We start from the raw sequence: 71,905 nt of genomic DNA, 5'->3' as shown, positions 1-71,905 counted from the left end.
TAACACGAGGCACTGTCCATCTCACTCTCCGGGCATCGCCTTCGCCTCCCGTCGCTGCGGACTCCGGCCCCAATCCGGTATTTACCTTCAAGGAAATCACCCAACACCACCAATATGGCCATGCAATCTTTCCTAAGCCCTGTAAGGGCCTCACGAAGGCGGATGAGCGTTTACTCCTTCGCCTCTATACTAAAACACTGTTGTGCCCGGCAATCCAAAAACATTTCGACCCTGCGTGCACAGGGAAGTGCCCGCACTGTGAGGAAAAATCTTCGGACATTTTCCACATGGTGTGGGCATGCCAATGAACCCCTCACCTTCCCCCTATACCCAACCCTACCCGGGAGGACTGGGAGGCGGCCCTGCTCGGCTGCTCCGACCTGGCGAGCCAGAAGGCCTTGGTCGGCCGTGCCCGAGCCGCGGCTACAGCCAATGGGTTCCTGTAATGAGGTGCCCAGATAGTTTCTATAAGGAACAGCCCCTTAAGGACTGCTCCACACGATCCCTGTAAATACTTCAAACAATAAAGTTTTTCAGTCAGTCAGTCAGTCACTGTCCATCATGCAGTACAGACGCTCGCAAAGGGAGAAGCCCGTCCTCAAGCTGCCGAAATGATCGTGCACGCGCCGTGCATCACATGCCGCTGGGAGGAAGTCGAAAGAAGAGAAAGATGACGTTATGGGCGCGAGATGAGAACGCGGTCCGCGTCTCCCGCGTGTGTCGCGGTTGTCATGCTTTTGGCGGTTTGATCCCCTAGCCGGCCATGGAGCGCCGCAAGAAGACGAGATCTTCAAAGGTAAGCTGGACAGCAGCTTTCGACTCGAGCCGTCGGATGGAGGCTTGGATCCCTCCGCCTTTCTGCGCCAAGTATGGCGGCGAGATTATCGTCGATCACGACGGACACTGGTTTGGGGAAGTGCTCGCTCTCTCTGTGTGGAAGCCAAGCGCTATTCTAGCATATTATACAAAGACGGCACTGTGACGCAGCATAGGCAAGAGTAAACGGCGGCCAACATCTGCGCCAAGCGCGTTGCATCCTCGGAGAATGTCTGGAACGTCGGCGCAACTGCTACATCTGTGCATTTTTAATTATAGCTGGCTCCACGAAACAAACGCACCGTGCATTCGCGCTTCTTCTATTCTTCTAGTCTGTTCTTCCATCGCAATAGCAATTATATGAACATTTCAGGTGCATTTTTGTCGTCTCCGCCGGCGTTGCCGTGATGTTCCGCATAAAGTCCAAGGCTGATACCACCGTCGCCGCCCATCGTGCGCTGTATGTGCGAGCGGAAGCAGGCGAGGGAAGCCGGCGATCACGGCTCAGTCTGGCGCGCGCGAAGGGGGAAAGCGTAGAGCAAACGCGCTGTCTTCCGTCGCGCGAAAGGCCGTGGGGTATGAGAGGGAGCGGTGGCGGGCGACGTTGTGCTCCGGTGGCAAATGCGCATTTCGCGACCGGACGCAAGGGGAACTAGCGATCGCGGCTCAACCTCGCGCGCCATACGTGGAAGAAAGCGGGGAGGCAGCGCGTTGGTGAGGGGGGCGGGGAGGTCGGCTTCGATTACGGTACATGGCCGCGCGGGATCGCGTGCGCCTGCCTTGAGAGAGATCTGCAGTCGTTTGATACCTTTGTGCGCGCTGCGTTCTCGCCGCGTTTGCGTTGATGCGACAGACCGCACGAAGGTCACTTCGCTCCCTGCCCCTGCCGCGCTTGCTCAAACTAGCGTTTTGACAGAGAGTGCCCACACTCATCGAGTGTGATGTGTTCATGCTTGCTGGTGCGCGCTGACATCATGCTTAGTAAGCGGTTCTTTCCAAGGTTATACGGCCGGGAAAACTACTATCCGTAATTCATATAGCTGTCTACTAATTTGCTAGCGCAATCGATGCTTCGCCTTTCGCGCGAAGCTGAGACATTGTTTTTTCTGTCCCCTTTTCACGAAATGTATTTCGCGCCACAATCACGTATACATAGGAAGTCGCCACTCACGCGCACTAATACTTGCCGGTTACCATGCCCGGGGCGGCAAAAGGAAGATCCAAGCCTTAAAGTTTCAACGCTCCCGCTTCCAGAGGAGAAAGTGTCATCTGCACGTTGCGAGTTATTCTAATGAATGTTCGGTCATCTACTGAACACAGCGAATCCGCTCCGTCGGTGTGTTGACGAGCAAATTGGGCCGATCGCGGAAGTAGTGTAATAGTAAACTGGGCCGATGCCAGAGCCACTTATACGTGGTCGCCTCTGCCACGTGATGTGGTCGCGTGGTGGTTTCACTGCGCACCGCGCCATTCTGCTCCCTGATCTTGGGTGCGCTTGCCCTTGCTTAGTTCTTTAGGTTCCAGTTGAAAAATACACCAGACTGGTTTGGTGTGTTCCGGTGTTTTCTAGTGTTAACACCAGCACGGTCGGGCGTTACGTGGTGTGGACACCAGAGTGGCTTGGTGTGTTCTGGTGTGCACATCAGAGTGGCCTGGTGTCATCTGGCGTGCACACCACGTGCTTCATGCAAAATGCCTCTCTGCGGGATTCCAGCGGTTCTTAAAGAACTAGCCCGGTATTTCACAAACGTCCTTGTTGATTCTTTTTACTGATATAATTTGTTTACACGCGCGCTGTCACCTTCGCAGAATTCAGCGCGGGACGGCGAATCCGGTAACGGAGATTCCGCGGGGTCTGGGGACCAACGGAATAACCGACGGCCTACGGGAGACGCCCTCGTCGGGGCCAAGCCTTCTTCCTGCCGCCAGCAGGCTCTCCGCGGCTTCTCCGGCAACGGCCACCAGCGCCTCGCCCAGTTCGTGTCACACCTGGCCCGAATGCGAGACCTGGTGCAGCAGGTGGCCGACTTGCAGGTTCGGCGTCGCAACCTCAAGAACGAGATTCTCACCCTTCAAGACGAGAACGCGCAGCTGCAACTGGCGCTGAACAGGGAGCGTAAAAAGGTGCGCCTCTTGTTCGCACACGCGTGCACACAAAAAAGAAATGCAGCCAACCTGTGCGAGATTGCAGAATCCCATCCCAGTTTCCAGCGAAACTGTTTCTTTGGAGCAGTAGCATTGGGGGTTTCAGTTGTCTGTAGCTCAACCACGCACTTTAATGAGGGACCGGCATGTAACGCTTTCGAGCGCTTCACCACGGAAACTTTAGCTGGAGCCGTAGTTCACTTACACGCCTTTAACTTCCCTTGCACGTCACACGTAATGATGATTTATTTCACGTTACCGTAATAACAACAAAAAACTTCCAACGTCCAGTCTTGTAAAATACGCTTGTTAAGCTCCGGAACGATTAAAGGCCTCGCTTGCAGGTCACGCGGCAATAGCGACAGCGCGGCCCCTCCGCCTCCGCGATTATCCCTTCCTCCTCCGTCACTCTCTCTCAACGATGGCGAAGACTCTTTCCACTTCTGTTTCCAGAGGTGACGTCAGGGATCGCTTCAGCCAATCACAATCACGTCCGTTGGTCTCATCTTGGTAGTTTCGAAATGCCTCGCCTACTTCCTATTACGGCCTCCACTCCGGTCGCGAAAACTCGCTGAAATACACATTCCGCTGAAAACCTTCTGCCACCCGTAAATTGCTATGCATATAAAACAAAGCAACGTTGAGCCACTTCAGAGACACATTTTGACAATTACCGAACGACAGTGGTTGACTGTGAAGAGCCGTTTATTTACCTGGTTACATCGTAGTAGCAAATTGAAGGGACTCTAAAGAGAAACCATATTTGAGCTGTATCGGTAAGTGAACTACTATTCCACAATACCAAAAGTCACTGTTACCCTGAGAAAAGGGATAGTTACCCAGAAAAGTCGCAAAAAAAAACGAAAAGGTATTGGCGGCACCTCATTTTCTGGTAACATTTCGCCGTGACGTCATAGATATTTAAAGCCCGGAATACATGGAGCGAATAACCGGCATCCGAGTGACGAACTTCCTTGGGCGGCGAACGCCCGACGGCCGGCGTCCAAAAATTTGACGGCCGCCGCCAACCTGTCTGTCCAAATATTTTCGTCAGGCCGCCGGAAACGTCGAGCGCGCAGCGGACAGACGACAGCCAATCGGGAGGCGCCAGTTCCGGTCGCTAGGCATGCTGGTCTTTCGCGCGCGGCCTTTTCTCGTCTTCTGCAACCACGTTGGTGTCTGCGCTAGTGTCGGTGTATTTTTCAGTTATGAAAGCGGTATATGCCACCTTAAAAAGCGGTTATATTTGTTTCATCGTTTACCACAACGCGTATGCTAAGTCTGATAACACTGGCGCCAACACGGCGAACTCGCGGCGGCGTCCGCCCGCTGTTCGCCTCATGTATTGCTATGCAGCGCATCTTCGACGTCTTGCCGCCGCGCTTTGTTCGCCGCGCCGCGTTCGCAGTGACAATTCGCTACATGTAGCCCGCGCTTAAGGCATCTGCTCGGGCCTTGTTAAAATATGGACTGAGATAGTGTTTTCTTCATTGAGAGCACTTTTTTTAAATGACCCACGACAGGTACTCGAACCACGTCACTACAGGTTAATTATGCCCCCACGAGGACATCATTCGCGAAAAAACCAACACAATGGATTCACTGAATAAACCACGTAAATTCAACGAATAGTTCGAGGCGAGTTATTACAGTTTACATGACCATTATTAAACATAGAAACACGGAACCAGACCTTTATCACGACATCTTTCAATTTTACAATACAAACATGTACCCTAAAGTTCGTAACTAGGAAGCTACTTAACGTAGGTTTTCTGGTAAATAATGTCCTTCTGAGCATATTCTGCAGCAACCAGATCCGAGTAACTTATGTGGGCTTTGAAGAAAAAGAATTCTCGAAGTACAAATAAAAAGGCATTGTTTTCTGAAAGGGCCAAATACTGGAGTTAGCAAGTTTGGACAGAATTTATTGTACCACAAAAGCCGCAATGCGAGAAGATACTTTGGAATCCACAAAATCACACTGACATACCACCTTAATGATTCTCGCATGAAATTAAAGAAAAATGAGAGTTTCACCTTCATTTTATGTTCTAATCACCGGGGCATATTATTAGTGCTACAAAATGGAGTTTTGAAAGAAAACCTTGTCCGTTTAAAAGGATTCAATGTTTCTTCTTACTCTCAGCAAACAATTATGAAAGAGCCAACGGCAGCAAAACAGCGGTGACTTCTAACTATATTAGTTTCTCACATCTATATATATATGGAATGTCACAAAAGAAGGCAAGAAAAATAAAATTCAGTAATCGCATTTACTGCTACAAAGCCAAGCAAACAAAACAACAAAAATTACACATTTTCCTCGATGAAAGCGCAAATATTACAGCGATGTGGCATATGTTTTATAATGCGCGTGGCAATTGACATGAATGTCGCGGTTAACAACTTTCTTGCTCAATAGACTAAGGGATAATATCCTTGTGTTTGATTTTTTTGCTGCTTCATTTGTGCTATATATAACGTCAACCTGAAAAAAATGATTCAGCAGTCGGATGTCAGCACTGGCTTTGTCATTTCTTGTCCATTCCCTTCGCTGGCGTTGTTAAATTGTTTTGTTACCCTTGAGCTACCAAGTAGCCTTAAAGTGCTCGGGGTCCAAAACCATTCGTTGTATAGGTGACTTCGTTGTAAAGAGGGCAAACCGCGCAGCTCACGATAGAACAGGGACAGAATTTCTCCTACGGTATATCTTGTTGTAGAGACGCTCACCTCTATCACACTTTCCTTAATAGGCCTGGCTGCATTGCGCACGCAATCGTTGGCACATCCAAATGCTTTGGTTTGACGCCGCTCCGCACACGGCCTTCCAGATGGAGTTCCTCTGGACCACAATGGAGAAGCGGAAGAGGCCGCCCGGTATGTCGCCTCCACGGCCGCAGGTACGGCAGCCCCTGCAACCAGCCGGCCACTTCCAGCACGGCGCCCATCCGGCGACGGCGCCGTATCCCCTCTACGTGGACGACATGGGTAACGCGGACGGGGTGCGTAACGCATCGTCCTTCCTTCCGTTCCTCATGCCCTGGAACGTGAACGAGAGCGACGTCGTGGACTTTGAAGACTTTGAGGAAGACCTGCAGCACTACATCTCCTACCGTGAGTCCGTCCTCCCCCTGTTTCTCGGAAACTCGTTCTTTCCTCTCGAAACTCTGGAAAGGACAGTAGCGGCGCCACATCGGGTGAAACACGTGACTGCTCTCCAGTGTAGATCCGGCAGCGCGCGGGTGAGATTTCAGAGGCCATGCTGTAGCGCCTCGCTGTACAATGGGAGTCTGCGTACCATTTACACGGTGGAAACAACCATAAAGAAATGTCAGTGACGAGAGATGGCGCCGGACAGCTGCACGAAGGGAAGACGCACGATGGTATGCGTTTTTTTTAAAGGAAATCTTATTACACAATAATATGAAACGTGTGCACAAAGATATTTGGTCCCATAGCCTAAAGCTGCTAGTGATGGGCCCAACACAAGAAATGTGTTGCAATAATTAGCGGTCTTATAAAAACAAAATAGCGCAAGTATCATACCATAAGCGGTAAATACTATAAATAATCACAGAACTGCGCTAAAAATGAACAAAACAAAAACATAACTCAAGACCGTGCTTGACAAGATAAGAAGTGGCATTTGCATGTAATGTGAAAATTTCTTGCGAGTTTTATTTCAAGAGGCAAATTGTTCCGCAGCTTAACACCAGAGAATTTAATTAACCTTTCGCCGTACACATTGGAACATAAAGGGCGATTAAGATTACCGCTGCGTGCATGCCGTGTGTTTAACGACGGAAACGTGAAAATGGCACGCGGCAGAGGTGTGCTTGTGTTTGTTATTTTATTTACTAAGCAGGAAATCTTGTCGTCTCATATGACTGTAAACGGCAGTATACGCAGCCTCTGAAATAGAGGATTAGAGGGATGACACACCGAGGAAAAAGTAATCGCACGAACAGCTCGTTTTTGTAATCGGAATAACGGGGTAAGGTATGTATCTACGTTTGGCCCAAAGACTCACAACAATAGCTAAGGTGGCAGTGAAATAGGCTAAAATATAATATTCGTAGCAACGTCAAATCAAAGTATTGACGTGCTCGTGTGAGAGCGTAACAGTTGAATGACAACTTTTTTACAAACGGTATTGATTTGGTCTCTCCAGTTAAGGTTACTGTCAAATATAATGCCTAAATACTTAATACTCGGAACACAGTCAATGGTTCGATTGTTTAATGATATGCTAATTGAAACGTAGTCCAGAGTTTTCATTCGTGAATGGAAAACAACGTATTTTGTTTTATCGGCATTTAGTAATAGTTGATTGTCACGAAACCACATGGAAACAGCTAGTAGTGCATTGGATACAGTATATTGTAAGGTTTCAAGGGAACTACCTGCAAATAAAATTACAGTATCGTCCGCGTACATTAATGTTTTAAATGATTGTAGAATTCGCGGGAAATCATTAACGTATAGAGCGAATAGAATGGGACCCAATACGGATCCTTGGGGTACACCACATGTGACATTCCTAGATTCGGATAAAAAACCGTCAATTAGTACTTTCTGCTTTCGCGACGTGAGATAACTGGAAAAGAAGTCATGAGCTCCATCGATAATACCATAGCACTTAAGTTTTTTCAGTAGCGCCGAGTTACAAATGGTATCAAACGCCTTTTTTATGTCGATAAAAATTCTAACAGCAATCTTTTGATAGTTGAGGGCAGAGTTCAGAATTCGAGATAAAGTAAGCACCGCTGTTGATGTGGATTTCCCTGGGAATTTGTGTCTTTCCTCGCTCATATTATTTTTCTGCTTGATTCCACATTCTAGATGTATACCGAGTCACTCTGCAGCGCACAGTTGTGAGAGAACGTGCTATTTCGTAGGGAATTCTAACAGCGCAACCAAGGTGGCATGCATAAGGAGGCGCTGCTGTCTTTGTCCTCCTGCGTCCATTCTTCTTGCGTCTTGCGCCAGTAGAATACCCTTATGATGTCATGCCGACAATCGCACATTGCAACTGTCGTCGTAATACGCGTACTCCATTGGGGAGTGAGAGAACTCCCGGAAATTTAGCCTGTATTGTGTTCCTTGCATGTTCCTTAGGCTCTACGCATGGGGTTTTCGTTTGCCGGTACTACCAAATTCGGTTCGTACCCCTTTTTGCCATTGATCAAACGTTTTATCACGATGCATCCATAGTTGCTCACCATCACACATCGCTAAAACATATGCCACCCTGTGGCTTAGAAATCAAATGTAAAGTGAGAGACTTCATACCCTCACGTCACCATAGCCATAGCTCGTTTGGGAGTCGAGAAAGATGTGTAGCAGAATTCTCACGCATTCATGCATTTAGAAACATCACTGAGCACGTACATAGCCTCAATTCGCAAGGTCCCGCGAAAGAAAAAAAAGCCGAAATAGTCCGAATTGTTGGTCCGGCTCCTGTATGTGTATTTGAACAACTTGTAATTGTTCTGAAGCTTTGACTGCTGTTGTTGGTGCATATGCATAACATATGCTATGGTTCAAGACAACAAAAACGCAAGGACACCAAAAGCGCCTCTAACAGCGTACTACGCAAACTATCCACTTTGCAGAAGGCGCGTCGAACAATGAAGCAGCACTTATCAATTCATTTATTTGGAACCATTGCATCTATTAAAAATAAGCCTTTTCACGCGTTCGTGCACATCAATGAGCGCCTGAATCGCATGGAGGAGCGAGCTAACGCGAAGCGTATGGTGGCGCATGCTGTCGGCAGCCGCGCCAACCTAGGCCAGTGGCATGGCTGGCTGTCTGCATGTTGCCATATGACGGGCTTCCATCTCTCGGCAACGAGAACCAACCTGAAGACTACCGAAATAACGACTTAAGTTTGCTGCCGAGGTTAGGCGAAGGGTAGTAGAAATCTACAGCACCATCCACTTTTGGTGAAGGGGTTAGGTATAGTGAAAATATTGCACTTCTGGCATAAGGGTAAGGCCTCTCTTGTTGGTAGTTACTACACGGGGACGACAATCAAGTCGTGAATGTCTACTCGTTTGTCTTGGACTGCTCAGCCTGGAGGCCGTTATGTCAAACGGTGACGTAGTTTCCGCTCCATTATGATACCGGAAAGTTGCGGAAGACCTAGCTGAGAAACGTTTAAACATAGTTTAAACGTTTAAACAAGCATAGACATAGTTCACTAAATCTGCAAGCAGCCATACCCGCTAAAGGATTAGCCAGCAGTCACCTTTTGTGCCAGAGTGCGTTACTGAGCATGTCAAAATGCATTACATTTGTTTAAGAAGCCTTGCTGTAAGGCCGTAGACACGTCTCTGGGCAACATGCTTCTCAACTCTTGTGACTTTCGTTGTTGAGCCACCAATTCGTAGGCGTGCAACCTATTGATAAATGCTTCTCATCCTTTGCGCTGTCGCACAGGTGCTTCCTCGCCCGTCGAGAGCTTCGCCGAAGAATGCAGCGCCTTCTCCTCCTTCCTGACCCTCGGAGGAGCCGCGGAGGCCATGGGTGCCAATCCACCGATGCGTGCACATCGCTTCCAGTTTCTAGACGCCCACCGCCAGCGCCTGCAGCAGGAGTGTCAACCGCAGGAACTACTGATCCAGCAAGAACAGCAACAGGTAGGGCGACCACTACAGCGACAGCAGCATCACTTACAGCGACAGCCACAGCGACAGCGACAGCAGCGACAGCTGCAACAACAGCATCAGCAGCAGCAATATCAACAGCGGCAGCAGCAGTTACTACTGCAGCATCAACGCAGCATCTTCCGCTACCCACGCCCGCGCCGCCAAGAGGGGTCCATGCGCGCTGCATCTGCAGCCACCAACGAAAACACCGACGCTCAGAGGGAGCAAACGACGGGCCACGACCACGGCAGCCAAGGCGATGACGTCACGGATTCCGGCCGAGCTCGCGGAAGGAACGCGGTGGATCTGGAGTACGAACAGTTGCCACTGGACTGACCGAATTACCAGCTACCCGTACACGTTCTTGGAATCCCAGGCCACCCCACCCCGCCTTGGCATACGGACAGCTATCGGTTTACACCTGAAGTAGGTCAGTCTGTTGACTGTCCGTGGTCTGCTTCTGGCGAGCCAAACACCTGGGGTTCCTTGCGCGACGCAAGACACACCGTGGGCAGATTAATCTGTGGCTTCGTGTAAGTGGCAGTAACTGCACAGATAAGCTGTCGAGTGATGAAAGATTTGTCATAGTGTCACTGCTTGACCACTCGACAATTTACTTAACAGCGCCACGCAGTGGCTTAGGCGAACGTTACTTCTGCTGGATACATTTGCCCGCTGGTAAAATGCTTCGTGCAAGAGTCGCTGGGACAGCGATTTTGAACACGTAGCGATTGAGCCGCTTCAAGCGAATAAAGTTTGCTTCTCGCACATGTATTGCTGTCACTCCCTGAAAAACATTTTCGTCAAAATTAGCTGTCCATTGCAGAAAATTTTGTTTGGGAACGCTTGCTGTAATTAGGACGTGGACTTCAGATGTGACAAAGTGCTAGCAGTGGTTTATACAGTGTTTTGACATTCCATGCAAAAAAAAAGGTAATGGAATCCATATCTCGCCACTCCTATTTCACTTTCACGATGCCATCTTGCTTATAGAGGATTTTTCTGGTCATCAGAACTTTTTTTCTTCACCCTTAAATTTTCAGCATTCAGCGATATTTTTTAGCATCCGTCTTCGAGTTTATCTTTCGCCTCTGTGCGAAACACCGCCTGTGTGCTTCTCAAGCAATCCACAGAGGCAGGCTAAAAAAGGGTGATGAAGCTTTTGAGATGTGTATAGACTGAGGGGGAGTTCCCTGAAGACTGAACAGAATTACTAAATCATCGTAGAGTGATAAGGGAATCGGCCGGCTGATTTCCTGAACACAAAATCTTTCGTCACCGGCACCGGATTTATCCCTCAGAGGAAGCTTTATATTTGCAAGCTTATTCGAACTGCCACTTTTAGAGCGCAGCTCCGGCACACGTTCCTGCGGTGACCGTCGGCGTCGGCGTCTTCGGCATGACCTAGTGAACGAGCACAGCGAAGGATGAAAGAGGGAACGCGGAACGCAGCGATGAAAAATGGCGATAGCGAAGAGAGCGTGAGGAGGAAAGCAGTAGAGGCAGGTGGAGCCGCACCCTGAAGCGGAAAGCGGAAGAGGTGGGTATGCCGGAAGCGTGAGAAGAAAAGCGTAGTTTCTCACAAGACTGGCTCTGTGGCGATGATGGCTGCGACATGGCGCCAGAGTAGCGCGCGTCATCTGTTCACCGATGACGTCACTGACACCATATGTAGAAACAAAGCGCTGAATGAGCGGAGGTCTGTTTGGGCGGCTCCTTCGAATCGCGCTTACGCGTCACCTCCGCGCCGCCTCTCGCAATCTCCCTGTTAGCGAGGCAATGGCGCCAGACTTTGCTCCGTTTGGAACGTGCAGCATACGACAGATTTTTCTTGCCAGCCAATATATGGCGACATGCAAACACGTACATAACTACACTCAAATATTGCGTTAGGGAGTGTCATATTCAGATTACTATTTTTCTCGTAATGCCTGCTAGAATACCAGTTATTCCTGTCAGCTCTCTGTTCCACAGCGCTCTCTTCCTGTCTCTCAACATTACGCTTAACATTTTCGTTCCATCGCTCTTTGCGCGGACCTTCCACGTTACTGCCCCATATGTTAGCCCCTGTAGAATGCAATGACTGAACACTCTTCTTTTCAAAGAGAGTGGAAAGCACACAGTGAGAATTTGACCTATGCCTGCCGTATTCACCACAACCTACTTTTGATCTTCTGTAAATTTACTTCTCACGATCAGGGTCACCTGTGAGTAATTTATCTAGATAAACGTACTCCTGTACAGACTCTAGAGGCTGACTGGCCGTCCTGAATTCTTGTTCGCTTGCCAGAGTATCGAACATTATCTTTGTCTTTTTCATAGTAATCTTCAACCCCAACGTTACACTTTTTCGGTTAAGGTCCTCAATCATTTGTTTTAATTCGTCCCCAGCACTGCTGAACAGTACGGTATCATCTGCAAACCGAAGGTTGCTAAGGTATTCGACGTTGGTCCTCACTCATAAGCCTTCCCAGTCTAATAGCTTGAATACTGCTTGTAAGCGTGCTGTGAGTAGCTTTGGAGAGATTGTGACTTCATCCCTGACCCCTTTCTTGATAGTATAACTTTCTCCTTTTCTTGTGGAGAACCAAGGCAGCTGTGGAATCTGTAGATTGTTCCCGATATATTCACGTATGCCTCCTGTACACCTTGATTGCGCAATGCCCTATGACTTATGGTGTATCTACTGAATGAAAAGCACTTTTCATAATCTATGAAGGCAATATAGAAAGGTTCAGTGTACTTCGCAGATTTCTCGATCGATGACATAGATATGAACCATTTTAGAACATCCTTTGCTGAAGACAGCCTGTTATCTTGCTTGGTTGGAATCAAGTGTTGTCCTGACTCTGTTGCAAATTGTCCGGGTAAATATTTTATATATTACTGAAAGCAAGCTAATGGGCCTATAATTGTTCAATTCTTTAACGTCTCCCTTTTTACCGATTAGTATATTCTTCGCATTCTTCCAGTTTTCTTGTATAGTTGAAGTCATGAGGCACTTCGTATAAAGGCTCGCAACCTTTTCAAGCATGATATTTCCTTCATCTCTCGAGTGTTATTCCATCTTCGCCTGCTGCTTTCCCCCGAGTCAGGTATTGGAAGGCCCTTCTAACTTCATCACTAGTTAGTGAAAGAGCCACTGTAGCCCGTTCATCGTTACTCCGAATGAAGGTGGCTGCTCTGGGTACTGTACCGGTCATTACATAATTCTGCTGTTTTTACTATTACATATACATAAGGAAGGGGAGCCATACTTCGTGGTTAACTTCGGTTTATTTCCCGATAGTCTCAGTCGGTGGACAGACCTTCTAAAATCGAACGATTATAGCAACAATACCCACTGACATGGTTGGAAACAGTCATAATCACATAAGCACTCTCTGAGGCGTTCCTATGTAACAACCGCTTAATATTGACAGCGTATTTTATATATATATATATATATATATATATATATATATATATATATATATATATATATATCCACTGGTATCGACATCATATATGGTATTTTATATCATATAAAGCCGCAAGCCAATGAGGCGATGTAAAGCATCGGGAATTAGCTTTTGAAAATAACACAGAATAGAGAAGTCGCAAATGAAACGGGTGCAAAAATAACTTGGCGATGATAGGACCCATACCAACAATATGTAGTGTATATATATATATATATATATATATATATATATATATATATGTATATAGTTTATCTCCACTACAAAACTGTTACGACTAATGTTGAACCGGCTTTACTTAAGTGACGAGGTTGATGGTGAAGTCAAGATGGCATCCCGAGGCTACGTCGGCTCACTTCTCCTGCTCTTCTCCTCGCCCGGCTCAAGCCGTAGCAATATATATATATATATATATATATATATATATATATATATATATATATATATATATATATATATATATACGAAGCTGATGGCGTATTATCACTTCTGTACGCCAAGAGGCAGGACGTGTGTCAAGTGAGCCTCTCAACATCACCCTGTAATGCTCTGAACACGCTCTAAATCGTGGACTCGCGACCTGAAAATGGGCACGACACGTTAGGATTGCACGTTGACGCATTACTCACATTTGCCGTTAAATCTTCACTAATTTATTTTTTTCATCAGTATTTTGGTGCGCTGCTGAATACAGACAAATTAGCCTGGTGTCAAGCCTCACATGTCCTTATATCGAGCGGTAAACACACACACACACAAACGTTTTGGGGTTTGACTGTTCCATAAGAAGGAAGTCGTGCTTCTTCTGTCGAAACCACAATGAGGCATGCCGTAGTCGAGGAATGGAGGTGAATTTTGACAACCTGGAATTTTCCAACGTGCCTCTACATCTAAGACACAAGTGATTTTTGTAACTTTCCCATCGAAATGCGACCACCGTGACCTGTATTGAAGCGGTGACCTCGAGATCAAAAGCAACAAATATACAAGAGCAAACTTTAGTGCAGAAACATATTTGGCATATTGTATGTGTAACCTAACTTACCATTTAGATGTTGCGCCGAACATAGGAATTATTTTTATTTAATCAGGCTACTTCATTTTATTGCGATAGCAACTATATGGACCCTCCAGGCGCATTTTTGTCGTCGGCGTCGCCGTGAGCTTCTGTATAAAGTCCAACGGCAATAAAACAGTCACCGCATGCCGTATGCTGTATGTGCGACCGAAAGCGTACGAGGGTGAGCCGGCGAACGCGATGCAATCGCGCGTCCGCGAGCGAGGAACGGGGATCGAAATCTTGCCCTCTCCTATGCGCGCACGACACGGTAGTCAGGCGATAGAGAGGGGAGTTCTTCTTCGGCGGCTGCTAGGGTGCCTCGATGTCCTCCTCACCCACCACTTCTTACAGAGTGGAGACATCCGCGGCATTTAGTACGGCGTTGGGCACGCGAATGGCGGACACCGTAGTAGGTGCCTTTGGTTAAAGTTTCTTAAACTTCGTAGACACTCTCTCCTCCTCCGCCTTCTCTCCTCCTCGTTTCTCCTCTCTTTCACGCTGCCTGCTCGACCGTGGCACCGCCCACACTGCTCGAGCGTAGCAACGGCACCAACATGCGCTCCTCGCCACTCCGTAGACGCTGCTGAAGCAAAAATGGTGCTGATGCACGGCGCGAGGGCTCACGTGATGCTATTAGGCCAATAGCGACGGGGCGTCGGCCTCGTCCAGAGCGCGCGAGGAGGAGGCGGCATCCTTCGAGTCGTGCCGCTGCTTTACGAAGTTTAAGGGGCTTTACCTTTGGCGGACGCCCTAGCGATGCGTTGCCGGCGCTCGCGTGTCTTGAAAGCTATCGGCCAAACCGCGCGCGCGCGGGCCTCATCTTCAAAGCGATCTGCTATGTTTGCAGAGTGCGCTTAGTGCCGGTAGCTTCGTATGCGCTGTGCTTTCGAAGTTTCGTGCCCGTTGAAGCGACAGATGCACGAAGGTCCATTCACTTGCTGCTACCGCGATTGCTGACTCCAACATTTTGACAGCGAGTATCCGCGCTCACTGATCGAGATGTGCTCATATGTTTCCCTGTGCGTGGGTGATACTGTGCTTGTTAATTTAGCTAAAAAACGTTGGCGGGCTAGTTGGTTTCAATCCTTGATAGAATGTGTAAGCGCGACTGAACAAGGACCTAGAAAGCAGCAGACAGGCAGACAGCTGTCTCTGTCTGTTTCTCTCTACGTCCTCTTTGAGTCACGCTTACACATTCTATCTCTGTTAACTTAATTAGTAAGCGAATGTTTACAAGATCATACGGTCGATAAAACTACTATCCTTTCTTCGCACAGCTGTCAATTTGCTATAGGAATCGGTGCTTCGCCTTTCGGGCAGAACTGCGAAACGTTTTCAGTACCAAGAGAGAAGATAACTTACAAATTTGTGCTGGGGTCATGCAAGTAAAAAGACATCTTAAGGCTTCACCAAGGCTTGTATCCTGTTGACAATGCAACAGCAGCACCAACAAGATATCCCACTGAGCAGATACATAACACAACACTAGCAAAAATATGGCATTCTTGTAATGAAACAATTATTGCACACCATCTGAGTTTGCTATGAAGTTGAGGACTTATGGGAGTAAAAACCGTATCATTTGACGGCCATAATTAGTACGGCTAAAGGAAGACTTCGAAGTCTGTTTCCTAGTCTGTACACGTGTATGCGCAAGTCTATGTAGCCAATTCCATTGTTTTCTCAATGAAGGAATCGTTATTTTTTCAAGTTCTTGTGATAAAGATTCAGTTGTTGATATTGCGTTATTGTCGATAGACTCCAACAGTTCTTGCTGCCCTCCTTTGAATGCCCATCGAAATAATGAAACCACTGGCCCGTTTGAGCCATCGTAGAAAGAACCGACTACAAAACAACCGGTAGAAATTCGAAAGAGGCAAGTAACAGAGTTAGCATACACGAGCTCGAAATACACATACACTGTTTAGAAATACTGTTTAGAAAAGGAGCATATCACTAGTCACAGCCAAAACAAAATGAATTTTGGTGATCCGGTTACGGCCTTGTTCACAAATCAGACTTGTCACCAAGGGACTCATGCGGATCTAGAAACGCCATTTTGGTTTCACTCAATTTGCGAAAACCAACCGCGCTAGGCCAACTAGTTGTGACGTTGCTCTGCTGAGACCAAGGCAGAGACCTTGAGTTCAAGGTCGCTGCCTCGGCTGCTGCATTTCGACAGGGACGAAATGCAAGAAGGGCGCAGGTGGTTTAAAATTCATCCGGAGTCTTCCACTAGGTCGTGCCTTATAATGGCATCGTGACATTATAAAAACCAAGGTATTGTTTTTTTTAATTATGAACAAGGGATTCGTACGTATCTTGAAATGTCATTTCGCACTGACTATGGCCAGTGACCACCTCTTAATGGAGCAGTAATTTCACCTGACCAGAGGGTATTCCGTCGAACTTCCCACTGTAGGAAGCGGTCTAATCAGTAAAGAAAGCGTTGACGAACATCTACGAGCACGTCTACGTCGTAGCACCTGTTTCAAAAAGCAATTTCATAACGTGGCTGGAAAAACAACCACAGAACCAACAGCTACAACGCAGTGCTTCGAGTTTGGCTTGTTGGCTCTTTATCGTTCGATGGGAACAGCACGAGAATGACGAACGGTTCTTGTTTGTGGCTCTCCGTGCTCGTCAGATTCCTACACTGTCCTTCTGCACCGATTACATTGCAACATTTAGAATACCTGCCCTATTCCAAAGCTTCCAATTATTCAGCGTCCGCAAAGGTATGTTGCCGTTCAATCAGCTCCGTGTTGCAAACACTCGCCGCTACGACACCTCTTCGATATGTTAATTTAGGAACTTTATTCATCAGCGTAAACGGCAGTCGGTTAATTGCTGAGAACATAAATCTCGTAAAATGTGACCAACGAGCCAACGGCCGACGAGAGACGCGAGCGTCACTCCGTAGATATGGTCACTCGCTGTCCGGCAACGGGTGACACCACGCCAATGTCGCGATAGGTAATAGGCTGATTAAACAATGCGTCCAACATGGCGGCGAAACACGTATACACAATGTAGTATTCACGGCTAACCGTGGGAGGGGGTGTGGGGGAGGGGGCAGGTTGACGACCACGCGCAGACGGTCTCTCTCAACATCGGCGGTTGATTTACGACTGCGAAGACACGGGCCGAACGACCGAGGTCGTTAGGATAGTTTATGTGTTTGAACGGACGGGGGCAACAAAATGGCCTGGGGCTCTGTCGCCATAGATGCTGTCGCCGCTCTGGAAAGTGCTCGGGTGCGGCGGCGGCAACTGGAGACACGCCTAGCCGATACGCCACGGCCTGCAGGTGGGAGGCACGGCCGATCGCATGGCCATGCCGCCCAGGCAACGGAAGCTGGCGGTGAAGTCTTGCAGGCTGGCGAGCGACACCCTTGTCCTGGACGATAAGAGTGGTAACTGTGTTTAAAAATTCAATTGTGGGGTTTTTCGTGCCGAAACCACGATCTCATTACACAGCAGGCAACCAAACTCGAGGGGACTGAGCAGCCCGCCAAAACAGTCTGCGTACGTTTATATAAGCAAAGTTGTTATCAAGTCTCTTATTGCTTTAGTGCTATAGAACGAAAGTTTGCAACACACTACTACTATGTTAAAAATTAACTTTTAGGGTGTTACGTGTCAAAATCACGTTTTGATTGTGAGGCAAATCGCAGTTCAAGACAACGATTTAACATTCACTTCCGTGAGTAATTCAATATGCATCTAAGTACACGAGACTTTTTTTCCACTTCGTCTTCGTCGAAACGCGGCTAATATGGCAGGAGTCGACCCCGCAACCTTGAACAGGGTATCACAACGCCATATCCTCAAAGCTACCGCGGCCCATTGGAAAGCGGGGTTGTAGATTAGCGTTTCTTCACCATTTATTCAGTACATGCTATAGACCATAAGCTAATAAACCCAGAAAGCCCGAACATTATTCCACGCCAAGGAAAATAAATCTTTACCCATAGTTCTAACAACAGGGAATGAGTGAATCTGCACAAAAAAATTATAAATATTCTTTGAGCGAAAAAGTTCTAAGTACAGTAATAAATTATTTAGTATTCTTTTTCTGAACTGTCGCGTTAGAGTTATTGCACTTAGAATTGGGAATTGAGGCTTCTAAATTTAATGTGCTCTTTCCTGAATGTAGCATACATTTCAAATTTTAATTGCGTTAAAATAAGAGAAAACGATGTTCTTCATGTGGATAAGCGGCTGGGATGTGCTGGAGAAAACAATATCAAACCGCTTTGTCCCTCCGAAATGCGTTCAAACAGTGACCATGCATGTCTTTGCGCACGTCCCCAGTTTCGTAAATCTCGGCCAAAAATGTGCCCTGGAATCTACTGCAGTTCCATTTGGCGTTTTTCACAGAGTGTTTCTTTTTTTCCTTTGCTAGGAACCGTTAGTGGGAACAACAGTGGAATTACAACAATGCATTGCGGTGATGCATGTTGAGTATTTATTTCTCAGAGATAATGAAAGTCAGAGTTTAGTGGATGACCGCAAACTCATTAGTCACCTCATAGCCTATAAAATAGTTAAGGAAAATCAATAATTAAAATTAACCTGTATTATACGCATCAGATTTCCGCTAAAAATTCTGACATCTGCCGCTGCTGTCAGGCTTGGTCCGTAAAATTTATAATGTTGTCTACAGTTCCCGTATTTGGGGTAACTCGAATCAGCTGTGGCAGAAACACACAGTACAAAACGCGACTTTGGGACTGTCCGCGATACAGGCAAAATAGCTATGTCTAATTATAGGAACCTTACTTGTCGCGAGGCGAAATACCATGCGTCAAGAAGCGGTGAGTGGCATTCGGAGTTGGCAGCGGCTCACAAGTATTCTGTTCGCAGCAGGAGAGTCCGAGGTGGGGAAAAACACACCAGTAAGAAAAATGAGAGAATAGCGCGCTGAAGTTTACATGCGTTCCCATTAGGTGGCGCCACATATTCTACAAGGTCGACTACTGGTTCGAAAGCTTCTCTCCCAACAGCACGTCAGTATGCACTTCCACTGCGGTAAGGTTATAAAGGCTCGCCTTTCAGATATTTTATGAAACAAAAATGTGAATTGCGATATTAGATTTAATAATATCGATACATGTGCACTGAAGAGAAACGATAAACCCGTTTACACTTATCAAGTATTCTTCCGGAGAAATATTTTAGTCATGTTGTGGCGAGATGTACATTGCCATAAATAAAAGGGGGTAAAGTTTCATTTTAAAATTATGAGCGAAAATATCGGTGGCGGTTCGTCTGTGTAATGCCACTGATATTATATTTTTTGTATTTGGGGCAGTTGTAGTGGCATCAAAACTTATTAAATCTTTCCTATCTGTCGTGTGTGTGTGTGTGTGTGTGTGTGTGTGTGTGTGTGTGTGTGTGCGTGTGCGTGCGTGTGTGTGTGTGTGTGTGTGTGTGCTTGTGCGTGTGTGTGCGTGCAGTCCATAACGCTTACCAGGCCTGAATCGATATCTTATTCATTCGTGGCGTCACGACGCCATGGTTCGGGAACGTCAAGGTGCCATCGCCGAGAGCCTATCATCTTCGCGGCTTTTGTAGTTTATTGACCCTCTTTTCAGGGCGTAAGTGGCTCTTTAGCGCTTGCAGAACGTTAACCTACTAGTACACTTGAAAGCATTTTTCTCCCAAGTGTCGCATTTAATACCAGTTCTAGCTTTCACATTTCCTTAAGTTTATTATTTACTTTCGTATATACCGAATGGTGTTTAGAAAACCAGTGCTGTAGAGCAACTGATTGCTAGTTGTAGCATCATGCGCCAGGGCGGTGGTGTAGCGCTGTTACGTCGCTCTTCCCAAAACTTTTTCCGTGTTTCTGGAGCCGGAATTGATTAGGCAACACACAACAGTCCATTCAAGGACCAAGTGAGTGGACTTAAGAGAGAAGTTTATCTCGTAATTACAGTCGAACGCCTTTATAACGAAGTGCTTGGGATATCCGATACAGGTAACTCCATTGTAAAGATCGAGCTCTGCAGCGCATTCTAAGCATGTTTAACGAGAGATAATCTTTATTTTACATGTATTCAATAATAAACTTAGTGAAATAACCTATTAATTTTTTGCGCGCACTTTGTCTGATGCAATATGTGAGTGCAAACGACCTTGCTGCGCCGAAGTTCAAGGCAAGCTCCACGGCAAAGTGTGGAAGCCACGCGAAGCAAAGCTGCGGATCGTCGAACGCCGCTATCGACTCCTTCGCCGGAACTCATTGGCATTTGCGGAAGGAGGCCGTTGGGGCAACCCTGCGGTGGCGTTCGTTGTAAAGCAACAATTGAGCCGTCGAACATGCCTAAATTCATTCGCTGTACAGAGGAATTCGCTGTAGTGGTCATCCTTGTAGAAGAACTCACCATACATGGGAACTCGTCCGAGACCAAATTAGTACTTCGCTATAAAGGTCATTTTCTAATGGAGGCGTTCGTTGTATAGAGGCGTTAGACTGTCGAGCAAAACCAAACGCTCTTTCCGCTCAGTCATGCCATCTGGAAAACGCTGAACGCTCGCATTTCAGCTCGTCTGCCGCGTGGATGAGATGCCTGCACGTGGGGCTTGTAAGAGTTCTACGCATTGCCATCAACGTGCGTGCATTATAGTTTAATGGTATCTAGGGCTCTTCAGGTTTGACTGATTATCACACTGTGCTGTAAAGTCTGAATCCGAGCTAGTTGGTAAGGCACCGCTTTGGGAAAAAACAGCTCACAAGACGGGATGCGTTGGCGCTCTTGAATCTTGAATCTAATAAATACGTTCTTGGATATACCCGAATGTTCACCAATTACCGTGCTTGGCAAGTGACTGGCAACAACAACAAAAGAAAAGTTACAGAAATAGATACCATTGCTTGGGCACTTAGTTGTTTGAACTAAGGTAACAGGTTCTGCACCTCGACGTAGAAAGCATGCAAGTTAAATTGGTGGTAAGACGCTGTTTTCAACTACAAGCAAACTTCCATTATATTGCAACTTTCCCAGGACAATTTTGTTTTACAAGGACGGGCAGAAACACACAGCGTTCCTGCAACAGAAGAAAAAAAAAAGAACAACAGCGGCCACGCATACAAATGCGTACCTCAGCGTAAAAGATGAAGGCCATCTGATCTGCTCTGAACGGGCTGAAGCCACGCACGAAAATTCCGGAGTCATTCGGGGTCGCTTTTGCAGAGATCTTCTTGTAAAGCTGCGGAGTAGTGAGATAATTGCGAACATTGCCGATGTTCGTGAAATAAATTTGCGTGCTATCAACAAGGTACGATTGTCTTTCGTTTTTTTTCTTTTCGATGGTCTCAGCATCTCCAAAAAAGCAGGCCAAGACACCTTTTGCTACTGCTATTTGATTCCACAGATAACAGTGAATGCCCCTTGCTCAGCGTAGAATAATTATGCATATGAACGCATTGTATTGGTGCAGGAAGGCGCAAATGGTATTACCAGATTTGCAATGCGTAAAGTAGATCCAATCGTAAAAGACTACGTAAATACTATGCTAATGATGAAAAATGGTGTCGCTAGTATAAGATCAGTTCAAAGGAAAGCACTTACCATGCATGGCACATGTACACATTCATGCGCTTTTACAAAAATGTTTAGTATGTGTAACATTGTTAACTAGTGCTGAAAAAGGCACTGCGCGATAAAGAAAACCCAGAGCCACCTATGAAACTAGACTAACGACTCTTCAGGAAAGCAGCATGCATAGCTAATTGGCAAAACTTGTATTAATTATTGAATAGGGCAAAGAAAACCGTAGAAAAAATAGTTAAGCGAATGGGAAAGAAAGCAATCCACTAGAGTGTAGCCCGTATAGCTATAACAAGGCTTTCTCGGGAAGGATGCTTCCAGCTGAAGAAAAAAAAAAAAGCTCGAGGACTCCTTAGTACTTCTTATGAGTCGTGAATCAGATAGCATTAATGTCAACTTGAACGCCGCTGAGCGGTCCCTCGAGTTTTGCGCAGCGAGCCATGTGCTATACCGGTACATGCTGCCCGAACCAGCAAGCATCAGCAATCTGCGGTGCCAACGCCGCATGCCACCGACGTCCTGCTCGAAGAGAGACCCTCCCCTCACGCAACATATGGCGCGCTACTGCGGCCGCAGGTATTCCCATTCGCCCCCTCTCCTCTGTCGAAGCGCGCCCGAAACGTGACGTCGCAGCGTATGGGAATGGCGTCGAGGCCCTTTTGTGACGTGGCGTCGCGGGCTATGGGAATAGCGTCGAGGCGCGCTGGTAACGTGGCGTCGCTGTCCGTTTCTCTGTCCCTACAATAGAGGCCGGCTTTTTCGCACAATGTGTCATTTGACGCTTTCGCGCGAAAATTTCGACCTGCTCCCGTGATCGACCTCGACGCCGCCCGCCTTTCCGAGGCGCTCGCACAAAGAAACTTGGCCTGACGGCGTACTTTCTAAAGTTCTACGGAAAAATTTGAAGAACAAGAAACATGACCGCGACATATTTGTGCGCCCCTATAGACACGTCACAAAGCACAAACAGCCCTGTTAACCTTATCAGTCGTGCAATAAGACCAACATTTGTGAGGCCTGCCTTGCTCGTTTACTTGTCTTACCAGAAAAAGACACGTTTCCTATAGCGGGAAGCTTTTGGTTACTTTTGCCTACTTGTCGTCACTACAAAAGGTATTCCAATCCGAAGCTTGCGCTCTAACACATGAATTACTTTTTAACGAAAACAAAAGAAAACAAAAGGAAACGAGGTATTTGTTGCAAGCGGACGCAGATGGACCAACCAGCCCCTTTGAAGGCACTCCAGATGCATCAGTCAGCTATGAGTTGCAGGTCTTCTGATGCAAGAAGGAACACTCGCTATCGGTCCTTACGAAGACAATTCTGGCCGAAACGATGGCTCCACGCCGAGTTTCCTTTCTCGCAATTCTATTGACCATTAAAATTCTATCTTTTTCTACGAAACAATTCTGTTTGGATTGCTCGCACTTACACAACACACTACGTTAAGCTTGCCATGGATCGTGTGCATTATCTCATTCGTTTTAAAACAAGAGTGCTTAGTATTGCTCTCTGCACCGATGCCGTGCACGACACTCGCATTTGGCGCTACCTCCGCATATCTTGTGATATTTGGATTTGCTGAAACAGGCACAGGTACACTCTAAAACAAAATTACGCCCTTTGGATCGTATCTTGCCAGAAACAATAAACGTCATCTGTATTGTCCGCATTTCCTTTCTTTAACGCTGCGAGCCTGGTACTTCGCAGTAAAGAACGACATGCGCGTCATCAGCATGACATACCATTCCCGACAGGACAGTAGCGGACGCCGCGTTTTCAAGAAACGCAAGCAAGGCAGATGGCGATTATCGTTGTGTGGCAGATATACACCCCAAAAGGTGTACGTTTCTCTAAGAGTGTAAGGCGGCACACGCAGGCACAGAGACTGGAGGAGCTAAGCGAAGCGTCCATTCAGACACGTAACGTTACCTCGACATAAAGATCGAGGGCCAACCTTGCTCCGACAAACTCGGCAAGCACCCAAGGAAAATTGGATTTCAAAACCTGAAAAAAAAAAGAGAAACGCCAACACCAGTGACAGGTTGTGTAGTGGTGTTTACAAGACAGGCAGTTACGAATACGCACTTGCGTACGCGCAAGTGATAAGAGAAAGAGACACGCTGAGAGAGAAAGAATTGAACATGACGCAGCTAAAAATGGTAATGTAAAGAACTTCATGTGAAATTAAACTGTTTTTTTTCTGTTACGCCTCTACGCTGTGCGTAAACTGTCTGAATGCATCCTACAAGTGACAAAAGTAATCCCCAGAACAAGCGTTCCGTTCCCCATACTGTACCCCCGCTACACCGAATTTGCGACTTTCACGGTCTTTAGGCGGCGTGGCTGTACATAAAACATGACGGTCGCTAAGATGGTCGCGATGCTGGCGTGAAGACTGGAATTTTTAAGGCGTAAGCCTTCAGTGGCTCATGAGTGTCCATGCGCACTCCGTGGTGGACCCAGAAAAGCGGTGATCACCGGCGAGGGAAGCAAGGAGAGGAGGAGTCACGGGCGAGGGGAGCGAGCAGAGGAGGCGCCATGCCAGTAGCGCCGTGCGAGTGGGCGTGTGGGAGAGCGCGCACATGCGCGTGGGGGGGGGGGGGGGCGCACATCGGCGACAAACCTTGCAGCCATATGGCTGTGATTGCATCCCATGCTTACGGCCACGGCGGCGTCCGTTCACAGCAAAGTTCAGAAAGCAGCAACAGAGGCAGTCATAGATAGGCTTTCGCCTATCGCAGTGTATCTCAGCAAAGTGCACATAGATCTTTTTGCACTGTGGTTCTCCTCAGAAATATTGTATGGCGTAGGCAAGGATGCGATAACAGATTGTCAAAACTGAGGACATCTTTGGTACATAGGTACACCATCATGCATGAAGCGCTTAAATTGGGTACTGTAAGTGCAACAGCCTGTCTCGTCGCTAGCGCGAAATAATTGACGGTACTTTGTCAGAAAGAATGAAGTGGTCATCACGCATAAGTCCCAGCAAAGTGAGAAATACTCTTGCAGAAGCTATTGTCTTATGTTTTTTTTTTCCTGCAGCCTAGCGTTTAGTTCACTTGAATATCGGTCGAGGGCTTCAAAATCGGCATGATTTGCCGCAATGTAGTGCTAGTGTAAATTGAAGATGAAAAATGACAAGTTGGAGTTTTCGCGCGCCTAAGCAGAGTAGTCAAATAATTGTCTTTTGTAATAGAGGCATATTCAGTTACCGGCGATGTGCCTTTATTGGGTCCCTTCATAAGGAAACAGCGGCAGACTCGGTCAAGAAGTCGGCCAGCAGCGAACAAACCAGCGGAAGGTCAATATCGTCATTTTTTTTTATTTGTGGCCTCTCCGTTCTGTTACGTTTCGCCTACGACGCGCGGTTTAGCCGGCGCGGCTGCAACAAAGCGGCAGACATTTTGGCCCGTTCGGCGTCGCCGCTACGCCTCCCCGCCAAGCGCGTCCAGGCATGTTCCGATGCCACGTGTCTTCATGTGCGTGTGTGAGTGTATGTGCATATTGGTGCCCACGCTTGTCGAAGCGCGGCAGCCGGGGAGAGGAGCTCCCAATAACTGTGAAGCGAGGGGGTCTGACAGGCGCCGACACGACAGTGTGAGCCACCTTCTCCTCCCCATTGTGCCCGACCGGCGGCGACACGACAGTTTGAGCCACCTTCTCCTCCCCATTGTGCCCGACCGGCGGCGACACGACAGTATGCGTCACCTTATCCCATTGTGTCCGAGCGGCACAGTCACGTGCTCGTCTATAGAGGGGTTCCTTCTTGCCCTCAACTGCGAGAGTATAAAAGCAGCTGCCCCCGGACGCCAAAGGAGGGTTCCGATTTCTTCTGTTGAGTAAAGTGCACTCCCGTCTCTCTACTTCGGTCAACCTGACCGCCAACTCTTTGCGTTGTTAGAATAAACAAGTTGTTTTGTTGTTACCAGTCGACTCATGCTTTGCCAGGACCTTCGGATGCTTCCAGTTGTACCCCAGGCCGCCAGGCCAACGCTACCCTTGGGGCTTGCGACCCAGGTGCAACTACGGGCGTCAGCGCCGAGTTCCCAACAAATCGCACCAGCGGTGCGACCACAACAACTGTCTGCCAGCGGTGAGATCGCGACAACGGAGGCCAGCAGCGAAGAGATGCAGTTGACTGTATGCTGAGCAGCTCAACGACCATTCGGGAGCAGTGCAACGAGCCCTGTGTGATGACTGGTTGCCTGCAGCGGAACGACTGCGCTTAATTCTTGGCTGCGAGGTTTGGTGAGTGCGGGACTTTCTTCTTCTGAGCTTTGCCAGGCTTTTGTTAGTGTCAGAAACAGAGCTGGTAATTGTGGTTGTCGTTGCTGCCGGGTTAGACTGCGGCAAGACAATAATAGGCAGTAGAGAAAGCAGCATTAAGAGCAGCCATGGATTTGAAGTCGTTGCGCAAACCGAAATTGCTGGAGCTTGCAAGAGAGTGGGTCTGGATGTCTCAGACAAACTCAGAAAACCTGAACTGCTAAAGGCTATTCTTGAGTTAGAGGCTGAGGATGACGAGCTGTCGGAATGCCTTGAGACTATTGAGGAGAGGTCAAAAAGACAGGAGCGCGAACTTAAAGAACAGAAAGAGAAAGAAGAGCGTGAACGTAAAGAAGAGAAAGAAAAAGAAGAGCGTCAACACGCTTTGGAAATGAAGCGTCTCGAGATAGAGATGGAACGCGCTCGTAATGGAAGTCAGGCACACGGTGCAGGAGAACGAGTATTGTTCAAAATGACTGACCTGATGCGGCCGTTTAAGCTTGGAGAGGACATTGGTTTGTTCCTGGTTAACTTCGAGCGAACGTGCGAGAAACAGGGGTTCTCTCGGGAAACGTGGCCACAGCGCTTGCTCACTTTGTTACCCGGCGAGGCGGCCGACGTAGTCGCTCGCTTGGATAGAGAGGAGGCAGAGGATTTCGACAAAGTAAAATCGAGTCTGCTAAAAAAGTACCGGCTGTCTGCGGAAGCGTTCCGTCGGAAGTTTCGGGAAAATGAGAAAAGCAAAAGTGAGTCATATACCGAGTTTGCGTACAGGCTTATGTCAAACATGCAGGAGTGGCTCAAAGAAGAGAAAGCGTTTGGTGACCACGATAAATTTCTGCAGTGTTTCGGGCTAGAACAGTTTTATAGTCGGTTACCTGAGAACGTGCGGTACTGGGTCTTGGATAGGCCAGACGTTTGTACGGTGGCTAAAGCCGCTGAGCTAGCCGAGGAGTTTGTGACGCGTCGGGCTCGCGGAGCTAAGGACGGTCAAAAGGGTGAATTTGGCTCGAAGTTTGAGAGGCCGAAGTTCACACCCATGAGAGCAAAGGGGAACACACGTAGTGCGGATGCGAGTGAAAGCAGTGCGACCGAACCTAAGGAGACGGCGGCAGCCGAAGCCGAACGCAGAAAGCGGTTCGAGACGAGGCAAGCGCGCGTTTGTTATACGTGCCAGAAGCCAGGTCACTTTTCGGCGCAGTGTCCGGAAACAAAACCAAAAGTTGTGTTTTTGTCAATATGCAGCACTGACGAGAACATGAAGCTTCTCGAGCCTTACATGCGAGACCTCCTCGTGAACGGGAAAGAGTGCCGAGTGCTTCGCGATTCCGCAGCTACGATGGATGTAGTTCACCCGTCTTATGTAGAACCCCATATGTTCACGGGCGAGTGCGCATGGATCAAGCAAGCCGTGGAAGCTCATAGCGTGTGTCTGCCGGTAGCAAAGGTGCTTATCGAAGGACCTTTCGGAGCGCTTGAGACTGAGGCCGCAGTGTCATCTATGCTGCCCCCCCAGTACCCGTACCTATTTTCGAACAGGTCCGATCACCTCCTGCGCGAGAAGGGGCTTTTGTTTGGTGAGGCTAGCGTTCAGGCCTTAACCAGATCGACGGTTCGGGAGCTCGCTGCAAAGGCGGTAGTTGCGGGGCCGACGTTATCGAACAATGAGAAAGGGTCAGAGGCGCAGCAAGCCGATATTCAGAGCACGCCCGAACTAAATAAAATTGAGTCTGTAACGTTAAAGGCACCAGATACTGGAGAGGAAATTCCCGATGCGGGAAAGTTAGAAGAGCTATCTGCAGATTTGCTCATCGCGCCTACGTCAGACGGACTTAATAGGTTGCTAAAAGTCAGCCGGTCGGCTTTGATAGCCGAGCAAAAGAAGGATGGCAGCCTAGAAAACATACGCTGCAATGTCAAGGAAGGTATCGCCAAGAAAAATGCTCGTTTTGTGGAAAGAGGTGGAGTCCTGTACCGGAAGTATCTAGACCGCAGAGGAGTGGAGTTCGATCAGCTGATCGTGCCTCAATGCTATCGTCAGGATCTGTTGCGCTTGTCGCACGGGGGTTCGTGGTCCGGACACCTAGGAGTTAAGAAAACTAAGGACCGTCTCTTGCAAGAGTACTATTGGCCAGGGTGTTTTCGGGACGCAGACCATTTCGTAAGGTCATGTGACACCTGTCAGCGGGTGGGCAAATCAGGGGACAAATCGAGGGCGCCGTTGAGATTGGTACCTATCATTACGGAGCCTTTTAGACGGCTCGTTATTGATACAGTGGGACCTCTGCCGGTAACAGCCACGGGGTACAGACACATTTTGACTGTGATCTGCCCAGCGACAAAGTTCCCTGAAGCAGTGCCGCTTAAAGAACTCAGCTCAGTTGAGATAGTCAATGCACTACTGTCCATATTTGCGCGAGTTGGTTTTCCTGCGGAAATCCAATCAGATCAGGGCACAGTGTTTACTAGCGCTTTGACGACAACGTTTCTCGAAAGGTGTGGGGTAAAGCTGTTACACAGCTCAGTGTACCACCCACAGTCGAATTCCGTTGAGAAGCTCCACTCCATCATGAAGCGCGTGTTGAGAGCATTGTGTTTTGAACATCAAACTGACTGGGAGCTGTGTCTGCCTGGGGTGATGTTTGCATTACGGACCGCGCCGCATGCGGCTACGGGGTTTTCGCCAGCGGAGCTGGTGTACGGTCGCTCGCTTCGGTCTCCGCTTCGCATGCTTCGAGAATCGTGGGAAGGCAGGGGCGACAACCCAGTCGTGGTGGAGTACGTGCTTAAGCTCCTCGAACGCTTAAGAAGGGCACAGGAGTTGTCAGGTGAAGCAATGGCAAAGGCCCAGCAGAGGGCCAAGGTTTATTATGATCGGACCGCCAGGGCCCGTCGTTTTGAGGTGGGCGATGAGGTCATGATATTGCGCACATCGCTAAACAACAAACTAGACGTGCAGTGGGAGGGCCCAGCACGAATTGTTCAGAAACTGTCGGACGTTAACTACGTGGTGAGTCTGCCAGGAAAGCGGAAAGCACAGCAAGTTTACCACTGTAATCTGCTCAAACCTTATAGACAAAGGGAAGCAGTAGTGTGCATGATGGTAAACGTTCCTGCAGAGCTTCCGGTCGAGCTTCCGGGACTAGGCTCAGTGACGAACAGGGAAGACACCCATCAAGTCATTAGTGACTTAGTCAGTGGATCACCGCTGTCGCCTGAGCGGAAAACCGAACTACACCAGCTCTTACAAGAGTTTCAAGGTCTGTTCTCTGAGAGGCCTGGTAGGACTTCTGTCCTTACTCATGATATAGAACTTACCTCCCCAGAGCCAGTACGATCCAAGGCGTATCGGGTGTCACCCCGCCAGAGCGATATTATGGAGGCTGAGGTAAAGAAAATGCTACAGCTCGGTGTTATTGAGGCAGGTGAGAGTGATTATACCTCCCCTTTGATTTTAGTTGAGGTACCGGGCAAGGAACCTCGTCCTTGCGTCGACTACCGCAGGCTTAATTCCATCACTAAGGATCAAATTTATCCGATCCCTAACATCGAGGAGCGCCTTGAGAAAGTCAGTAGCGCTCAGTTTATTTCCACCCTAGATCTTGTCAGGGGTTATTGGCAGGTTCCACTTACAGAAGAGGCTAGTAGGTATGCGGCGTTCATTTCCCCAATGGGAACATTCCGTCCTAAAGTGTTGAGTTTTGGTTTGAAGAACGCGCCATACTGTTTTTCAAGCCTCATGGATAAAGTGTTGCGGGGACAGCAAGAATTCGCTTTACCGTATCTAGACGACGTAGCGATATTCTCCGCATCCTGGTCTGAGCATATGGCACACTTGCGGGCAGTGCTAACCCGCCTACGCGAAGCGGGCTTGACAGTCAAGGCTCCTAAGTGCCAGTTAGCACAGGCCGAGGTTGTCTACCTCGGTCACGTGATTGGTCAGGGTCGTCGCCGCCCCTCTGAAATAAAGGTGGCCGCTGTGCGAGACTTCCCGCAACCGCGCACGAAGACCGATATTCGGTCGTTCTTAGGTGTCGCCGGCTACTATCAGAGGTACATCCCCAGGTACTCTGATATCGCGGCTCCCCTGACGGATGCTCTAAGAAAGACAGAGCCGCAAACAGTCGTCTGGGACGAGACAAAGGAAAGAGCTTTTAGCGCCCTAAAGAGCGCCCTAACAAGCCAGCCTGTGCTACGATCGCCAGACTACACAAAAGGGTTCGTAGTTCAGTGCGATGCTAGTGAGCGAGGCATGGGCGTTGTACTGTGCCAACGGGAAAATGGAGAAGTAGAACACCCCGTCCTGTATGCTAGTCGTAAGCTGACCAGTCGTGAGCAGGCGTATAGCGCCACCGAGAAAGAGTGTGCATGTCTCGTGTGGGCCGTTCAGAAATTGTCATGCTATCTAGCCGGCTCGAGGTTTATCATTGAGACGGATCACTGCCCTCTCCAATGGCTGCAGACCATCTCTCCCAAAAATGGCCGCCTCCTGCGCTGGAGCCTCGCTTTGCAACAATATTCCTTTGAGGTGCGTTACAAAAAGGGGAGTCTCAACGGTAACGCCGATGGCTTAAGTCGAAGCCCCTAACGTAGGCATCAGCCTCAAAATTGTTTGTTACTAATGTTTTTCTTCCTGAGGCAGGATTTTTAACATATTGCTTTTGTTTAGTGTTTCAAAGTGATGACATGCTTTCTAGTGCAATTTTCCAATTTGTGGACGCGTTCTAAGTGCTGCTAGACTACTGTAAGGAACTAGGCAGTGGTATAGAAGGGGAAAGAGCCTGGCAGGGCTTAGTGAGGGTTGTGCCGTGCTTGCTGACTGAGCGGTTGAGTTTCAGCGTAGTTCTAACGCTTGCCGGGAACGAGAACAAAAATGTGAACTCTCCCGAAGTCACTTTGCAGTGTCCTGTGCGAACCTGAACGAGAGAACGAGGCCTTCTCTGTGCGCTGCGCTCAAGAAACGTCGAGGGACGCCCGACTTCGGTTATGAGCATCATCGAGCGACATCCCTCCGGGCAGCGGATGCAGTCCCCTGTCCATCGGGATCTCCTTCCCCCGGCGGGGCGGTCTGTTACGTTTCGCCTACGACGCGCGGTTTAGCCGGCGCGGCTGCAACAAAGCGGCAGACATTTTGGCCCGTTCGGCGTCGCCGCTACGCCTCCCCGCCAAGCGCGTCCAGGCATGTTCCGATGCCACGTGTCTTCATGTGCGTGTGTGAGTGTATGTGCATATTGGTGCCCACGCTTGTCGAAGCGCGGCAGCCGGGGAGAGGAGCTCCCAATAACTGTGAAGCGAGGGGGTCTGACAGGCGCCGACACGACAGTGTGAGCCACCTTCTCCTCCCCATTGTGCCCGACCGGCGGCGACACGACAGTATGAGCCACCTTCTCCTCCCCATTGTGCCCGACCGGCGGCGACACGACAGTATGCGTCACCTTATCCCATTGTGTCCGAGCGGCACAGTCACGTGCTCGTCTATAGAGGGGTTCCTTCTTGCCCTCAACTGCGAGAGTATAAAAGCAGCTGCCCCCGGACGCCAAAGGAGGGCTCCGATTTCTTCTGTTGAGTAAAGTGCACTCCCGTCTCTCTACTTCGGTCAACCTGACCGCCAACTCTTTGCGTTGTTAGAATAAACAAGTTGTTTTGTTGTTACCAGTCGACTCATGCTTTGCCAGGACCTTCGGATGCTTCCAGTTGTACCCCAGGCCGCCAGGCCAACGCTACCCTTGGGGCTTGCGACCCAGGTGCAACTACGGGCGTCAGCGCCGAGTTCCCAACAACTCGCGCCAGCGGTGCGATTACAACAGTTCCTTGGTACGTTTCTGATATTGGAGAAAGGGCAAATAATAAGATAATAGACAGGGACGACAAAAAAGTGCCGTAAAGAAAAGCAGACAAAAAAGACGGGTATACAACAACTACAGATGATCGCGAAAGTCGGGGATACTGAGAAAGGTACTTTCCAGGCGCTCGAGACTCCGAGAAATGCGATGGGCATTTTGAACGCAGACCTTTCGCGATGCATTTGAGGCAGACGGCGTCAAGCGGCCGCGCACGGCTTTTAAATGCATAAGCATTTTAAATGCGCAACCATTTCTATGGTTACCCAACGAGAAAACTGTTCGTCCATCACTCCTTCGTGTAAGACGATCGCTTTCAAGGTGGAGTCGGCCAGCCGTGGAAGAAGACGACGACGACGCATGCGCGAGCAGTGGCACGAGCGCGTCGCTGTGACCACGTGACGTGTACAACCAGGCACGCGTCAGAACTGCGGAGCAGCCGTAGCTTCGAGTCGCAACGTCATCGGCGCACCTGGCGCCGCCACCGGCTGTAGTTTGCTTCCCTCATCAGCACGTTGCGCCGCCTTCCGCAGCAGTTCCTGTCGCCGCAGCGCTGTCGCGTCTACCGTAATGGAGCCAAAATGCCCGCAACCGCTTAGCGAAGAAGAACGGAAACGCAGGAATGCACAGTATCTGCGTGAATACAGATTACGCCAGAAACAAATGAACCACGCTGCGCAGAGCCGGGAACTACATCAACACGCTGCTGAACGCAACAGACAAGAGGAACGACGACGCCCGATACCGACGTTCCAGGGAAAGCTGCATACGTTTCCTTCATTTCCTACATGACCCTCGTCATTTCACCCCACGTCCACATCCACTGCGGGCTCTCTACAACACGAGTGAACATTGCTTCTACTTGCCTCTTCTACGTCGTCTCGTGCAGGTCCCACTCGACAGTGCGGTGTTGAAACCGCGCTTCGCCGTTTCACGATTCTTTCACGGTCCTTCTCCCAATTGTACCAAACGTACCAGCACACGACCGCTCAACGCCACGTCGTTACTGCGAAATGCTTCCGCACGATTCAGATAAACTCCCTGAGGAGATTCTACGTATAACTTCTTTTTTTTCCCGTCTCACTCGATCAATGAGAACTCAGTTATTTCTCCGTCCACTTCGTGCACAATCCAATATCTGCTTTCTCGGAAAAGCTCACAGTTCTCCTGCATTGGAAATGCATTGACAGCCGTGTTTTTTTTAAACTAGTTTCTGCGTCTGAAAAACGGCCGCAGTCACCTGTTCTGGAGAGGCCGATAATCACGCTACTCGTTCCCAAGGAAACCGAATGATGACGCCACTTTTCGAGAAAGTTGCAAACATGCGTTCGAGTAAGCTCCGCAAGAAAGACGAGGCTGAAGTCGTTTTAGGGCTTTTGCCACGAAGCTGAGCACGTATTCTGTCATGAATGTAATATTATGCATTATTTAGATGGCGGTGTACGAGGTGACTGGAGGTTTCTTTTTGTGATCGTCTGACGAATGCTGACAATTAGCCATCTGTAGTGCGCAATGGTGTTTATGAGTCAATAAATTCATTAAATTTGTCAAGCCTTATGATCGTGGCTGTCCAGTTGAACAACCAATACACTTAAATTGGAACCCCTGAAAGGCTAAACTTCAAACGAGTGATGAGAAGTTCCGATTCCTTTTATTATTTAGATTCATTTAACATAGGACACCAGGAATTCCTGTACTGTTTTGCTACTTTTGTTCAAGAACATAGCAAAAGCATTATGTATTGTTTATTCATGCGTCAGAATTACGAAGTACCGCTACCTTTGTCATGACAAATTAACTCCTGATCGGCAGTTAGATTTTGAATGAACAGCCTGTTTACGGATGTGACCAAGCCACTGCTTTTGCGTGAATCGCTCTTCATTCACGCGAGCCCAGAGTTAGTCAAAGGCTTGTTATATTAGTCAATATTGCTATTATTAGGCTTATAAGGTAGCGCAGTTTTGGCAATGACGACTGAACCCGCCATCGGCAGATAGATCCTGAGTGCGCGTGTTTGCGAGTGCGATCAAGCCCCTGGGCTCGAGAGAATCGCAACCCATTCGCCCTTACTGGTAATCGCAAATTTGAAACTCTGAAGAATATAGAGCTCGTAAATACTCCTCACGCAATTATCTCGATTTCACTTTTCAAAGAAAATGTCCAACACTAGAAAACGAGTTATTAGACTGCAGCGCTGTTGAATACAGAACGTAATCTGCACTCACCGTGTAGTTAAGAGGGACGAGTAGCTTTTCTATGTATGCCTTCATGAGGCAGTCTTCCAGTGCGTCGAAACGCAAGGTTGCGTTTTCCGTCCACGACGAGAAAACGGTGAAGTTCTTGAGAGAGTAAGATCCTGAAGGGAAAGGAAAATCTTCCCTACATCTAGGTTTCTAAAAGCGCGCCTTAAAATTTCTCGCTAATTAAGTGGATGGTACAGTGCGCTGACTTCGAGGATCATTCAGGGCTTCACGTAGGGCTTTTTATAGATTTAACATGCGTAACCAAATGCGAGGTAAAGAGGGCACAACTCTCAAATTTCACAAACTTCTTTCGATCAACCACGAATACGCAAGTAAAAAGCAACTATTAAATGTATCGTGCCTGATGAGAAACACAACTCGTAAAAATGCTGCGACCAGGAAAGCGTCCTCGCTGTTCTGAGTGGAGAAGGCTATTCTTGTGTAAAAGATACCTGAATACCAAAGCGATCCCAGTTTACTTGAAGAAGCCCTCGAGAAAGTCGTTCTTAACCGAGGCATAAAAGAAAAGTAATTTATGTAGACGACATACCTTGCTTAAGCAAGAGCTTAAGTACTTCCTCTAAAGCGTCCGGTAGGATTTTCACAGCGTAAAAACGCCTGTAAGAAGAAAGCACAAGTTTACTTGCTCTGGATGATCACAGGTTCACCGAAATACGATTCAACTGAAGCACTAGGCGCTCACTCTACATGAGCAAAACTAAGGAAGAACTGTTCTACGTTGGCTGAGATGATGTGGGAAAAAACATGTAAGCTCCAATTATAAAAAAAAAGGTTATTCATAATGTGCGCCACAGTCCATTTGTAAAGGGAAGGCCGAGTTCAAAGCTTGTTGTAAATTTCATGCGAGATAGTACAAGAGAACGTGTAGGATATACTGTGTGCACAGTTGTCTGCTTGGCGTTTCATACGCGAGACCCTATTTTCCCTTGTCATTAAAGAACTCAAAGCACTATTACGTTCACGCAATTGCCGTCGAAGTGCTCCCTTCAAAAGTGGACCACAGTGTGCGCCAAGTATATTGTCTGAGAGATATACCAAGTTTGCTGCTATCTATCAACGGCACCGTTAGGTGCATGCTTCGCGCAAGCTTCACACACAAACAATTACCGTTTCACAATTACAGCAGGAAATAAGCAGTTCACAAGAATATCATGTCTGCCTATGGTGCCGTGCTTGCGTGGTGTGTCCGTGGCCACATAAAAACGCTGCACAACGACTGGTCACCGCTCGCGTAGTTCTCGGTCTCTCTTCGGGGCGGCGCTGCTGTCTGAAGCATACTTCACCCAGCGAAAGCCGTAATTAACCTAACACCTTCCAGAAGCGCTTGGGTTTGAAGTGGAGGGAAGCGTCAAGCAATCAGTAGTCGAGATAAGCAACAGTCGTTTAGAGTATTGGTGGAGAAAAAGCAGGGAAGAGATTGATACGCCTGGATCTCTTAAGTCTCAGCTAGCCGTACCAGGCAGATTTTGAAGGAAAAAAGAAAGATTAAAGAGCTGTATACAAAAATGCTAGATAAGAAACATGTATAGCATACATGATTAAATCAAGTAGGCCAGGTGACTGTTTGCACCACCCCGATTCAAATGGAACGCCAGTAAATCATCATCCTCATCATCATATAAGTAGGTATGACATTCGGAAAAATAAGAAAACGAGCTTGGTTACTCAAGCGACCACCCCGTTTTAAAGGGAACGCTCACAGCATCCATTTACCCCGTATAGCCGTTCAGCAGTCGCGAGATGCAATAGACGTTTAGAGTATTTGTGAAACATAAGGCAGATATATAGGTTTTTAAGAAGAGAGAAAATATTGAGGAGATGCAGGTAAAATGCTAGGCTTATAAATATATATAGATTACCTGATTAGCTCAAGCAAGCTACGCGACCGTTTTTTTAGAACTTGTTGCGGGGCGAGTCACTGCATATTACCAAGCGTTCATTTAACTGCGCAAACAAAGGATCACAGAGAGAGCAGATCTTGTGATCCGCTCTCTCTGTGATCTCTCTGTGAACTGTGATTGTTCGTTCGCGCGGTTAAATAAACGGTTGCTTATTTGACACCGCCCCGTTTTTAAGGAGATGCACATGAATAATAATAATAAGCATCATCATCTAGCCGGTCGCCTTAGTGTGGCCTTCAGTTTGGCCAAGACGCGCCAAAGTACTGGTTTCGCGACCTATTAGCTATAAAATTCTGACATGATCAACTGATCAGATAATATTTGATGACATTTGAAGGCAGTATAGCACCTTGCGTAGTGTCATGAAATTCATAAGCGATATCTTCCATAACGAATCATTTTCTTCCCCGTTTGGCATTAGCAGGCTATGAGCGGCGCTTCATGCTTCGCATTTTCCTTTGTTAAGGTGAACACTAACGGCATATTCGACCGGTCGTCTGCGCTGATACCTTTAGAAACGATGTGTAAGACAGCAACTAAGTCCTTATAGTGCGAACATGAAATGTCATAGAATGATTTTTTTCTCGGAATACGCTGTCTTACCTAACTTTTTCGTAGCACTATACCAGAGTGCTCTGACACGACTCCCTGAAGTGACCAGCTGTCAAGCGGAGACGGCTGAAACACGGGTGAAACAAGCGAAAACTCGTTCCCTTGGTGCGACTTCTTTCACACAGGAGAATCCTTAGGGTATCGCAGTTCCTGGCCTTATATATGACTAGATCTGTACCATGTTGAACATACAAAACAATATGGTAGCTGTCTAAAGCTACGATATTCTACATTATATACCAGTAAGCGAATTGCTGTGTCCATTCTGAATTTTCGTCCCGTAACGCAGTTAAAGGGAAAAAGTTTGCTTGCCTCAGAACTGGTGGAGCTTTGAGAACCTCGCCAAAATACGATGCTGGTACACCTGTGAAAAAAAAGTATGTAAAAAATCAGCCCTTTCCATTCCAGAACCCTAATTATAAGCCGTGCATGTTCGGGCTTTCCGCGTAATTCGAGAAATATGCGAGCTGCTACTTGAACAGCTGTCTCCTTAGCACTTTTCTAGTAAACAGTTGTGCAGCATCAAAGGGTTTATTGAGTGAAACTTGCGAAATACCTGTTTCAGAACTGTACTTACTCAGCGTATTAGCATCATGCGAGTAACGAATCTTGTAATCAAAACTCTGCATGTGACGCAATCTGAGAAGAGAAAGTTGGAAACAATGTAACAGGAGATTAAGGGTGACTTTACGTGCCCTGATGCAGTTTTCGAATCACTCAGAGTATTCGTTCGTCGCCATTTAAAGTGCAATCTACACTGCACTCATGAGTTACTACAACAGATTTATTTATTGCGTCGCAAGTGTCTGCTCTCTTATATCCACATTTGATCGCCGCAATTGCTTGGCACAAACCCTACATATTCTTCTCCAAGCCCTGGATTACGTTGCAAGAAACAAAAAAGGCAGGTAAATGCGTGCCAGTGTAAGCCACTTGGCAGCTAATCAAAACCAATGAGAATCCATAGGTGGTACTTGGAATATACAGAAATCTACCTGTACTCAACGAAAATACACCTTTGACCAAAGGACAGCGTAAAGGAAAAAGAATTGCTAGTACACGTCATCCGTTCGATTCCGCCTGCAGCCACCATGCTGACTGGTTGACAACAAAGCCACATTTTTTTTTGCTTTCCTGTGGTTTTCTGCTTTCTATGCATGTATATAGAAGATGTAGCAGAAAACTTGTGGGATTGATCAATCCCAATTTTAACTCGCGCCTTCTAAAGTTCGCAACTCTGTGGTTTGCTTACAGAGAGATGCCTGTGTGCACATGGTTCCAGTGGCTTCGAAGAACAGTTGCCTTGGCTTCGACGAAGTGTAATATGGGTGGCAGCGCGGCAAACTTGACGTCGTAGCTCTGCGTAGAACAGAAACGTTGAAGACCGCGTTATTTGAGCCCGCGTTATCAGGCACTTCACGTTATCGGCTTAGGAAAGCTTCAGTAATGAGACACGTTGCATATCTAATATGAATTGTACGAGAGCCTTCGCTCGAAGACATTGAGCATTACAGGCACATAGTCGAGAGTTCGACAAAATACCATCTAGCCAGGAGGATCCATACTCAAGCAGAAATAAGCACTCGCCAGAGTCAAGGAAATAAAGAAAAACGAAGGTTGACGTTTCGGGGCCCCTACGGGTCTCTGGTTCGCAATGACAACGAAGATGCACAGTCCTTGCTTATACTGAGAAGGTAGCGCAGTGAGCCTGACTAGGTATCTTGTAGATTTTCCCGAGCCTTGTTATTCGCGTGCCGCGTTGTCTGGATGTCGAATGATTCAAGCAGTAAGAGTGCAAGTAGGATTTTTTTTCTTGGCCAAGATAACTGCTGCGTCCCAGTTGATCATATGGTCTGTCTTCTCGTGATGCTCGGCCAGCACATACTATGCCTTGTTTGCATTTGTCCCGTCGTACTGGTACTGCCTCTTTCTTTTTCGTAAACCTGCCCGATTGAACGATGTAGATTGCGTATCAGTCTTTATACAAGGAATCTCGTAAACAACGCCTGGTTAAAGGTCATGCTCGATGGTATCCTTCACGCGCGCTAGCTGGCCGCGAAGCTTTCTGGAGTTAGCATGAGCCACATATACGTCGTGGTTATTAAAAAACGGCCAGTAATACACGTACAAAAGAAAGTTCTGATGGCTCTGGCTGCTCTTTCCGACACAAGCTCATGTCAGTGACAAGCATGTGCCATTTCAGGAGCTTGAAGAGCAAAACTGTAATAAAAGCAGGTCGCCAAAATTCACAAAACATAGCCAAAGTAAGTCCCAGCTATAAGCGAACGCGTTTTTCCAAGATGTCTTCAACGCGTCAAGACACGGACAAGCACAAAAGAATGAGACATGAGCATGTATACGACTCCGTTTGAAATAGCGATTACTTTAAAATTGTGGCTTCACGAACAAGACAACTTGTTGACAGCGAGATTGCGACGTTATGGGATCAGCAGTGACTGAAAATGAGAAGCCTGACCTGGGAGCCGACGTCGGGGCAAGGAGACTTGTCCCCTAAGACAAATTCCTAGCCGAGACGGTGACTAAAACAAGTTTCTTGTAAATGTTGGTGAAGATGCTGGACCTAGAGTGAGGTTTCCCTCGTTCAGCCACTGCTGAGAACTTGAGACTTTTTCCTTGAAGATGGTAAAGAGCAGTTATAACCACCAATTACGCAGATGATTATGCACGGGTTGTTCTTATTGCTAACGCCGCACCTCGCATGTCCACTTGAATACGTTGGGCTCATGCAGCAGCGAGCCAGGAATGACGAAGGAGATGTGCATCTTTTCAACCTTTGGAAAAAACAGAACAGAACAGAAACAGAACAGTCAAAGTGCTTTAATCTTATTCAATGATACTTCAAACTAATTTTTCATATAGTGATTTATTAGTCATTTACGCGCCGTAATCAGATATTCGAGCTTTCAGCCACGAGAAGCACTGGATCCTGCATAATCAACAGAAACAAAATTCGGGAATATACTCGTTGTTTACATCTGGTAAATACACCAATGCAGCAATTATCTCAATTCCAATATTGAAAGCTTCACACCCAGCTAAGATGAGCGCCGAGATGGACAATAAAGTGCAACAGACGCAGAAACAAGATATACAGATGAAGTGCGTTTTGAGCCCCCAATTGTTCTGATAGAAGTAGGTCTGTTCAAGCTCTCTCTTGCAGAACTGCTATAAGATAGGAATGATACAGCATTACAGTTTGTCTCGCAGCATCACAGGGGCTGGGTATGTAGCATAGAGAAGCTCATGACTTACCTTGGCTAACAGTTTTTCGACAGTCTCTTCGTCTTGCCATGTAAGCCGCTTGGTAAAGTTGAAGAGGACGTCTTTGAAATCCCCGATCCACCATTCCAGCTGTAGCAGCGCAAGACAGATTATTTATACACGATTGCCAATACTCTAGTTAAGAAGGTCCAATAGCAACAATTCAGAACTTTTGCCAACAATTCATCGTCTTTCTAACCGGGTTTCGCAAATTTTCACGCGCAGCTAAAGTAAGACTACCGAATTAAGACATTTTCAAACAGTTTCCCTTGCAGGTCCTATATTCTAGACGCTTACTTGACCCAAGATTGAACTAATTTCATAGTTCACGTTATGAAACCAAAGTGTCATTAATAATTCACACAGCTAAACTGTAAGATGTTCATAATGTGTCTTACTCGACCCTCTTTTGTTTTCGTTTTTTGCACATAAACTAACTAATGTAAGCAATGAAGGTTGAGCTTGTCGGCATGAATTGAGTACCTTGCCTTGGCCTTTTACCCCGTGTAGGTTTTTTCTTTCGCCCTTTTGCCAAATTACAGATTAAAACAAAGCTTACTTTAAATTCCTCCAAGATTTTTCCCAACAACAAATCTTGGAAGAACGCTAACATAATCCTAATCCATAAGAAAGGGGACGCCAAAGACTTGGAAAATTATAGACCGATCAGCTTACTGCCCGTTCCCTACAAACTATTTACTAAGGTAATCGCAAATAGAATCAGGAACACCTTAGACTTCTGTCAACCAAAGGACCAGGCAGGATTCCGTAAAGGCTACTCAACAATAGACCATATTCACACTATCAATCAGGTGATAGAGAAATGTGCGGAATATAACCAACTCTTTTATATAGCTTTCATTGATTACGAAAAAGCGCTTGATTCGGTCGAAACCTCAGCAGTCATGGAGGCACTACGGAATCAGGGTGTAGACGAGCCATATGCAAAAATACTGAAAGATATCTATAGCGGCTCCACAGTAACCGTAGTCCTCCATAAAGAAAGCAACAGAATTCCAATAAAGAAAGGCGTCAGGCAGGGAGATACGATCTCTCCAATACTATTCACAGCGTGTTTACAGGAGGTATTCAGAGACCAGGAATGGGATGAATTGGGGATAAGAGTTAATGGAGAATACCTTAGTAACTTGCGATTCGCTGATGATATTGCCTTGCTTAGTAACTCAGGGGACCAACTGCAATGCATGCTCACTGAGCTGGAGGGGCAAAGCAGAAGGGTGGGTCTAAAAATAATCTGCAGAAAACTAAAGTAATGTTTAACGGTCGCGGAAGAGAACAGCAGCTTACGATAGGTAGCGAGGCACTGGAAGTGGTAAGGGAATACATCTACTTAGGGCAGGTAGTGACCACGGATCCGGATCATGAGACTAAAATAAGCAGAAGAATAAGAATGGGCTGGGGTGCGTTTGGAAGGCATTCTCAAATCATGAACGGTAGGTTGCCACTATCCCTCAAGAGAAAAGTGCATAACAGCTGTGTCTTACCAGTACTCACGTATGGGGCAGAAACCTGGAGACTTACGAAAAGCGTTCTGCTTAAACTGAGGACGACGCAACGAGCTATGGAAAGAAGAATGATGGCTGTAACGTTAAGGGATAAGAAAAGAGCAGATTGGGTGAGGGGACAAACGCGAGTTAATGACATCTTAGTTGAAATCAAGAAAAAGAAATGGGGCATGGGCAGGGCATGTAAGGAGAAGGGAATATAACCGATGGTCATTAAGGGTTACGGACTGGATTCCAAGGGAAAGGAAGCGTCGCAGGTGGCGGCAGGAACATAGGTGGGCGGATAAGATTAAGAAGTTTGCAGGGACAACATGGACGCAATTAGTACATGACTGGGGTAGTCGGAGAAGCACGGGAGAGGCCTTTGCCCTGCATTGGGCGCAACCATGCTGATGATGATGAAGATTAATAAAAATTTACTAGTTTCTTAATATTTATGGCTCTTAAATTAGCAAGGTACATTCTTGCTGTAAAATCGTTGACCCTTATCTATTCTCCGCATAGATAAAACTCATCAAATTGGATGTTTTACGATGTTATACAATAGAAGATAAGGAAAACATATCGTATGGAGCCAGTGCATACGATGTGTAAAAGTGAACCATGTATGGATGTCATTTGCTGAAATGTGCACTTTTGCTTTTGTGGATATCAAAGCTGATGTTCATATTGGCAAACAGTTTCCTCTTACAAACAATACCTGCTTTCTACAAACACGGTAATATATTTTTCGAAATTGCAAAAGAAATCACCGCTATAGGAGTGAGGAGGCAGTACTTGTTCTTACAGTACTATAAGTATTTCACATAATGTGCCACACAAACAATTGTGGGTAGTTTCGAAAAGCCAAATTTCTCATTAATAGGAAGGTACCAACGCCTACACTCGTATTATAGATTGTTTTCAGCACAGACTATTACCTTATCAGCAGCTGAACACTGACAATGTGGAAATGATTTCTTTAGAACGTCGCTCCTCTATTTACTCCACGTTGAAGCCACTGTTGCAGTATCTGCGCTGGCGGTTGTCCACGCCTCAGACTCTGAGTTTAATTTCTCCGAGTACCGTTAAACCAAACAGCAGCAAGAGCTCGAAGCCGTGGGGCCAAACTAAGGCTCTTGTTTCAGCTCACGTTCTACTCTACCTAGACCAAACTTAGTTCTGAGGTTTTACGAGCGAAAACCATGCTTTGATTATGAGGTACGCCGTCGCCGGGCGACACCAGATTAATTTTTACCACCAGAGCTATCGTAAACGTGGCCCTAATGCAGGGGACACAGGCGTTCTCGTATTTCCTCTTTACCTAGATGCACCTAATGTTAATACATCTACATCATTTTGCGTATATTGCGCGGATATGTTGCGACAGACCTAATAACATCAACGATGCATATTCAGGGTACTCACGTGATACTTACACATCCATTTACGTGCTTACAAACGCAAACAAAAGAAAAAAAATGGCAGTGGCTTAGCTCTGTTATGCCAGGATATACGTAGCGAAAGCTAAGGCATAGCATGGTTAGCCTTGGTTATTCTTGATTGCAAGTCCAGGTTAGTCTAGTTGTCTAGCTATGTTGCGGCGTTTAGCCAGTCGTTCGGCGCGCTGTTCGTCTGTTTCCTGGGTGATTCGTTTCCTCTTCATCTCGTTCCGATATCGCTTCCAGGCCTCCTCCTGCTTATCAGAATTGTCACCGTCCATACTGCTGCCTCAACCGTGGTTGCGGCGCACGCGAGCTCTCCTTTTCAATCCTCCGACATGTTATGAGGCATGCGACGCAGCTGGAGAAGCGAGCGGAGACGAGCGCAACGACGAGGAATGCGGTGTGACGTCATACCAAACGGCGGCGGTGGAAAGGCGAGGCGCTGCGCTGCGGCGAAACACCTGTGGCTCGGTGCTACTAGTGGAGCATGCGCAGTAGTCACTAGGGAGCCAGAGAGAGAGATAGAGAGAAATATCCGCGGCGAGGCGCACGTTGTGACGTCATATGCCTCCTCGGAGCACCGCCACGGCGAAATCGCAAGTTCCTGGACAGTAAAGCTTTCGCTTGAATACGCATGTCTTTAAAGCGAATGAAAATGTATTTTCCTACCAGGATTACAGTTTGGGCGTTCGCTTGTGAGAAGTGTCACCTATATCTTAGCTCCTTCACAACGGATGGCTCAGAAGCGTTTACGTCGGCTTAGTTAATGGAGAGAACGCTGACTCACTCTCTCTCCTCACTGATTTCACAGACGTGTGAATGAGCGTCAGCGAATAGCGAAGGGTGCGATTGGACGAGAGCGTGTATGAAGGGGAAGCGCGTTTCGACGAGTCCGAGTGAACGCGCGCTTATGAGCACGAGTGAGTGCCAGGTAATATGAGTACGAACGAATCGAAGTTGTGAACGATAGTCGACGACGGTGAGATCCGAGTTGATGTGAGTGCAAACACGAGTGACTGTCGACGAGCGTCAGTGGACGTGCGTGTTTATTTGAGCGAGCGCTGGTGAGCAGCAGCGGACGCGAATATACATGACCACGAGTCGCTGCCCGTAAACGCGATCGGAATCAGCTATGAACGGGAGTTGACATTTATCATTAAGCATGAGTGGTAACATTGAGCACAAGGGACCGTTGGTGCACACGAGTGCATTAATAGCGAGTTACTCGCACTCGTTTGGTAAGTATGAGTGGGTGTCGGCGTATTCTGGCAATCTATGCCGAAGCGTAGCATTAAATTACACCGCTCGGTATTGTGCAACAATGGTATCTGCGGATATATGAACGATGCGGTCTCGCTAGATCGAGGTATTATATCAGCTAGCTGTTCTCCATACCGGCCTCACGAATTCCACGGACGAATTGGTCTGTCCCATCGCCACAGTGAGGAGTGCGAACATTCCCTGCGGACAGAGAGTCTCTGCGTAGCGAAGGCACAGAGGGAACCTCTTGGATCCGCCCGGCGTACCGTACGGCACTCCGGGGAGGTGCGGTTCATTGCTGTGTTCGTCGGGGAACAGCGGCGAGAGGTGCACCCACAGGTAGACGCCCAGATAGTTCAACACCGTTGACCTGCAGTGCATTCGTGATTTTGCAAGAGTTTGCTTCCCTATGTACGCAGTCGGTGTAATTTCGCAGTCGGTGTACTTCAGAGAAACCAATTCTTATTTGTTGGCTGAAACTTAGGAAAAACGCTGAAACGTTCTAGTTAGGTCAACCATCGATCAGGTTTGTGTGAAATTTGCTTTGTGTTCTGTGTTCTACGGATTTGCTCTGTGTTCTACGGATTGTTAGAAGTAAACTTCTCAATTAGGGCCTCTAACTTTTTTCCAGGAAATTGGCTTTATATGCCAGTGATTTTAGTTTACCATATGCGGCGTGAAACAACAAAGCATAGCGGCATTAAATTAAAATAAATTACATGCTTCTTAGGGGCCAATAGCGCGGTCTGGTTAATCCAAAGCGTAGCGGCAGTGAATTTAACTGCGCAGAACTCTTAAATGTTCGAAGTGGCTCACTCGTCAACGCCAGTGTCAAGGTAGGTGAAAAGCCGGTGGAAGTAAGCTTTCGAGTTGACGGCGATTGACGACTCCTTGGTGTAGACGTGCGACTGGTCGAATAGGGTGGCGAGAAAGGACGTCAGATTGATCTGAAACAAAAGGCGAAACAGCGACAGAATACCACATCAACAGGACTTTAATGCCATTATTTAGTTCTCGGGCTTATCTAGCCCGTAGTCAAAGGCAAAGCATATAGCTCCCAACGTTCATACGACAGTGCTTGCTTATTTGCATGTTGTGCTAAATGGTTAGCCAAATTTTTTTAATTAGGGCTGTTTGAGCACCGCGGCTGATGCCGAGAGCCTCCTCGAACTTTACGAACATCGTCCGCAACAAGTAAATGATCTAATTTTGTGTTATTTTGTCATTTGTTTCTTATTTGTTTAATCGGAACCTATTATTAAAGTGTGGCTGCGTGTGAAACATCCTTTGAAATTCCTGTATGCAGCTTTTCTTTTTATTCGCATGTTCAAATGTTTCACGACTGAAACTGGTCGATCTAGACGTTTTCAAATATCTGTAGGTTCTGTATAAACACGTTACACTATTGTCATAATGACTGTGCCCTTTTTAAAAGGAAACTTAAAAACCGGGAATATGTTATTTCCTTTAAATTTGCAGACAGGTTCAGTTTGCGTAGCAAAATCAATGCACTCGAAATAAAATAAGGAAAAAAAAGGATTTTCAACTTGTGTAATTTTCCTGGCCACTGTTTGCCACATATTACCATGCAAGAAACTACAAAACACTGTGACTTGGTAATGGTACTTCTCACAAATTTTTACGTGAGCATGCTTCTCCACTTACAATATCTCAAGTTGCTTCATTTGCTGGCAATACCGCCCAAAAATTTATTGTCAGAGTAAGGACCTAGTCTTCCATTACTTGTTTTATTTCCCAGTCAGAAGTATTCAAGCGAATTTCTAAGAGAAATGGATTGCTGGCAATTCCTTTGCGCGGCGGTAACTTCTAGCCCTGCATTTCTGGAAAATTTTCAAGCAGACTAGATTTATTTCAGTGTGCGCAACAGCTAGCTTAATCTACGTATCAGCGTTGAGCGTGCGCGTATCACGTAACTGAATAATAAGTGTTGAGGGCGTACAGACGTATCGCCTGCGTCTGTAAAGTCTTTCATGGAAACTTGAGATGCGATCCTGCGAAAAGATCGCTGCCGTGGAGAAAGTCTGTGAGCGTTTTCAATGCGGCGGAAGTTAGGCTTGACGTTACCGCGGGGGACGGTAACTGCATAATTATATATTTTTTTTCAAATTCTCAACACTCCGCGCATTAGTGCTGATAAACGCGCTTAACCGAGGAAAAAAAATATTTCCCGGGACTTGCCTGCATCGCGACGCATGTAGCACGAGTAAATATGCGTGATTTAACGAAGAGCTTATACTTGCGTGCATTGACCTTCGGTTGCCCAGCAACTGCGGACACAAAACTAAACGTGTCTTCTGGGTGATTGTGCTTATTCTGCTAATTCTGATATTCAGCGCGAGTGTACGTTATCGAGGGTGAACTTCTTTCTTTCTTCTCCTCTTTCAATCCCCTTTCACCCATCCTCAGTTCAGGGTAGCCTAGGGGGCTCAGCCTGGTTAACTTCCCTGCCTTTCTCTTATGACTTCTCTTCTTCATCGGGAGCGTGTTCACGACTGCAAAAAAAGAAGTTGAAAGGAATAGACCCTAAATATAAACGTACGTTGAACTCCACTGGTATATCACACGAGGCACAATACAAAAAGAAGAAGGAAAATACTACTAGCCTAAGGAAACGTTTGGTAAGCGAGAAAAGGGAAAAAAACTTAATATGGGTGGAGATACCACCAGCGCTTAGTTTCTACACCAGCTGGTAAACACGTCCTGGACTTTGAGCGTCTGGTCCGTCCACTCTAGATTTTTTTTTATCGGCAAAGATGGAGTACAATTTATTCTGAATAATTCAGAGAGTGTACTTAGCACGTTTTGAGACTGCTTACCGTGCCATAGCAGCCCACGTACAAAAAAATTGAAATTCATAGTGCCTAGAGGGCTTGCCGGCAATGAGACAGCCGCAAAAATTAATTAATTAATTAATAAGCACAAAAGAAATAGAAACTCGGTCATAATTTTTTTCTGCAATTGCATCGACTATAGCGCAATTAAGGAAAACAGGTTTCTGAAAGTTGATTTATCCTTCAAAGCGAAAGAAGTGCTTTTCTCTATTGTCCCTTGAAAACGGAGCAGTCCGCGAAAAGAAATTGCCAGTACTGCAGTTGTTTTGATGCGATTGAAAAAAAAAAGGAAAATGATACACGAGTGCAATAACACGATTCCCAAAACTATGCCGGCGCGCACCTTCTCGTACATGGCGAATTCGGCGGCATTGACGAGTGCGTGCTCTGGAACGGGAGGCCTGTACGCAGCCATCTGAAAGAACAACGTAAACGTAAACATTAAGTGTAGTGTAAATAACGTTTTAGACTCTGTCGGTGAGCGCAAGAAGTTTTGGGAGGGCCCCAGGAACGAAGGTAATATTTCCTGCCGATAAAAAACGAGCCCTTTCTGCCAACTTGAGTGTATTCAGGCTAGAAATAGAGCGATTTGTTGTTATATACTATATGAAGAAAGACGTGGCCGAACTTGAGCGACTCGCACGTGCAACTTTCGGCTGGGGTCGTGCAAGCGCTGCGTCTGATTTTTAACATTCATGCCAATGAAGAGGTCGCCGAGAATTCTCTACGACGGCATACTATATACAAGCGCGTTTAAAAAGAATAACACTAGAATACATTGCGCCGCAACGTTTCTGGCGAGTTCAGTGGCTGCATGTCCATTTTGACCGGAGGCACTACGTAGCGATACATGTAGTGGTCAACTGCGTAGTGACCCGTGGTATGCCAAAATGCGCCATATAGTCATTGACTACGCTGGTGTCGTCTATGATGCCATGCATGGAAACGTGAACTCAGAACGAGCAGAGTGCGATGCGGACATTGCATGCTGAAGTTGTTTGTTAGCCCTGTTCTTACCCATGCTCGACTCCGTCTTCTTTTTTGCTTTCTTTCACGTTTCAGGTATTGTACAAACCGGCCCACTTCAACAGTAAGCGTCCAAAACATTGCGACCATGACAAGTCTACGGCTCCTGCAATCACTTCCAGCGCCTTCGGTACACAAAAGCATTGGCTTAGTGATTGGTTTTCATCACCTTCAGGGTACCTTCGCTGAGGTGTACCCTTTTAACGCCAGCCTACACGCTGGTACGTACACAAGAACCACTCTTTATATCAAGATCGCTGGACAGTGGCCGCCTTTCTTGGCAACCGTACCATGAGAATTTCCTTGGAGAACTTGAGCACCTCCTGGTACTGCTGCAAGGTCAGATGCTGGATGGACGGAAGCAGCGAGGCAGACCTCTTAAGCACCCAGTGGTACGTGTCCGTGCTCAGCAGATCCGCCTCGTGCCATCTTCGGAGTCTTTGTTTCAGCTGCAATTCAGCAACGACCGCCAGCGTAATTACTTCACGACCGCAGAGGTCTAACATACGTGAAAGAACTATTTCAAAAATGTTGTAATATTTAGTGAGAATCGTACGATACGCGCCGTTCGTGGGAAATGCCACCGCATAAGGAGAACGTTAGTGTGCAAGAAGTTAGAGCGATTCCGCGGAGCCAATATCTATCCGCCCGTCTGACCTGTCGGTCTGACCTGTCGGTCTGACCTGTCTGCCTGGCCTGTCTGCCTGGCCTATTCTGTTTTGTCCTTTAATGTTATGTTCTGTCCTGTAATGCTCTGTTCTGTCCTGTTATATTCTGTCTGGTCCTGTGAAGTCATGTCCTGTCCTGTCCTGTCTGTCTGTCCCTAGACTTATCAATTTACTAGAGTACCCCGAACGGTAACATAGTAATGCTCCCCTGGACGCCTGCATCCCAACTCACTAAAGCATTGACGTGAAATTGTGAGATCTAAATAAAGAAACAGATGTACATGACTCCATCGATTAGAAATTTTAGTGCAGCGAGATGCTGGTACTATGTGTGCAGCATTCAATGTGTCGCATTGCATCTACAGACCATACCTCGAAAGTTGGTGTTACATTGTACGCATAATGAAATGGAAGAAGCGATAGGAGTGACCCTCCTAAGCTCGCACTGTACGTTACTCCTTAAGGTCACATCGTGCGGTTTCAGCATTTCAAAAAGAAAAACGCATAGCGTTTTTTTGCATTTATATTTCGGGCTTTGTCGTGCCAAAAGCATGATATGAAGCGAGTCACGCCGTAAGGGTGAATCAGAATTAATTTTGACCAGCTGGAGTTTTCTAGCATGCGCTTTCAACGGCAAGCAGACGATCACTCTTGTATTTCGCCCTGATCAAAATGCAGCCGCCACGGATGGGATCGTACCCGCCACCTAGAGCTCCACAGCCATGGGCCATAGCGACCTGTCTACCGCGGCGGGTTACATCACCCTGCGAATATTGTGTGCGCTAAAGAATATCAAACAGCGCTGCACTGAACGAAAGCAGAAAAAAAAAACAATACGGTAGAAACCGCCCTGCGAAGCTTTTCACGGCTGCATGTTGCGCAATGCCCGAACGAACTCGCTTCCTCCCGGAAAACGCTCGCTCGAGGACCGCCAGATGCGCGTTACCGCGACACCCTGACGATGTACGTTGGCAGACGTTACACGCCGCTTGCAAATTAGTCTTCGTCGAATTGCTCGTCCAAGTACGCGTCTGCGTCCCGCAAGTGTCAGTCCTCCAATCGGGGCCGCTTGCGTCCCAGCAGCCTGTTCAGCGGCCGTTCATTCGGCGCGCCGCTGTTCTTCGGACGCAATTCGCTTGTTTTCTTGATTGCACTCCACGGCCGCGCTTACCTCGGCGGCCTGTCGCTTCGCCTCCTGCCTTTGGTACACATCGTGTACCTCTGTAATGTCTGCAGAGTCATTGGACCGTTTCACTCCTTATCCGCTTGATACTTTCGAGTGACCTTTATTGTGCGTGCCAGTAGAGGATTACGCGAAACATTGCTCACCTAGCGCAAGATAATCACGCCAATTTGTGGCACGCACATCCGTACAGGCGAATGAAGCAAGAAGGCGCCAAGCCAATGCAGCGTGCGCATAGGCATGCGAGTGTGCGAGTAGGTGTGAGCGCCCCTGCGCGTGGAATATGCAGGCGCCGAGCCGATAGCGGCCAGCGAGCGGATTGATGCGTGCGTGCGCGCGCGCATAGCCCATGCACAGGCGGCAAACCCTCGGACGGGGTCGCGTTGAACCTTGGCTCTGACTAGGAACAGAAATGGATATAGTTATTACACTAGCTCTTGCGGTAAAGCTGAGCGCAAGAAAGTGGTAGCCGTAAAAGCGTCGCCATGTTGCTACGACTCACGTTTCTCACGCTGAAAGTATTAAAAATATGCAAAAGAAACACTAACAGCCTGCATGTAGGTATTGAAAACGTTTAAAGTTCATTCCGCATATTTGTTTTACACGGATTGGATGATTATTTAGAAAATTTGGATATCACATTTACGGCGCGGGAAAATATGCGTTTGCGGCCACCCAAACTAGATGGCGCCACCTTACTGAGAGAGGCTCGGGATCGCGTTGATTGCGCGTCTCGCTGAATAGAATTTTGTAGCCTGCGGCGGCGCACCTGCACAAAGCAGCAACATGGCGGCGCCCTCACGATCGCCGATTTCAATGCATGGACGCTTTTTTTTCCTCTAGAGTCGTATATAGTGAGCAAGCTTTAGGTCCGCGGCTCCTATCAATATACAAGGGGAAGGAGAAATCGTTTTTCTCGGCAGCCACGGCATCAAATTTGATCACGTTTGCTGTATTAAAAAGGAAACTCCAAATTCTAGTGACTGCTGCTAGCAGATTCTCTATTTAGGGCATCAACGTTTCTATAAAGGTTGTTGAAAAGCGCAATTTTTCAGAAAATTAAACTATAATGTTTACAACTCTGCAACTCGGCAATAAAAAAGAAATAATTCTGTAAATTGCATCTAAAGGCACAGCTAAAGCGAGCAAAATTCATGAATTATACATGGCTCTCATTAAGACCGCTAAGATGCAAAAAGGACTTTGGTAAAACCTTTGTAGACAGAAATTCACGTAAAATATAAATTCACACATCAGTTTGTCGGCTTTGGATTCTCTGACGGGTGCAGTTTACAGCACTGCAATGTATGTTTTTAAGGTAAAGCTAGGAATTTATAAACGCAGTGCTTCTATTTTTTTTTTCAAATATACGAATTGTCAAAAATTATTTTCGAAGTGTTGATGCCGTTGATACCGAAGTGTAGTGCTGTGAACAGTCACTAGAATTGAACTTTCTCACTGAAATTCAACAAAGTTCATTAAAATCGGCCCAGTGGTGATGTCAGAAAGGCGTTTCTGCGGTTTACACGTGTTTGAATAGGCGGCGTCGGAATTGGCCCCGAGCTAAACCTTTCTCTTAACTCTGTGCAGAAGTGCTTCGCATTTATAAAGAAGTCCGTGCGCCCTGCATCTCGAGGGGGTTGCGCTTTCCGCAAGAAGATGAGGATCATACGCATAAGGGCCTCCACGTAAGAGGCAGTGCCTGCAACAACAAGCGACATCACGGCACGTTTCTTCGGCCACCAAATGTGGAACGCGCAAAAACCACCACTGGAAATGCGCCGCGCAGCAAAACAAGTTTCAGTTGGGCGAAATTATACCTTAAAGAGGAAACAGCGCACACGGACGCCGACAGAGAGAAGAGCAACCGGACACAGCACCACGTCGTGTGGCGCTGTGTCCCGTTGTTCTGCATTGTCCTGTTGTGTGTTCACTGCGTCCTGTTGTTTGCGCTGTTAACCCTTTAAGATGCTTTGCCAACTAGCCCACCAAGCCATCCAGGTGAATTATACCTGCTGCGGCTGGCGGAGCCCTCTCAAACGCGGCCACGGACTCTCTCACTGGCCGAGCGAGAGGCTAAAAGCAGCTCCATTTGAGACATGTGTCACGCGATAACAAAGCCACCTGTGCACACGACGCATGTATGATAGAGTAGTGGTTTATTTTCTCAACACATAGCAACACGAAAGTAAGGTCCCTTTTTTTGTACGGTTGCTAAGATATATGCGCAATACTGGTATGTTTTCGCTACATGCTGCTTTAGCAAGTGACCGATTTTAAAAAGTTTCACATCATAACGAAAAAATAAAAGAAAAAGTTGAATGTAGGTAGCTCTGGTGATGTACATTTGAAGCACTCATTGGCTTCGCAATGGCAGAAGGGCGGGAAGAAATATCGCTTGCAGATGCTAGTCCAAGGCGACGGACAGGGAGTTGTGTCAAAGTAGGCAGTGGGGCTCGCTTTGTGGCAGCGTGACGGTGAGGGATTTCAATTTCCGTTATCCGCTCTAGGAATGAACCAGTTTGAACACTTACAGTAATATGCACCCTAAACGGCGATTTACAAGCTGAGCTGTATGCCCAAAATTCTTAATGGGGCCTCCTGACGGATGCTTTAAAGGTATATAGTAACTTCAAAGAGACGTTGCTCACTCTTGTTGGCTTAGCAACGTCAGGCAAGCCGAATGACAGCGACTGGTCTCTGCATCTTTAAAAAATGTTTAATGGTACCATTGTACTGCTCGCTACTACTTAGGTTATTGCCTGTAATATTGGATTTCCTCAGCACTTCCTCCGCCTGCCGGAGATCGCATCGCGGCAATTTCATATCAGATGAAAGCATCAAGTCGCATACAGATTCTGCAATAATTATGAAAGCTTTAACTACGTATGGTCGATCTTGTTGCTTGCACTTAGAGGCTGATCACCTGTTCTACCTAGGAGCAGCGCGGCGCGACACAGCGCGCTTCTTAGAACCGAGCCTTAAATTACGTTGGCGGGAGTGGGAGGGGGCGGGTGCTTTCACTGACGCTGTCGTTAGAGGCACGTGCTACTTATCACTGTAGGAGGAGAGTTGCTAAATAATGCGAGTTGAGCAGAACTACCCAGAGTTCTCTAACGGCGTAATTCACGCTAAGTTAGCGATACCTCAGAACATCTCACTGCTGCGGCACAACTTGAAAGGAGAGAGAAAGACAATGGAGAAGCCTGTCATCAGCGTAAGCGAATACGAGTGAGAAGGACCGTAATTGGCAAAGAAGATGTTCGCCGTAGGTTCCCGGTGACATGTCGCGTTTGATATATAATAAACTGCCTCGCGTTCCTAGCAGTTAAAAAATGAATAAACACTCGCATTCAGCGTCAATGCGTGGAACAGTGTCGCACGATTGCTGCTCTCCTGAAGTATCTCAGGGCTCACTATATTGCTTTCCAGGCCATGTAGCTATTAAGTTTGCACGTTGGGCCCACGTCTGCAGATGCGTGTGGTAATGCGCTCTAAGATTATCATACCAACGTCGCTCATGTGCAGCTTCACCTGTGTGTCCAGCCTGAGTCATCTTTCGAAATTTGACAAACGTTATATGGTGGCTGTCTGTGACTTATTACATAATTGTCGGTAAACAACACAAAAAGTAAGCTTATATGTGACATGTTCATGTGAAGTTCCTGTTTAAGCCACGTCTGCTTTTGACGAGAAATGATAAAAAAGGTAAATGTTGCTTCTAGAAATACTTAAAATATGGAACCCAGCAGAAAGCAAGGCGTCCAAAATAAGAGAACTACGCAAGACATAACATCTTACGTTGTCTTTGCATCATGAGTCGCCGAAATACAGGGTTCACTGTCTCCTTGAGGCAGTTATCTTGTCTGTTCTTAGTGTTTTAAGATTAAATTTTTGGATTGCATCTGCCAACTTTTGTACTTCTTTAACAGCAACTAGGCGACTTTACGAGTAGGCTTCTAAAAGACGATTGTTTTTGCATCTTTCTGTATGCACAGAACATTGTGACAGATCTTGAATGAAACTTTAGACGAGCAATTGCAACAGAAAAAATACAAATGTGCAGTTTGAATCAGTTGTATCATGGATGCCTCCATGAAATGTGCGGTCGTACAACTCTTCCGACAAACATGCTTCCTTGAAAAATGAATCGCTGCTTAAGCAGCAGTAAGCAGCAATATCACACTAAAGAAATGCATATGATCGAACGAACGCCCAGTCACAACTAAGCAATCCTCAACTACTCATGGCTCAGTCAGTGTTTCGATTTCCACCTTCGGGGACCGCACTCCGTTGGGTGAGGAATGCAAGAACTGCCGTACCACGCATTTATATGAACGTTAAGGGACCACAGATGGTGAGAAAATTATAGCACTACATTGTGTCAGCCGAGCCTTACGTTGTTAAGTTTCGTATTCGAGATCAAGGAATGTTTTTTATAAACATAATGCGGTTCATTTACTTATAAAGAATGGCTAGTTGTTTCAGACGTTGGAGAACGCTACACGGTTTATGTCAATACGAATTTACTCGTATGCGGGCAGTCATATCCCTTTATCTGTTGAAAGTGTTGCAAGGTATGCCCTTTCTTTTTTCAATACTGCTGCTTTCAGCTGAGAGCACAGCAGGAGGGCAATATAATATGTGAAAAGTCTACAAAATAATAAAATATGTAAACAAATGTAGGAAATAAGAGGTTACAGTAATGCATTACAACAACACACACTGGTTACAAGCATACAGACAGTGAACATCACTCTAGTGTTACTGAAGTTTAACCAATACTATAGTTTAACAATAAATAGCCTGATGCACTGCACTGCCGTGTAGTTGCCCCACAAGCTCTGCGTGACTTCAAGATGGCTGCATGCGTGCTTCTATTGTCTATAATAAAGGTGGTATTATTATTATTATTATTATTATTATTATTATTAGTAGTAGTAGTAGTAGTAGTAGTAGTAGTAGTAGTAGTAGTAGTAGTAGTAGTAGTACCAGAATGGTGTGGTGCCTTTTCTTTCTTTTGCTTGCAGGCAGTACGGCAACGGCGAAAATGGGGAACAGGCCGAGCTCCCTGGCCATGGTGGCCAGCACGAAGTGGACGTTGCTGGACCGCAGGGGACGCGAGGTGTACGGAAAGAGGCCCAGGCCGAAGCGCCGCATCACGGCCTCGAAGTGCTCCGGCTCGCTCTGCAGCCTGGTTGCTGCAACCCATTCAGTTAAACAAATCAGTCAAACCTGGTGGCAGTCGATAAACGAGCAGCCAGTCACCAAGTAAGCCAGGAAGCCGCTTCCTAAGCCAGTCATTCATTCCGTAAATCATTCAGCATTCCGGCCATTCAGCAAGTCAGTCATTCACTAAACCTGCCACCCGTTAGGTTAATTACCCTTTAAGCCAGGTCAGTCAAGTCAGTTAGCCCCGTCGGTCAGTCAGGTTAGTCAGGTCAGGTCAGTCAGTAAGGCCAGCCAGTCATTAAGCTAGTCATTAACTCAGTCGATTACTCGCTATGCCAGTCGTTTAGTCATCACTCAATAAACTAGTTAGCGAATCAGTCACTCGCTGCCTGCCATTCATTTATTCATACAGTTAGTCATTCATTCTGTCGATTACTGGCTAAGCCAGTCAGTCAATCACTCAATAAGCCAGTTAAGTAAGTCAATCACTAACTTCTTGTCAGTCAGTCGTTCGGTCGGTCACTAGCTAAGCTAGACATGAAACCATCCATCCAGTTCCAGCAGCGTTTCTTGCCCCATCAAAAAATATGATGCACGCTCCAATATATGCCCTGAATCACCATGCAGTAAAGTTAGGCAGTTAATCCTTAGAGCACGGGCACATGGCATATACGATACCGTAGCTCCTCGTAAATTACTGCTGTGAATTCAGGAACTACGCGGACGCCTTTAGACATTAAAGAAACAAGATTCCAAAGTCACTGGCACTGGCGTGCTCTCTGTTATAAGCAAGGGAATTCGCACCCAGCTGGTGGCTGGCCTTACTAAGGCTGATTACGAAATTAGACACATTCGTGATTTAAGGGGCGCGAACACATTCAGCCTTGTTGCTCACGTGTATTAGGTTACTGGGGAACGCTGACTATCCTGCTTTTACTTTGCTCACTAGGACGAAGCGAGTATTAGTCGCTCCTTTAGGCGTCAATATAATTCTGCCCATGTGAACTTTTATTTCAAACTATTTCTTCCATATCACGAATTATGAAAACCACACTGTAGGAAAACAGATTACGATTTTTCATTTCATCAGTGGACACTGTGAAGTTTGCAAAATGTGAACTCCGTACGTGAACTGTCTATAGGAACATGAGATACAACAACACAAATACTGCACGTCCAGCGTACATGGAAGGTGCCCATAAGGTCACTCGAAATAAGAAAGGGATAATACAATGATGTGCTTAGGTTCTTCGGATAGCAGCATGTGTGACGAGTTATACGAGTGGGTAGAAAATACATGGTGCTAAGTGCCGCGATGCTATCTATGTGAAGGAAACTCCTGCATAATTCTAAACATCAGGAAAGCCCTTGTTAGAACACTATCTATGGCCAAATGTAATCCACTGAGCCTTTTACTATGGCATCTCTCCAGACCCTGCGCCACAAATAAACAGTTAGACCCAATGAATGAATGAATGAATGAATGAATGAATGAATGAATGAATGAATCAAATACCCAATCAATCAATCATATCACATCGTGCGGCGAACGCCGCACAAAACCTGCAGCCAATTATCGCATTGGGACACACGAAGACAACAGCGAAGCTTCCCTTGTAGTGGTGCTGGGCAGTTCATCCTGCCACTTTCGGATTACCTATGCTTCATAGCTGTATAAAAAATGATTAACCTTCTACCAAAACTAATGTCCTGGTGCTTACAGAAAAGTACTACAATACATCTGGCGTGCTGGTGGTGTACACACCTAACAGAATGTTTCATGATAATTTTTTTACGATGTCACATCCACAATCATCCTGTGTGAGTACCACCGTCATTGTAGCCTACTGAAAAAAAATGCTAAGAAAATTTCGCCAATAGTCTACTAATGCGTAAGCATTCATTAGCTTGGCTGCTATTTCATTTTTACTTGCTTATTTAGCTAGCTTATGCATGTCAACCATCGCTACCAATCATCGACTATTGCACTATTATAATGATTACATGTGTTTACTTGACCAAATAGGCATTTATTTCGCAGATATTTCGTATGAGCTCAGCCAAAACAGCGTCACAGCCGTTTTTTTTCCACAGCAAAGCTTTCCTCTTCCTTTTTTTTGCTTTTTGTTACGACCTTGATGCGGCGATGACTACGACTCGAGCTTCCTTTTTTTATAACGTTACCAATCATCTACTATTACACTATTATAATTATTACAACTGTTGACCAATTATGCATTCATTTTGCAGAAGTAAGGCGTCACGGGACGGACAGATCTCGCTGGGGTACTCGCCAAAGAATGCTTACGCATTACTGCACAACTGTAGGAAACCAAGGAAATTGATGTAAACTGCTTAATGTCTTTTCAACTTGAACCGGGTGGGATGTCAACTGAGGCCAAAGCAACTTTGACACCCATGAATATAATTCCGATCACACAGACATCTGCTTGCAACGTTGTGGCCAGTGGTTCACATCCCGGTCACAAGCATTTCTTTTCTAACACTGCCGATCATCTACTGTTACACTACTACAACGATTACATGTGCTAACTTGTCTAATTATGCATTTATTTTGAAGATATAAGGCCTCATTGGACGAACAGATTTTGCAAGAGTAATGGCCAAAGAATGCTTAGGCATTAAAAGAAAAAAGCAGCTTTACTAAAATACACGTTCTCTGTAGCCCCGGCTTTGTGAGTACATGGGAATTGTTATGACGAGGAATCTCACGTGCTTGCTCTATGTCACATGTGAGCATAGAATCCCTCGCTACGGCAATACACAGTACTGTACCTTATGGACGAGGTGAACTGCTTAATTTAACCAATTGGAATTATAAGCAAAGTTATCGCAGGAAATGTCAAACCAAAGAAAAGCATTGCTGTCAGCCACATTTTCCCCGTGATGTTTAGTTGAAGACTGGAAGATGAATTAACACGCGAAAAATAAACGAGGTCGAAGAACACACATATACAGGATGCGTTCTTTGTCCTTATTTTCTCGCGCCGTAATGTATCTGCAAGCTTGTCTGACCACTAGCTATTTCGAGCAAAAGTTCTAGTACCTGAAGAAGTGCAGTTTTCGACGAACACCAGTGTTTTGACCAAGGCCGACGAGGCATCAAGCTTTTCGTTGTTGACGAGGTTGAGCAGCCCGTCTAGTGCGGAAATGAAGGACAAATGAAAATGCTTTTAATACTGTAATCGTAAAGTCCTAAGCTTGATAAACCTGCTGTTTCTGGCACAAAATACGGAACGCTAAAAAAAAGAGGACAGGTAACAGACATGGGAGTACCTTACCAGTCCACCATTTTATCATGTTCCATACTTTGCCCCAGAAACAGCACGTTTAGCAAGCTTAGACACCAACTAATAATCTCTGTAGAATGCTAACCTTCGCCGTGTACTTTACACATCGTGATTTCAATCGCAAGACCAAACATAGTCAAAAAGGTCGAAATAAACAGTAAAAGGGTGTAGACTAAAAGTGGCAGCAGTGTAGTCCTAGGTGATCAATATATGCGACATGTGCTGCTTTTTCAGTGATCGTCACAGTTACATTGCGGTTTAAAGCGCTGTGCGAGTTGAGGTACCAAAATAGTTCATTTCTGAGACGCTTCATTTGAGGCAAGTTACCCACCCTAGGATCTCTGAGATCCATTTGTATGAACATGTCTGTGAGTAATGCAGCGCAAGCTATGACAAACAACAATACAAGGACGCCCTTGTATGTTTAGGGTTGAGTGGCACAGTGTACTGTAGATGACGCAACATGCTACACGAAGCATGGCCAGTGGCTGCCACTTTAGCCGAAGATAAAGGCGCTGAATCTACGTCTTGCGAAGGTTGTGGTGATTTCATGAATCAGTTATAGAAATGACACGTTCAGGACGAAGCCAATGCCCAACGGATCAAACACTGAACCAACCATTCGCTGAGTTGAGGACAGTGCACGACCTGTGTTTTCTCATAAAAAAAGCTTGAAAATAGGTTTAAGGTCCTTATGTGCCCCACGAAGCGGAATATCCGTCGTGCGTCCGGCGTTAACATCCAGTGGCAAAAAAGCCCACGTGACTAAGCAATGACGTCAGGTTCCCGGCGCTGGCACTGCGAAATCCCAAGCTGAATAGCCATGGCGTGGGGCCCACTCCGAAAATTAGATTAAGATGGATTAACGTTGATTAAAGTGGATTAAGGTTTGTACGCACAAGAGCAAGGTAGATTAACAAGGAATAAGGTGGATTAAAGTAGAATTAGGGTTGATTGAAATGGATTAAGGTGGTCTAAGGTTGGTCGAAATTAGAGCAGGGGGGATTAGAGTGAATTAGAGCGCAGTTTCAATTTAAGGTGGTAACTTATCCAAGTCCTGACGCTTTCACATTCAAATTACTTGAGGATAATTAAGTGACTGTCAATTTTTCGCTGTTGCTCTTCTTTTACTTTTGCTCAATATTCGCAGCAAGCTTGAATTTTCTGGTATGGATCGTTTGATACAAGACTTGGCTCAGTTTGTTGCTTGGCTTCTCAAGAAAAAAAAAGAATTCGCCCTCGTCTGAGCACATGCCTGGACCGCTTGCCGCAAGTGTTGTATATACCATGGTGGTTATGACGTCAGCTGGTCGCTTCTGTCGAGCGCATCACGTCGAAGTATGACCGTCGGGATAGACTTAATTACACGTTGTGGGTTAATGTGTCGACACAGCGTGATGAGCAGAGAAACGCAAACTTCTCTTTTTGTACTTGATAAACCAAGCAAGACTACAATGCCAAATATTTTAACGATCTGAACATAAAACGCAATGATAGTTTCGCTAAGTTGGACCAACAGCAGAATAGCTGTAAGCACAAAATCTTTTTACAGCGAAACTGTAAATGGCTAGTTTCCAGCGGATCGATGCCCGCAGACCGAAAACTGTGGGCCGATTTCGAAGACAGTGTGATACCGGGCCGACTCGCGGCGGAGGTGATTCAGCTTTCAAGCGCTCCACTTACTTGAAAAAATCAGTTTAATACCTAGGGTCCAAATACAACCCGGATCAGATATAAAGCTGATAAGAACATGTATTATACTTCGACCCTCGTCAGCCACGTCTACGTTCGCGCCGCACTCTCTTTGTCGGCGTTCCAAGCACTTGCGTATCTCCTTTCCTTCCACTCTCTCGTGATGGCGGTCCCGTCGAAACGTCACGCGTGTCTTGTTTACTCCGGCTCCTCCGGGCGGCGGTCCGGTCGTCCACGTGAACGTAGATAAATATCACGGTAACTGAGTCTTCTCCTATGTTCCAAATTCTGCGTCGCCCATGTGTCGTATGCTAAACAGCTTCAGAGTACAATGGCTCATGATTTTTTTTTCTTTTAGACTTAGGAAAAAAAAAAACAAGAAACACAGCTCACGTTATCTTCCGGAACAGTTGGCGCATTGCGTGGACAATTTTTTTTTTTACCTCACCGAAAACCGATAGCGTGCGAATTCGATGCGCCCAAGCGAGAAGAGCATCGTACTTCCGAGCCTCCCCGCGCCCGTACCCTTCGCGTAACGTTGCAGCGTGTCGTAAACGTGCTGCACGCTGGAGAAGCGGAACGGCAGTTCCTCCGACTCATGCGCGAACCATCGGTCCGAGCACACGAAGCGGTAGAAGTCGTCGCACTGGCCCACGCTCAGGTTCAGCCGAGAGACGAGGTAGCTCGCTGCGGAGCGGCAAAATACACAAGGTGTACCAGAGTTATGCAAGTGTCATGCTTAAAAGAAAAACGCGATCCCTTCTGTACGGATGGGAACAACTATACGTTTTTAGAAACCCGTTTTGTAGAAGCCACTCCTTTCTCTTTTCTATCAATCTTGCGATGCTGAAATACATAATACACAAGCCGAATATTTAGAAAAAAAATTGTTCACATTTCTTTTTTCAACCCACCGGCAGTTAAAAAGATTGTGGGGTTTTACGGGCCAAAACCACTTTCTGATTATGAGGCACGCCGTAGCGGAGGACTCGGGAACTTTCGACCACCTGGGGTTCTTTAACGTGCACCTAAATCGAAGTACACGGGTGTTTTCGCATTTCACCCCCATCGAAATGCGGCCGCCGTGGCCGGGATTCGATCCCGCGACCTTGTGCTCAGCAGCCCAACACCATAGCCACTGAGCAACCACGGCGGGTAACCCACCGACAGTGCATCTATGCAAAAAATCGATGAAATGTTACGAGTTATAACGCAATTAGCATGGTAGTTATTTGTTTAAAAATTCGCCTTCAGGACTATCTACGACGGCAAACTCGCTCCAACTCATAACGAGCGCTACAATCAGTTATGCAATATTTTGTTGTGAAAAATGAACAAACATAATTTTGAGGCATCAAATTGAGCGCAGCATAATTGATACGTTGGGCGTGACAGTGTCAGTGGAGTAATTACTACTAAATATTTAAACCTTTAACGGGGTCTGCAGGCAAAACGTCAATTCAAGGTTTGTGAAGTTCATTTGAAAATATCGCTTTTATTGTTGTATATCTTTTTTGATGCGTTACTTTTTCTGTTGATCTTGCGCTGTGCTTAAAGGAAAGACGCTATGGAGTACAAGCGGTGGCCAGGGGCTGTTTTTTTAAGCCCCACCGACTTTCTTTTAAGAATGGAAAAAGGAGCAACGCAAACGGTAACGGGTCGCAAACAACTGCAAGTTATGTTTTCAAATGGGCTCTTCAAAGCTTACATTGACATTGCGGCCGTAAATTTAAGAATTAGAAAGTTTCTTGCGGCCGTAAATTTAAGAATTAGAATGTTTCTTGAGTAATTAGTACTTACTCTGTTAATGAGAACAGAAAACACAGCATGCTTGTCAAGGAGGTTGTTAACAAGGTACAATTAACTTCACTTTCGCAGAATGCTGTGATTTTTCTGTAAACGTGGTCCGTGTTAGACGAGACGCCCAATAAGTGTGCACGGATATGTCGGTTCTATCATTATGTTCTCATGCTTTCTTGTGCTGTAAAATTCATGGGGTTAGTGAAGTTTCTCTAAATTTACCCTGAGGAAGAGGGCTAGCTGAATCGGGAAAAATGCACACAGATCGATGCAACATGTAAACCTTCAAGAATTATTTACTCAGCTACAAAAGAACAAATACAAAGAAGATTTTTTTTAAATCCGCGAGGTCCGACTGACGTCCTAGCACTTCAACTTCGACTCCATATTTAGCACATAGCAAAACACACAGCGGCCAACCTCTTGCTACGAAATTAACGGACAAGAGTTCTGGAAGAATATTTTTTGTCAAACTGACGTAATGTCTCTCTTTTGTGTGCAATTACGGATTATACCGGTAATAGATAAAGATTTAGTAGCGATACATTTTAATAACAAGAGCGGCATATACAAAGCAGGTCTCATTGTTACATAGCGTGAAAAATCACCTTCCGGTAGGCACAACTGGTTGGTGCAGTTGCTACTGTCGGCGATGCTGACTCCTCGGCCATCTTTTGTTCCTGCTGTAAGAAAAAAGTGCACACTGAATACGAAGTGCAGAAATACGTCGACGCTAGCAAGAACTATCCAAGGCGAAATGCGCAGGTCGAACTTAATGTTGTAATGCAAATGACGCTAAGTAGCAGCAACAGCTGCTGACGCGTGCACAGTCTCTTCGACTGCCGCTGTCAGCTGATTGCGCCACAACGACGAAGGCGTCGCACTAAGACGCTTGTGGATAGAAGAATGATGATAACAGGTGTATATGCCCAGCCAAGTACGACACACATCCTAATAAATTTAAGACATCCATATGGCCTTTGTATTACATTGGCACATACCCGTTTCCGTAGACTGGCAAAGAACCCAGTGGCGTTTAGTTACATGCACCAGGTGGTGCACTCAACCTGCGTCCATTCGCGCACATAAGCAGTGAACATCCATTCCCTGCCTAAAGATATGTACTCGCCAAAGAGCAGCCACAATGTGAGGGGAACCGGCAAAAGTGGCTTCGTTTTTTCAACGAAGTTTCAGAATATTGCGTCGTTGGTAAACTTGCCGAACAATGCCCAATCCTACGTTATCGCATTGTGGAGCTGTGGGACCAAAGCGTGGCTGCACAACGGTACTCCGAGAATGTTCATGACACTTTAATCTAAAATTATTTCGTGTGACCCACTCAAATGTGCCTAGCTGCTAAGGCATGCAGGTTTTGTACAAAAGGCCGGTAACAAAGATCTGCTTGCAAATGGACTTGATGAAGCATATTTAAAACGGTTTTAAAAGGATTTAGAGACGCCAACACAAATTACTACAAATAATTGTACTGCTAATGTGTATGGGTGCTCTAGTTATTGCCCTTCAAGAAGCTAGGTAACCGCGGATAGCACATGAATTTTTTCCGTTTTGTCCTTCTCGCTGTAAACGCGTTTTTAAGTTTACAAATTGATCATTTTGAACAGTATGTAACGTTATAAGCGTAACAACTAGCAATAAATACGCTTGTACGCAAAGGCCTATTTCCATGCCGTGCTTATCAACTTATATGATTGCTTTAAAATTTAGGAAGATAAAGCGCAATTAGCAGAGCCACGAGAACGTCCGAATTAATAAGTACCACATGTAGACAAATTCATGTGATACCCATAATTTTCATGTTGATGAAGAATTGCCGTGCCAGCACTGCCTCAAGCAACGTTTGCATGAAACTTTATATAGCAGGACACGGAGATTTTCCCGGTTGGTATCAACGCTAAACTCCTCGCATTCGAGGCAGCTGATGCAGAGCCGAGAGCGAAATGGTAGCAGAAGTGATGTGGAAGGAGCGTCACATGTCATGTGCTCAGGAGGTGCCCGATGTGTGGCATGATCGGTGCACATGGAAAGGGTAGAACATAGCAGAAAAGGGTGCAGCACTCCGTGGAAGATGGAAGTAAACTAGGAAGGAGACACCATCACGCCACGCAGCCGGCCACCGTACGCCAACTTCCGTAATGTCGCCTTTCCCTTCGCCTTTTACTTTAAAGCGGTCTGAACCTGAGCTTGTTTATGACTTCATTGCTGAAAACAGTGCGAAAAATATCGTGAGAACAAAGAAAGAATGGCCCAGTGTTTCTTTCTCGTTAGTTTACTTTCCGCGCTGTTTCGCCGTGATGAAGGTTCGCCTTATCTCTGCCATAATGGAGGCCCGACCGTGATCCTGCATTTGGCTGGTTCGGTCCAAGATGCTTGGTTTCCGATAGGTTATATTCAGAGGGGCACTTGTGTGCTTTGCCAACCACTGCGCGCACATTTTCAGCCAATATGCAGTGCAATTTCAGCCGTTTAATACAACGTATACATTTATCATCTAGAACAATTCCACATGCTAAGACTTATGGCCACTTAGTGCCAAATACTAGCACAAAGAGGGAGGGTACAAGGTGAGAGTTATTACACTTACAGTTATTACACTTATCTTAGTTGCATCATGTGAGTGCATTAACCGCATGTCGCTGTCACACCTGGCCGTCGTGGTTTGTTATTATTTCTTTCTTGACAATACTGCAGGCTAGATTCGCGCAAGCAAGAGTGGAATATGATACCAAGAATATCCTAAACCCGGGCACTAAATATACAGCATTAATGAACAAAAAAGAAACAAATGACGAGTATCCACATTAAGAAGTGAACGGGGTTAGATCTTCGCACCTTTAAATAATATTCAGGACCAACTATTTCACGATAACAGTCGGCGGTATGCGGGTACCACTCCATATCGACAGAACGTATTGCCACCATCGAAACAAGTTATGAGGCGTGTACTGTAGTGGGACTGCTCTTCGTGCTTCCCTAAAAACACTCGGCGCCATCTAGCGCCGTCGTCTCGAAGCGTGGGTGTGGCTTCCGAAATGCATGGCGCGGTGGCGTGTGCGAACGCTGAGAAACACGTCATGCAGGAACCGGGCTCCTGTCTCTCTCGCTTCTTACTAGACACGCTGCGCCATCTAGTGGTGCTGCCGAGAAGCCCGCGTGTGGCCTCTGAGATTAGAAGCGGGGAGCGCCGGCGCCCGCGAACGCTGAGAATTGTTCCCTCGCTTCCCGCAAACCAAGTGGCACGTACTCAGCGATCCAAGTTGGCGAGAGGTTCACTGTGTAGCGGCACATGTCTAGTGAATTAATGGCGCAGCTCGCGAATGTGTTGGCATGAAATACGTTCCTTGAAAAGCTGCACGTGCCCAGTGCATTTGTGGCGCAGCCAGCTCAAGCGTCGAGCACCTGTCGTTGAGTACAGCAACCTGACGAAACGGGGCGGTGACAAATAGTCACCTAGCCTGCTCGTGTTAATAGGGCGTCATATATACACGCATAACAGTCTCGCCTTTTGCCTATCCCTCCTTCATAGTTCTGTCTTCATTGAAACATCTGTGTCTTTGTTGTACAGTTACCATGTATGCCTGTAGCGACTCCAGTTCTATCGATCGCTTCCCTGCCTTTTTTTTTGTACCAGCCCTCTAAACGACTCTTGCTAATCTCGATAGCTGGCACTAGTTTTAGTTTTCACAAATTTAAGCACATTAACATTTGCTGCGTACATTGTAACAGCTCGCCTAATGACCACTTATTAACTACGAAGTATAATGTGAAAGTTGAAGAGACCGTTATTTCCTCCAACGACACGTGACTCAATTTCCCCTCTATGTTGCTGCAGGGCCCCGCATCAGTTGCCTAATTTCTTTGAGTAACCAAAGGTAAAAGTTGTGTTGGCAGCCTAACTTCAACTGACCTACTGAAGTCGGCACTAGGGCTCGGCTGCTAGAGGGCAGAAGCCCCCAAGATGAGGACGAAACCTCAGACATTCCTACATTGAAGGATAGAGGAAAACGACAAAACGAAGTGGCTCTGGCTATTTCAACATCATCTCTTCAAAGATATCTGGAGGTGGGATGCATACATGGTGAAATTAAGTAAACTGGGATAGAGCAATACGTCATGCAGCCAGCCTTGGAAAGCCAACACTCCGTGAAGCCATTCGCTTCGCTTTCTTTCTCACAGAATCGGCCCAATACGAGACCTCAGAGGCTCCGCGTATTCGTCGAGAATGTTTGGTCCCCGGTAGTTTTTAACTGACGTGCACTTGATAGGCTGCCCTGCCGTAGCTCTGCCGGCAGAGCAAGAGCACTAAAACCTACCGCGCGCTTTCCTTCAGTCTTGTTGTGCAATGCTGCCTCCTAATTCTATCATTCTTCCACGAATGCATAGGACGTAGAGTGTGGTTCACAGTGAAATGAAACCTTCTAATTTCTCGGCTTCCACTTTGCTGGTGCTCGAGATACCCCTGCCGGCTTAAAGTGTCAATGCACTGCACATGTGTGTACAAAGTTGCCATAGTTACCGGCAACAAGTTGCCTGCGGCAACGCCATGCGACTACCTGCCAGTGCGATAAATTCGCAAGTGCTGTAGATTAGCGTGTTCGGTTTAACAGTGGACAGCGCTGCACGATAAAAGTTTCATTAAAAATTAGAAAGGCCTTTACCTGCAACAAAGCTTTCTTGTGTCGAATTGTTGAGAAAGGACTGAGAGGTAGCGCCTGCAAAAAAAAAAAGTGCATTCTCTTGTCACAAGCTTACATGAATAATTCATTTGTAAGTGCGTGCTGTATAACACATGGCACATAGTTTACTTGGAAGCGTATTCGAAGATTATCCAACTAATTCTGAAAAGTTTGCAAGCAATCAGCTGAGATGCATGAGGAACACGGATTTGTTACTCACATAAAACGTTGCTAGAGTATATACGCAAGTATATAACTTGCGTTGCCGTTAGGCAAGCTGTAGTTTCTTGTTTTTTTAGATATCTGCCTTTCAAAAGTGTTTTTATTTTAATCAGCGTTGAACGAGAGTTGTTTGGCCACCTTTGACGACGAGAACTGTGTAAGTCTTTACACAGGAAATCTTGGGTATGAGAAGAGCTTGTCTCGTCTTGATATTTAGGACGATATTGAGCAAAAATATGCATGACAACCACATCAAAAGTGAAAGCAGTTGATATTTAAAAAACAGAGCCTTAGATATTTTGGTGCCCACACCATGAAGCGAACATATTTCTCTATATAGCTCAAACGTACCTTCTATATCATTTAGCGATTGACTTTACGTGTTGTCTGTGTCCATATTTTTAAACAACAGTACCATGTACACCTGTGGTGGCAAATTTAGGCTCAGGTTTAGTGACTGCAGTACGTAAGCGTTAGCAGCGATGGTAGTGATTACTTGTGACGGACGACAAGCAGTGCCATCATTCTTGTGAAATTACAACTGTGGGCAATAAGATATCACCGTAAACTTTAGTCGATGAGCGGCCCATTTTTCTTTAATGTTCACTGCGTGTTATATGCTACAGAAAAAAGATATGGGAGGGCACTTGAACACTTTTTATGAGTTGTGAATGAAGCATTAACGTCCAACAGGAGGCCGCTCAGCAGTCCTTTCAGTTACGACTTTCGCGGGCAAACGAGCGCGCTGAGACGCTAGGCCAACGCCTCCTAGATAGCCCAAGACCGGTGTGATTTGAACCGTGACGTCATGCTACCTTGCCCGACTGCCATAGACTAATGGGGACGCTTCCTACTAAGCCGCGGTGACGTTGAAGTCACCGCTTTCGTTATGCTCGGCTTGGCAATGGAAAGTTGGGTTTAAGTAGCACGACGTCGTAAAGCAGAGTGCAGAGGCCTGTCCTCTAGCTTGGCGCGTTTTAATATGGCCTTACCGAAGCGCACTTAGAACGCACGCGAGAGCTTGCGCGGTAGAGAACGGGCGGATAACGCAGGTTTCCGAGAGAGAGAGTGTGACGTGGCGTCGCGGCGCCGCCTTCTCCCCTCACGCAGCACCTGACGCGCTACTGGAGCCGGCATGTGTTCCCTTTCGCCCGATCTGCTCCGTTGAGGCGTGCTCGTGATGTGGCGTTGCAGCCAATGGGAATTTACCAGCCGTTTCGCGGCTACAGACGACAGCGCCGGCTTTTTCTCGCGCATTGTGTCATTTAACGCTTTCGCATCAATAAACACGTATTACAAAAGCTGTGACTTGGGCTCAAAGCATGAATACGAGATTAATATATGACGTGACTAAATTGGATGGTTTTGGCCTCATTACCGCACATGGGCCGTTGCGCGTATAAGACCCTCGAGATAAGCTCTACACAAGCGTACTTTCACGTTCATTCAGCAGTTCAATAACACGAGTATGGTAGTATTTTGTGCGGCCGTAGTAGCAGTAGTAAACAGTAAAGCCGTAGTAAACGAATGGTAGAGATGTGGACAAATGTAATCCAACTAACTGAAGCCCACTTCAACTGCGAACGTACCTCGGTCCATCTTCGGTTTGGAATAGCGAGGGCCTGCAAAGAAGAGAAGACGCTGCTAATTCAACAGCAACTTGGCCACGCACTCCGAAAAGTGTTGGAGCGCGGAATATACAACAAAATATCCTTCAAAACAACGCTTTTGTCACAAATCGAACACGAGGCCTCGCGTCCAGAAGTTGGATACAATAACCACTGAGCCGCTCTCAGGCAGGCCAATTCGCTTTTGTACACTTACGTGTGAGAGCAAATATGTGGAAAGTCGCTGCATGCAATTGAATGTTTTGATCACATATCAGCGTTATTTTCGTCAAAACGCGATGTCCAGTGACTAAAAAATAATATACACAAAGACACCAGTTTGCGTAACGGTGCTTTGACAGCCGGCTTTCACATACATTAAATCGAGCTCGTTGGTTTGCCTCTAAAGAATAGTATCCTTGCTGAAACATTTTCAGCAGTCCGACAGCGCTCGTGTTTGACTAACCCCAACTGTTGCTTCAAGTCTGTAGGAAAGTGAGAGCAGAAGGTGTTTAATTGGGTTTGCAGGAGTGGATATTGTTAGAAAAAAAAGCACTGCATGTGCTCCATTTGGAAAAAAAGAACAATGTGCGATAGGACAAAATCTGCCCCGGACGGAAACACCACCGTGTCTGTCCAAACCAGAGTTGCCATTTACGCAGTCTTGGAACGCATGAGTGAGTTGTTTTTCACCGAAATTCATCTGCAGGGAAGCGTGGCTGCACTGGTAACCCGGTGATCGTGTGGCTGCAACCATAACATCACTAGGCTGAGTAGATTTTCCCGCCTTTTCCAATCCCCATACCCCACGCACTCATCTGAAAAACAAAGTTGTTCCACGCAGTACTGGCGAAGGATTACAGCTTGGATTCCTTTTTTTAATGGAGCCATCGAACCTGTTACTTATTACAGCTGCGTAAATAAAATGTTTTACACGCTGTTATTTAATGTTTTCTTAATCTGGTTTATGGGATTCTTCTTTCCACCATGACACTAAATTAAAGAATAAAAGAAAGACATACGGCATACGTAATTAGACAGTTTTATCGTGTTTGGTACTCCGGTAAATGCCGATGGACTGGGCGTTTTGCTGTATGGGCAGCGACGCAAATGTCAGCGGTCTGCAGGGCCTAGAGCTCTACCAGACAAATACAGCTAATATATCAGTTACAAAATATATTCTGCTGTTCTGGTGAGGTAAATTTTTGGCAGTAGCGTAATATTCAAGACGCCATCTTTTTAAACGTTTCAGGTGTTTTACACTTGGCTATAGCAAGATTAGCTTTGTGTTTGTCTGGTTGAACACTGCGCCAGCAGGTGGCTCAACTGTGTAGGCCGCTCACGTTTACGCCTCCACCCATCCGGCAAAACGCCCAGCTCGCCTGCGTTTACCCGAATATAATACACACTAAAACTCGCAACAATCGCGCATTTCGCTGTACATTAACCTTCATATGTCGCAAGTGCGTTTTGTTACCAAATGCGTCTAGAATAAAACAGTATTCGCTGAGTAACTAAATTTTCTCAGGTTTTAGCAGTTTGAACACGTACTGGCTGTGAAGGTTCTTCTATAGATTTATAGTGACCGTGATAAATCCCCATTGCAGTCATCCGACACAACCAAATATTCGTGCGCATGAATATCTTGTATGCACCACACGTTGTTTCTTTTTGAGCTCACAAAAGAATTGCGTGAATGTTGAGCAGTGTTGTTGTTTTAAAGGTACTGGAGGACAAAACGCAAACTATGGTTATGAAGTGCTGGCTGAAGCCAATGAGCGACCTGAACTTGGTCAAGATGAGCTAGCAGCCCAATTCAGTACCAAGCCCTCCTACGGTGATCTTATGACCAAGAGTCTTGGACAAAAAAGAAACCTCAAAAACTTGGCAGTAGCTCTATACCGTTTTATTTTTTCATGTATACATCGAGAGCAGGTGCGAATGAGCCATTATCAGCAATATGCTTATTTTATTACAACTTATGGGCCATGTTCACATACAAAGAACTGCTCAACAATACAGTGATATCGATTTGCTGCTCCCGTCACATGCAGAGCACTACAGAAAGCTCTTTCCAAGTCACAGCAAAGAAATGAGAATCGGAACTTACTAATAAAATTCGGTCGTGGTAAAGGTATTTAGTATGCAGATGGAGCGGCGTACCATAGTTATAGATTAAACAGTTTATCCACCGCCGACGATTACTAGCATTGGCCGTAACCTCAGCTCAGAAACTTGCATATAGGCGTGAGAATAAGCGGCTCGGTTCAAAGCCCTCCGACATATAAAATGTATACAATACATTGTGCTAAAGCGTTAAAATGCAATTGTACTGTCAGTGGAGAAACGAGCTACGTAGCGGCATAAAGGTATATGTCGTGAGGCAGTCGACCACCACTGTAGCTGCATTCATAGGCTTCCTCTGCGGCATGGTCCTTACATAAAATGACACGACGAAGGTGCTACGCCATGTCCGAGTAAGACTAGTGTGCGGTTTTGGCAGGTTTACGCACGCCGCAACAAAATGATGCCCGAAACGATGGAAGTATGTGTATCTCATGCACAGTGACACTGTGACAGTGGCTCCTGTTGGGCCAATTACATCGCGACGAGTCGAGGGAAATCACTACGCGTTTCTGGTGGCAACGGTTAAGAAAAAAAAATTCCACGCGCTATTTGGATAGTACGAACGTCTGCTGTGTCTTTCTTGTACGGATGTGTTACAAGTGAATGCAGTCAAAGTGATGTACTACGCCGTGAAATTTCCTCTCGATAGTTGTGGGCCGTTCTATACTGAAGTTCGTGATCAAACTGTCTACGTGTTTGGTGTCATTTAAGAGGCCATATATTCCAGCCCGCTGTCTGAAAAGCAATGGGAATGAACGACGCTTGTATTCGAACGGAAATGTCGGTAATTGTTGTGTGTAAGGAAAAATGCATAAACTTTTGAAACTATATAGGTACGCTGCGTCAAACCTGTATATATGCGATGATTATAGGAGTTCCGGAGCTCCTTTCTGTGTATGGCGCAGCCCACCGATTGAAAACGTAAGATCAATTTGTCATTTTTTACCATATAAGCACGGCTACTGAAACAGGTTTCACGCGGGAAAGAGTGTTCGCTAAATGTTTGTCGTAGCTTAAAAAGAATGTGATAGATTACTTGCCGCATACATGACCTAATTTGCAATTTATTGCGCAGAAATCTTAAAGAAATCGAATTGTATCTTTTAGTCAAAACTTCCAATACAACGAAACTTCCGTGATCGTGCTAACAATCAGCTGGGAGAACTGTTACTATATTTTTGCTATCGATGCCACATTATCACCTGCATCTTAATAGCACGAAACAAAAAACGTTTTGCACACCGTTACAATTTGCAATTTACATCCGAAGAAAAAGATAAAGCTCAAATATTTTTCACACAAGAAATGAGCCCCAGTCAACGTCGCCAGAGTGTTGGCCTTGTAGTTATCCGTTCGGAGTTAAGCAGTTTATTTCTGATAGCGTGACTGAACTGGTTCTGAACTGGTTGATAGCGTGGAGTGAACTGAGAGCTGGTTCAGTACACACCTAGGGCTCCGACCTGGTGGGATGACG

General features: G+C 46.4%; 2 protein-coding genes and 1 pseudogene across 2 annotated transcripts; 1 reads left to right on the top strand and 2 right to left on the bottom strand.

Annotated features, from left to right (window-relative positions):
• The first annotated feature begins 635 nt into the window (after positions 1 to 635).
• On the top strand, positions 636 to 10,381 carry LOC142564630 (uncharacterized). Its single transcript, XM_075675699.1, has 4 exons — positions 636 to 796; positions 2,626 to 2,940; positions 5,796 to 6,078; positions 9,409 to 10,381. Exons 1-4 carry the CDS (start codon positions 764 to 766, stop codon positions 9,951 to 9,953), a joined length of 1,176 nt encoding a protein of 391 aa, XP_075531814.1. The 5' UTR covers positions 636 to 763; the 3' UTR covers positions 9,954 to 10,381.
• Positions 10,382 to 39,299: 28,918 nt separating this feature from the next.
• LOC142563184 (uncharacterized) lies at positions 39,300 to 68,296 on the bottom strand. Its single transcript, XM_075673734.1, has 11 exons — positions 68,287 to 68,296; positions 66,458 to 66,511; positions 62,390 to 62,464; positions 60,507 to 60,668; positions 58,046 to 58,138; positions 54,799 to 55,007; positions 48,246 to 48,404; positions 47,273 to 47,344; positions 44,894 to 45,024; positions 39,859 to 39,957; positions 39,300 to 39,377 (listed from the first exon to the last, which is right to left on the bottom strand). Exons 1-10 carry the CDS (start codon positions 68,294 to 68,296, stop codon positions 39,864 to 39,866), a joined length of 1,059 nt encoding a protein of 352 aa, XP_075529849.1. The 3' UTR covers positions 39,300 to 39,377; positions 39,859 to 39,863.
• LOC142565104 (U2 spliceosomal RNA) lies at positions 59,890 to 60,069 on the bottom strand (annotated as a pseudogene).
• Positions 68,297 to 71,905: the final 3,609 nt, after the last annotated feature.

This window comes from Dermacentor variabilis, chromosome 11 (genome assembly GCF_050947875.1).
Source record: "Dermacentor variabilis isolate Ectoservices chromosome 11, ASM5094787v1, whole genome shotgun sequence".
Taxonomy (NCBI): domain Eukaryota; kingdom Metazoa; phylum Arthropoda; class Arachnida; order Ixodida; family Ixodidae; genus Dermacentor; species Dermacentor variabilis.
The sequence above is the reverse complement of the archived record's forward strand: the minus strand, read 5'-3'. Positions and strand labels throughout refer to the sequence as shown.

What these genes read in the sequence shown, in the direction of transcription:
- LOC142563184 (XM_075673734.1), bottom strand. An exon ending in CGAAAACTGCACTTCTTCAG is followed by an intron (nt 55,008 to 58,045) that starts GTACTAGAACTT and finishes AATGGGTTGCAG; the next exon opens with CAACCAGGCTGCAGAGCGAG. An exon ending in TCTCCAAGGAAATTCTCATG is followed by an intron (nt 47,345 to 48,245) that starts GTACGGTTGCCA and finishes TTGTTCTTTCAG; the next exon opens with ATGGCTGCGTACAGGCCTCC.
- LOC142564630 (XM_075675699.1), top strand. Translation starts at nt 764, where the DNA reads ATGGAGCGCCGCAAGAAGACGAGATCTTCAAAG. An exon ending in TGAACAGGGAGCGTAAAAAG is followed by an intron (nt 2,941 to 5,795) that starts GTGCGCCTCTTG and finishes ACGGCCTTCCAG; the next exon opens with ATGGAGTTCCTCTGGACCAC. An exon ending in GCAGCACTACATCTCCTACC is followed by an intron (nt 6,079 to 9,408) that starts GTGAGTCCGTCC and finishes GCTGTCGCACAG; the next exon opens with GTGCTTCCTCGCCCGTCGAG.